The sequence below is a fragment of the Marmota monax genome, unplaced genomic scaffold (assembly GCF_021218885.2).
Source record: "Marmota monax isolate L192 unplaced genomic scaffold, Marmota_monax_Labrador192_F-V1.1 WCK01_AAM20220418_F8-fsc00010, whole genome shotgun sequence".
Classification (NCBI taxonomy): Eukaryota; Metazoa; Chordata; class Mammalia; order Rodentia; family Sciuridae; genus Marmota; species Marmota monax.
This window is the reverse complement of record NW_026692321.1, coordinates 14,043,704-14,106,571: the sequence shown is the minus strand read 5'-3', so window position 1 is coordinate 14,106,571 and position 62,868 is coordinate 14,043,704. Positions and strand designations below refer to the sequence as shown.

The window sequence follows — 62,868 nt, the reverse complement described above, 5'->3', positions numbered from 1 at the left end:
AAGGATAATGCATTTTTATCAGACATAGTAGTCATGAAGACATAACAACTGAGATTAGGAAAATATACACACACTCACAAGAAATTTAAAACCACAATTAAGAAAGTGAACCCAAAATAAAGATAAATAAAAGAAAAATTTGATATAACACCCAAAAACTTAGGGAAAAGGATAAAAAGATAAAAAAGAAGCATGCTAGACAGGAATATAAAATCTTATTAAAGTATAAATTTTATCTTAGAAAAAAGATCAAATAACAAAACAGAAGTGCTTTCTAGGATTTAAGAACCAAGTCTATAAACTGAATAGAACCCAGGCAATCTAGAAAAAGGAATAAGATTTAGGGACATCTGAGTAATCGCTATGGCTTTTATTTCCTCCTAGGTAATTAATTTGGTGTCATAATCAACATGGTATCAGCCATAGAAATTCCTGGCCATGCTTACTTGACTCTGGAGTTTCTAAGAATAAATGGACAATGGGCAATACACTCAAGATTGTAATTAGAATAAGACAAAAAAAACTTTTTGACACGAAATACCTTCTTAAACCTTTATTATTTAAAACATCAAAAAAGTCCTATTAAACCAGTGGTTCTCAAACCTTTGGTCTCGGGACATTTTTATACTCTGAAAAATTATTAAGGACCTCAAATTGCTTTCCATTTATGTGGCTTATCTCAACATTTACCACAGTAGAACTAAACCCAGAAATTTTAAAAAGTATTACTCAGTAATTCATTTTAAAATATCAATAAACCCACTAAAATGTTGACATAAATATTTTTAAGAAAGATAACATTTTTCAAAACCAGTTGTTTACCTTAAAGTGACAGCCTGTTTCACCCAGCAAAATATTTGAACCTGAGTAATTCTAGTTTTAGTATTTCTTAGAAGTAAAAATGGTATTTCTATTCATCATTATATCAACAGCTTTTCCTAGAGTTAATCAGTACAGTTCAGTATCAGTACAAGTGTTTTATGAATACTTTCCATTTCATCACATGAAATACTAACAGACATGTCTTCAAGGGTGAACCTGTAACATTTTTACTGCTTAAGAACACTGTTAATAAATTGATACTTTTGTTTGTTTGTTTGTTTGTTTACTGCAACTGTTTAGTAGTGAAGAATACAACTACCAACACAGTTTAGTGCTCCTGCTTGATTTGCAGTGAGATGACAGTAGTTTTACCTATGATTGCTTCGGTATCATGAGTGCCAATGTTAACCCAATGAAAAAGGCAAACATTTACAAGGTACCAAGACAGTACATGAGCAAAGAATAATATTTTCAGTAAATGGTCTTGGAACAACTGTACATTTACATGCAAAAGAATGAGGTTGGACCCCAACCTCTTACAATATACATAAATTAACTCAAACTGGATCAAATACCTACCTGTAAGAACTAAAACTATAAATCTCTTAGTAATAAGCCTTTATGACCCAACTAGGCCATGGTGTGGCTTCTGAGTAATGATTCCAAAAGCATAAGTAACAAAAAAGATAATTTGGACCATCAGAAATAAAAAGTCTTGTGTTCCAAGGAAACCATTAAGAAACTAAAACAGGGTCTGGAGTTGTAGCTCAGTGGTAGATCGCTTGCCTAGCACATGTGAGGCACTGGGTTCAAATTTCAGCACCATATAAAAAAATAATTAACTAATTAATTAATTAAAGGTATTGTGTCCATCTACAACTAAAAATTAAAGAAGGAAAAACAACAACCCACAAAATGGAAGAAAAATATTTGCAAATTACATATGATAAGTGACTTGATCCACAAAGTGTATAAGGATCTCATAAAGTCAACAATAAAAAGACACATAATACAATTTTTAAATGGGCAAATGATTTGACTAGACGTTTCTGAAAAAATATATATATATGAATGGCCAATAAGCATATTAAAAACTGTTTGTTCTCATTAATAAATGCTAGCTGTATTAAAGAAAATGAACAACTACAAGTGTTGTCAAGGATATGGAGAAATCAAAACTCTCTACATTGTTAGAGGAATTATAAAATTATACAGCCACTTTGGGAAACATTTGATGATTCCATAAAAAGTTAAACAGTAAGTCCACTCTCATATATACACCCAAGAAAAGTGAAAACATATGTCTACACAAAAACTTCCCCAAGAATATTCATAGCAGCATTATTTAATAACTCAAAGTGAAAGCATCTGTCAAATGATGAATGGATAAACACTATGGTATAGCCATACAATGGAATACGATCTAGCCTTTTAGAAAAGTGTAATACAGAGGAATGTCACAATAGGGGTAAATCTTGAAAACATTATGCTAAGTGAAAGAAAACATATACAAAAGGCTGCATATATGATTTATAACTTAAGTAAAATGTCAAAAAAAGGTATATCCACAGAGATACAAAGTAGACTACTAGTATCAGAAATTAAGTGGAATAGACAGTGTTGGTTAATGAGAACTCAGTTTCTATTGAAGATGATGAAAATATCCTACATTAGACACTGATGGTGATGCACAACTTTGTGGATAAATTTAAAACCACTAAATTTATCCATTTTTCACTTTAAATGGGTAAATTTCATGGTATGGGCATTATATAAACCAATATAGTTATTTTTCAAAATATTGTTTTAGTCAAATTCTTCTTAGAATCAATTGAACTTCATGAAAGCCTCTGTAATGAACTACAAAATTCATTACTTATTCTATTGATGGTTTATGTATCTGCCCACTTATTTGAACAAATGCTCTATGAAAATAAAAATGTTTGTCTGATATGTTTATTGCCTATAGCCAATTCCTAAAATTAACTCTTTCACATAGTAGGCACTTAATGAATATTCTTGAATGAATGGCTAAAGGACTTATGTCCAGATACAACAGGCAACTATTAATCAATGCAAAAATAAAAATAGGCTAATAGAAAAACACAAAAAATGGAAATTATAATTCATTTAAAAATCTGTTAACTCTATGAGATAGTCAATTGCAATGGTTATCAGGAAAAAATAAATTTTAAAAAGAGATAACAATATTTGCCTATCTAATGGATTAAATCTGATAACACTGGGTGCTAACAAAGACAATGTAGAGTAGAAATTTCAGTATATTGCTGGTAGGGGAACATCTACCCTAGAAAACAAATTTGTAACACCTCATGATACTTGTATTGGCAATACCTCATAAAGTTAAAGACCCTTGACTTATATTTCTGGATGCCTCCCTGAAATAGTATCGTAGGTCTGCCATAACAAAATATCAGAATTTGGGTGGGTTCAACAGGAGAAATCTACTTTCTTCTAGTTCTGGAAGCCAAATTCTGAAATAAAGGTGTCAGTGGGGTTGGTTTCTTGTGAAGGCTTGAGGAAGAATCTATTCCATGACTTTTACCTTGCTTCTGATGATAGCTGGCAATCTTTCCATTCCTTGGGTTGCAAGTATGTTAGTCTAATCTCTGCTTCCTCACTTCACATGGCATTCTCCCTTAGTGTCTATGTCCTAATTTCCCTCTTCTTAAAAGAACACTAGACAGATTAAGGCTCACTCTTTGATTATATCTATAAAGATTCTATTTTCAAATAAAGTCACATTCACAATTAGCTCAGTCCAGACTACAACCTATCTATTCAGGGGACATAAGTCAACCCATTAAACTTCCCTACAAATGTACAAAGATATTCCTTATATCACTGTTTATAAGAGTAAGAACCTGGAAACTAATTATTGTTCCTTGGCAGGGCAGTAAATAATTACATATAATACCTTAAATAAACTAAAGCTATATGTGTAATTTCATATCAGAAAAAAGTAACATGAATAAAAAAATTACAAAATTACATATGTTCATATGATGACATACCAGTTATATATTTTGATATATTGCATGATAAGATTAAGTAAAATGTATAAAATATGCATACTGAGCTCAAATAGAACTAAAGTAATATGACAAAATAACAATATCCATTAATCCTGGATGTTCATGGATTTATGTTGCATTATTTTGTGTACATTTCTACATGTTTTAAATAGTTCAGATTTTAAAAAATAAAAATATATCACATGGACTTCTTTTCTCATGGATTATTGTGAATGGAAATAATGTTTCCTTCTTTCAGATTGTTCTGCTTCCCAGACTTAAGTAACCATGCATTCATTTCTTTTGATGGTTTAAAAAAACCTGAAACAAAACTCTTTTCAAAATGTTATAAAGTTAAGGGAAATTTAGAAAAACATTTGAAACACTTCAGAATAAGGTAGATGATCTTAAGACAGAAGCCTAAAAGCCATAAAGGAAATGATGAACAGTGGCAGACACACTTACCTTAAAATTCCAATGGATAAAAGAATATCACACGAACAGATAAATGACAGATTAAAAAACTAACATGAAATAAACACAAAAAGTATTCTTAGCATTTAAAATGTTCCATATTACCACTCAGAGGAACATAAGTAAAAAAATAATGATTAATCCCTCGTTCACCCACAGAATTAGCAGAGAACAGAAGGAGAAGGAAAGCTCGTTTCCAAGCAGGAAGATAAACTGTTTTACTTGTCCCATAAACTTACAGTAACTATTAAATCATAAAACCTTGAGGAAGAATCTGTTCCATGACTTTTACTTTACTTCTGGTGATAGCTGGCAATCCTTATCATTCCTTGGGTTGCAAGTATGTTAGTCTAATCTCTGCTTCCCCACTCACATGGCATCCTCCCTTAGTGTCTACATCCTAATTTCCCTCTTCTTAAAAGAACACTAGTCAGATTAAGGCTCACTCTTCGATACAGTAATTCCACAGTTGGTAATCTGCACTTATGAAAATGAGGATGAACGCTGGAAGATTTTTACTGAAGAAAATAGAAGAAAACCCACAAAACACTGCCAAGAGAAACCAAAGATAGCCTAAACTAATGGAGAGACTCAGTACTGTTAAGGTATTAATTGTCCCCAAATCCATCTATAGAACTGACACAATCCCAATCAAAATTCTGAGATGTTTCTTAGCAGAAATTGAAATTTTGATTCTAAATCTTGTTTGGAAATGCAAAGCAATTAAACAGCCTAAACAGATTAATTTAAAAAGAAAACCTCTGAAAAAGAACAAAATTGGAGGATTTGCACTACCTGATCTTAAGACTAATTATAAAGGTATTGTGCTGAAGACACTCACTTGAGTACTATATTGTGACATGGGTATGAAAACATACTTCACAGGAACAGATCAGAGAATACAGAAATAAGATCTGCAAATATAAAGTCAATAAACAATAAAGTGACTTACAACAAAGATTTTAAGCAATTTTAAATTGATGCTGTAAAAGTTTGCCACAGACCAAAAAACTAAAAATCTGGTCACATATTAAAAAAAAATTCAAAATGGATCACAGATTTAAGAACTAAATATATAAAACTTGTAGAAGATACAAGAAAATCTTAATTACTTTGTTTTGGCAAATATTTCTCAAACAAGACACACACAAAAATTAAACTATCAAAGGAAAAAAATCAATATCTTCAAAAGACACTTTTTAAAAAAATTTGAAATCAAGTCACATACTTGCAAAACACAGAGGTAACCTAGAACCTATGTCTAAAGTATATAAAGAACTTTTACAACTCAGTAATAAGAAGAGAACCCAATTTTAAAAGGGCAAAATATTTAGCAATCACTTTATCAAAGAAGATATATGAATGGAAAATTAGTAAGATGCTCATTATCATTGTCCTTGGGAGACTAAAATTAAATCACATCAAAACAACACAACACATCTAATAGAACAGTTGAATTTAAAGGATAACCATACTAATCACTGGAATGGTGAGGATACAGCATAGCAACTGGACATGTCATAGACTACAAATAGAGATATATAATGTGTAAAATGGTACTATCACTTTGGAAAAGTTTACTAATTTCTTAGAAACTTAAAAAGATACCTTCCACATGACCCAGCCCGTCCACTCCTAGGTATTTACCCAAGTTTACATCTAGGAAAAAAATTTATAGGAGACTGTCCATAGCAGACATGTAACAACCAAAAACTAGGAACAACTCAAATGTCCTTCAACACAATAAAAAAATAGATGGCAACTATTCAGCAATAATAAAGTATTTATACACACAATATGAGTAAGTCTCAGAATAATTATGATGAATGAAGTAGAAGAGGACACACATTGTATGATTCCATTTATACCAAACTCTATAAAATACAAACCAGTCTACAGTTACAGAAAGCAAATCAGTAGTTACCTGGTGGGAGGAGTGTATGGGATGGAGTGAGACCAAAGGAAATTTGGGGGAGTGATGGACATGTTTATCTTGAATTCAGTGGTTTCATGGGTAATATATGTGCCAAGTGTCAAATCCTACAGAGTCAAATGTGTGCAGTTCATTATACCTCAATCATACTTCAGTAAAGCTGTAATTTTACAGCCACAAACACCACACCTCTTGCTTATTAATGATGGGGCAGTAAAATAAATTGCAGAGCATCTATTTTATTCTTCGTGGTTACTAATAAAAAAGCAATAAGTAAAATAGGCCTTAGGAATCTTGTGAAATTGGGGTTGGGAAAAGTTTTTAGAGTGATGTGTATAGAATACTAGAATGTTACCCTAAATTGTGTTTGTATGCAAATAGAGGAAGGTGTGAATGCTACACATTAGATAAATTAAGAGACTGATTTGGAAAAACAGGGGGTGTTTCACTTTACCCTCTGATTTAACTGACATATGGTAAAGGGCTTCTAGTAGTTTTTAATTAAAAAAAAAACTTTTTGAATGCATATTAGTGTTACAACAATTAAATCACTGAAAATAAATTTCTTCAGAACAGCAGCTCAAACCCAAACTCCCTGTGTGTCTTTTCATCTCTCCCTGCACCAAAATAAAGGTCACCCTGACCAAGCAGCAGACATCTGTCACCACCCTGGGTAGGGCCTCGATACCCCAGTGAGCAAAGGACTTCGCTGAGCCTCCTGAGCTGGGCTTCAATGCCCCAATGAGCCTTGGGTTTCAGCTGACCACCCTGGACTGGGCTCTGGGACTCCACTGTGAACCCCGGGTTTCACTGAGCACCTTGGACAGGGGCTGGGACACCTCAGTGAGCTGGCCTCTCAGCTGACCACCCTGAGTAGAGCCCCTGGCTTTGCTGACCACCCTGGATTAGCCCTGAGACACTCCAGTAAGCTGCCCTATCCGCTGACCACCCTGAATAAAGGCTGGAATACCCCCAGTGAGCTGTGGGCTTTGCTGAACACTCTGGACTAGGCCAGGGACACCCCAGTAAGATGCCCTCTTCGCTGACCACCCTGGACAGGAGCTGGGACACCCCAGGGAGCCGCGGCCTTTGATGACCACCCTGGACTGGCCCTGGGGCACTCCAGTGAGCTGCCCACTTGGCTGAGCACTTAACCAAGCAGCAGACATCTCTGACCATCCTGGGTAGGGCCTCGATGCCCCAGTGAGCTGCAGGCTTCGCTGACCACCCTAGGCAGGGCCTTGGTGTCGCAGGCCATCGTTGGGGACAAAAGAGGACCCCCTGAGAATCCTTCCCCTCGTGGGAGGTCAAAGCCACCGGGGATCACTGGAGGAAAGGAGAACATGGGGAGGCACCACAGTACTCAAGGGTGCTTTGGGCAGGCTGACTGTAAGTAAGTAAAGCCTGAACCTACCAAAAATCCCCAGCGCCCATCTGGCCGTTCTTCCTGACGTTCCTAAAACCTCAGCAGGGCCCAAAATGGAGGCTAGCTCAGGGCAGTTCGCGCCCTTTGCAGGTGCGGGTGCCTGTGCGCACGCGCAGAGGGCCTTACTGAGGCCAGCTGCGGCACAGAGTGTCCGGCTAGGTGTGCTGCCATTAGAAGCTGCCTCTGGACACAAAGGGGCAGTTCTCAGTCCGAAATCTCCAAGCTCCAGATAGGCAGCCTCAGTGTTTTGTCACTTCTTCAATAGCCAATGGCTGCCTTGGCAGCTTAGAAGAGGCAGCTGGAAGAGGGTGATGTAGAGAGTGTAGCTTGTCCTCTGGGTGTAACCCATCCCAGGAGCCTAGGAGAGGGTCACCCCACTTCCCTACACCAAAATAAAGGTTGTGCAGGGCTGTAGATCAAGAAGACAGACCTACCTTATGGTTACCCAGAATAGAAACACAGAGGCCTCAGTGAATTCACAGATCAGTAAAGGAACAGCTGTTTATTGGGTACCAATTAATTAAATATAAATATTACTGCATGTAATTCTATTTGTTTTGCAAAACTTTAAATTGGGTCTTTGCATTAGATGATAATTAATGCATGATCTTAATTTCCTGATCCCAGTGGGGTATTGGGGTGATGTAGGGGAAGGTCCTTGTTCGTAGGAAAAAAAAAATATATATATATAGTAATTGGGAGTGTCAGCAATTTATCCTCAAATTTTGGAGGGAAGTGAGAGAACATGTTCTTCTACTTTTCATGTGACTTTTCTTTTTGTCATTGTCAAGTTAAAGATCGTTTTTCTTACAATCCAAATGTGGGAGTGTATTATTAGCTTTTTGATATTAATTTCTAATTTACTTGCACTAATTGTATGTGGTCACAGGATATAATATGCAATAATACCAGTTAAAAAGGAAAAGAAAAAAACAATTTAAAAAGTACAATAGGCTTATAAAATCAGCCATTCAACTCTAATTTTCTATTCAGTACACTGTAGTAATTTATATAACACAAGAATTAATGGTCCCTTGAAAAATTAGAAACTCAACTAACTATAAAATAATGTGGATGTGGGTGTTTGAGGTAGACAAATCTTTGCCTTTCATATTAATCCATTCATGCTCATAAGTGTAATTCATTTTTCTGTTCTTGCATAGAGTTTTATCATTTTGGTTTTTTATCATTTTATCCATTTCTCCTAGGTTTTCAAATTTATTAATATAAAGGTTAAATAATACCATCATATTACTTAAAATATTTGTGACTGTTTCCTACTTTCTCCTGTATTTTACTTATATCTTTTTTTTCTTGATAAATTTTACTTATCTTCTCTTTCAGTTTCTCTGTTGGAATTCTTGTTTTCCATTTCATGTTTCTTTCCTTAATTATTTATTTCATCCTTTTAAAACTTTCTTTCAATTTAGTCTTGACTTATTTTCAACTTTTTAAGTGGAGTTTTTATTTTTTACTTTTAACCTTTCTTGTTTCCTGAAAAATCTTATTCATGATTTTCTATGAGGTACCTGCTTTAGTTGTATCCTTTAGGTTTTTATGGCATAATTTATTATTCAGTTTAAATTTTTCCTAATTCACATTAAGATTTCTTTTGTCATCTCTGGGTCAAAGATAATTTGTCCTACATTACAAATATGTGGGAGTATGTTATTAGCTTTTTTTATATTTATTTCTAATTTATTTGCTAATTGTATTATGGTCATAGAATGTGATATTTTTAAGTAATACCAGTTTTAATTTTAAGTAATTTAAAATTTATTGATATTTGCTTCATGCTCTGGTACCTGATCATTTTTATTTAAAAATATAACATGCCCATTAGATCAAGTTTGTTAATTATGTTCAAGTGTTGTATATCCTTACTGATGTTTTGTGAGTTTCATCAGTTACAGAAAGTGATTCTGCCAACCTCTGTCTGACAGGTTTTTTTTCTGTATTTTGAATCTACTTTATAAATTTATGAAGGTTTAAAATTTCTTCCCAATGAAATTACCATTCTATCAATTTGTGATAACCTCACATCCCCAAATTTTTTGTTTAAAGTATTTTACATGAAGTTGATGCAGCCATGCCAATTTCCATTTACTCGGTCCTTGCCTTGGCACATTGTTTTCTTTCCTTTTCTCTGTCAACCTCTGTGTCCTCATGTTTTAGTGTGTCTCAAAAATAACATGTAACATAGTATTATTTACTTACTTATTATTTGTTTACTCAGTCTTGGAAGCTCATTCGTATCTTTGGCCCACTGACATTATTATAATTTCTGATTTTTAATTCATTTTTGCTATTTTATATATTATGTTGTTGCTACTTTTTCTAAGTTTCTCCGATAATGCTTTCTCTTAAAATGATTGAATTTTTTCTTTATCTGCCCTTCCCTACCCCACATGCCATTTTCCTCCTCATCAGTTGGGAAGTTTCTGGTACTATCTTTTGGTGGTCACTCTCCAGTTTAAAACACTTGTAGAGCTGAACAAATTCTAAAGTTAATCAATATTTTTATCCTCTTCTTAAACAATACAAGGGCCTTGGGACATTGGTTTATCACCGCAGACACCCCTTTCTGAGTAAAGTGCTTTTTTTACTTGAGATCTGCTGAAAGGAGTCTCTGTGAACATATGCCACCAAGTCTTCACCTGACTTAGACTCAGGCTTTGTTGATCAGTGTAAATGCCACTTCCTCTGAGAAGCCTTTGAGACAGGTAAATAGTCATCAAACTGGAGTACTGTTCACCTAGAAATGCCCAGAGACTCCCCACAGGGACTCACAGATAGAGCAGTTTCATGCACATTTTTATGCGCACTCTTTCCTCTGTTGGTTTTCTAAGAACCCAGCCTTCTACAAGCTAGAAGCAGCTGGTTGTCTCTCCTTTTCTCCTTCTCTTTCACTGTTGCCATCCTCCCGATTTATAAAATAAAGATATGTGCCCATTACATCTATTGTAATTGTCATTGCCCTGGAGAGTAAAAGTCCCCTCAAATACCAAATAAACACAAAGTTGTTCAAACTATTAGCACCGGTAACACCTCTTTGGTGCACTGTTGTGTCCTTCCACCTATTCTTTGTATTCTGTGAGAGGCAAACAGTGATTTGGTGCATGTTGGGCTGTTAATTGTCAAACAAGGATGAAATTTACAGCGTTAGCAAGTGAAAATATAGAAACCTTATTAAATTTGAATTTCCTATAAGTAACAAATAATCTTTTTAGTGTAAGTAAACTCCAAATCTGATAAGTTTCTAATCAGATTAGTTTCTAAAATTCAGACTTAACTGAGCATTCTCTGAACAATTTTTTTTTCTTCCATCTTTGACGTTTTCAAACAATACAATGAACTTGAAGGAGAGTTCTGGAAGAGCAAACCCAAAAATGTAGGTAAGAAGTTTTAAAGCACATCAACTGTTTTTTCTCATTTTGGGAAACTAAAGCAATGTCAGGGAGAGGGCAGATCACACAAAAATAGAGGAGGTATCAGTGGAGTAGAGGAATGGAATTGAGGGGAGGAAGGACAGATGGGAAAAGAAAGGAAATATGGAATGCAATCAACAAAATTGTGCTTTCTGCGTATTTGAATATATCACAGTGAGTTCCACTTTTATGTATATCTATATAGTACCAATTGAAATCAATAAATGAGTAAATAAATAAAAGGTACACCAGTAGAGTAAATCAAGGGGAGTAGGAAGAAGGAAGAAAGGTGGGAAAGAGGGAGCAGTGGGTACTGAAATGGAGCAAATTATACTCCATGCATATATGATTGTGTCAGAATGAAACTCACCATCGTGTGTAACCACAATGCGCAAATAAAAACATTTTTAAAAAGAAGTTTTAAAGCAACAAACTCAATGCCAATATTTTGTAGAAACAAACACATTATAAAGTAAAAATGTTATAAACACATTACAAAATCAAGAACTTGTCGCTTAAGTTCATCAATCTGTGTATTAAAGATGAATGCACTGTATGGGCTGGGGTTGTGGCTCAGAGCACTTGTCTGGCATGTGTGAGGCTCTGGGTTTGATCCACATAAAAAATAAATAAGGGGGCTGGGGATGTGGCTCAAGCAGTAGCGCGCTCGCCTGACATGCATGCGGCCCGGGTTCGATCCTCAGCACCACATACAAACAAAGATGTTGTGTCCGCCGAAAATTAAAAGATAAATAAAAATTCTCTCTCTCTCTCTCTCTCTCTCTCTCTCTCTCTCTCTCTCTCTCTCTCTCTCTTTCAAAAAAAAATAAATAAATAAGATAAAATTATTTTGCCCATGTACATCTAAAACACTAAAAATGAAAATAAAAAAAAAAAGATGAGTGCACTATAATGTGTTCATGCTACCTCATCTAAAAATGAAAAAAGTTTTGGAAAAGTATGTTGAAGTTACTAGTATATATTTTAGCATATCTGTTAAGTTAGGCACATAAAATGAAAGAATACTATATTTAATTTGGTAAATTTTTATGAAGCCTTTTTTGTTAAGCTTCTCAGAAATGATGATACTAATGGTTGAGTAGGAAGTCATTTTTCAAATCAGGACATCTCTAATTCTCGTACTTTGAAAAAGAGATTGAGGAATCCAGGCAAGTCCTCAATTTATTAATCAATTGATAGATATACTCGAACATCAGTGATATGAGAGCAAACAAATTTAAGAACCGCTATGTTAAACTATACTTTCTCAAAATAACCTGAACTATTTCTCATACTTATCATAATCTGTAAATACATATTTAATGGTGTTTTGTTTGATTTTGTTTCTCTAGCATCAAGCCTTGGAGAAACAATCTTGAGCATATTATTTATCCTCAGTGAATCCAAGTGAGAAATTGAATAAGAAAATGGATTTTGTGCAGGTGGTATTTGCAGTCCTGAGAATTCCTGTTTACCCAGGCACAGGTAATTAGAGCAAGAATTAAACTTCAGAAGCACAGAACTAGAGGAAGAGCATTTTTTTAGGACAAAGACTGTCATTTGGTTCGCCACTTTTCCTCCCTTTCTTTCCTTCCTTCCTTTCTCCCTAGGGAGCAGGGTTTAACAAAAGTAAAAATAAACCTACTTTGCCAAACTAGTCTAAGACACAGAATACATAACCACTGTCACGTGTGTTATTTGTGTGTTATTTGCAGTAGTGAAACAATTACCTTAGAAGACAACACTGTGATTCTGGACAAGTTCATTAATCTCTTTGTGCCTCCTTGTCTTCATTGTCTGGTTGGAGAAACCAATTTCATTAAGCAAAATAGAGTCAGTCTCATAGTATGTGATTTCTCTTCAGAGTCTGCCATTGAAACATTAATTTTCTTTTGATATCACTCTTTTTTAGAAATCATCTCTGAATGCATGTTCACATCATGTCACTGTCGCGACCCCTTGCCCGCAAGGAAGACGCAACTCAGGAATCTTCTTTCAGCAGTTTATTCAGGCCCTTGATATTTCTTCTTCTCCCCTCTCGGATGCCCCTCCCAGCCTTAATAAAGCATCTCAAGCCCCAATGCGAAGCTGCCACGTGGAGCTTTCTCATAGGGTGGTGAAAAACCATGCGCCAACTCTCCCAAATAAGCAGTTGTTTGTCACAGACCACAGCGGAGCCAGCGCCATCTTGTAATGGCGACCATAGTCTGCAGAAACGGCAGAAGCGGCTCACCACAGTTCCCCCTTTCTGTTTTCTTAAAACAATACAGGCGAGAGTAGAGGTCCTATCCCACTGTGCAGAAGTGGCTGCATAGTATGGCTCAGTCCTAAGGAGGGCCCTTCCCCAGATCTGAGGCCATATCAGCCGACGCCTTTTTTCGTGGGGCGGGGCGTGGACGCGTCTAACCCGCATGCAATAGGACATGCTCTCCTTGAGGTCCACGTCAAGGATCACTCAAGTGCAGTGCCTTGCCTCGCATCCTGTATCGTGACGATGGTGGACGAAGGGGGATAGCTGAGGCTGAACTGTGGCTGTTTATAACGACAAACAAGTTGACAGCACCCTGAAAGAAAGGCACGGACTTTAAGGCGATAGAAAAGCACTAGTGTGGAAACCCATCTGCGTGCAATGGCAGTAAGACCGGCAGAGTGCAAGGGCTTTCCAACACTAAGAGAATAACAAGGAAAGTCATGTCGATCCCAGTGCAATGTTATAATAACTTGGGGTGTAACGACCATGACAAAGGTTTACTGTTTAAGATGCGCAAGCCAGACTTGAGGTGAGTTGCCATTTTCTAAAGCCGCAAGAGCTTGTATGATCATAGCCTTATCGTGAGCACTGCGGGCCTTAAGGCAACAGAGAAACCACAAACAGAGGAACATACCGAAGCAACACATTGCACCAAAAATGCCTACCCCCACCCACTCTTTGAAGAAGGAAAAAGCAGAAGATATCCAATCGGTGAATTGACCCAAAGTCACGGGATCGACACGAGTACTGTTCAAGACAGCTATCTGGGTTAGTTGAGACTGGATCATGTCTTCCGCTGCCATGGACCAATTTCCGGCCAAATATTCGCCAATGATGCAGGAGGCATTCCTGGAATCATTAAATCTGACAGAGGTTATGCATAAATGTGCACGTGTTGACAACCCAAAAGCACCAAGTCAGCCAATTCTTCTACCTGAGCTTGGAGTAAATCTATTCTTTGGTTGGCAGCTAAAATCCCTGACAAAATATGTTGATTAATTGTATTTTGGGATTCAAGTATGGTGGAAGTTTGTTGAACAACTTGATTAATGGTGGCAGCAGTTTGTACTTGACTGGCCATGGCCACTCCGGCCGTAACCGCTGCAGCAGCAGACACTGCCACAGCTGTCACTATAGCTGCCATAATTCCAAAATCCCTGCGGACTCTAAGTAGCTCAACAATGGGGAATTTATCTGGGTCCGCAGTGACTGGGATTGGGACAAAAGTTGGAATTTTCATAACCACTGCTACAGTCCAAGAACCATTCCAACACTCAGATAAGAGACAGGTAACATTAGAACAATCCAGCATCCCCGACGAGGTGTCATTAGCCAAAAGGAGCAAGAACGGGGATTGGACACAGACCACTGCAGGGGGCAATGTGGCATTATATAGCAGAGAGTTGAACGAAACAGATGTAAGTCTATTACCTCGTTCACTCTCCCTAACAGTGCCAGAAACATTAGCCAGCCAGCTTTTGGCTCCCAGCAATTGAGCCAATGCAGAAATATCGGCTGAAGCCCCCTTCTCATTGGAAATCAGCCATTGAAACCAGGACCAACCTACTCCTGTAGAGGAGTTGGCACTGTTGTTAAAGTTATAAACATGCCTCTTAAGAGAGGGGGAAAGGGAGAAACCTTTAGCAACTTGATGTTTCTCCCAAGAATGATCCTGACAAGGCGTAAATGTTGGGGGGAAACCAAGATTAGGGGTACAGTAAGGGGAGGCCTTGAAATGAGTGGCATTGTAAGTACTATTAGAAGAAGGAGGCACTGGGATTAGTACCTTGGAGATAATAGCCAAGGTAGTTATGTTTAAAGCAGAGCTATTTGTGGGGGTCCCTGAGCCTGATTGCTTCCCCGAAACTACTTGGCTCAGTGCGGCACTGATAATGCTCCCTGAGACCTGACTGGACCGCAATGGGTCCTCCCAGTTAGTCAAATTTTTGGTCTTAAGGCTGATGCAATTAGCGTTTCCAAGGCTGAAACAAAAAACTCCTGTGAGATTAACTTGAGATTGATTAAAAATGCTCTCCATGTCCCCTCTAGGAGAGGCACAGGGAGCAGACATCTCACATGAGGTAGAGAAAAGAGTGGGGAGGACACTAGAATTACCATGAACCGGCATCGGCATTGGCCAAGCCCGTGCCACTGCCCACCACTGCATTGGTGTCGTCTGTGCCATCGGCACTAGCACCAGAACCAGAGCACGTAGCAGAGTGAAGATCCTCATCACGGGATTGCTGTGGTATCTCTTGTTGCTGGTCGGTTGATGTCAAGACTCTTCTTGTCAGGCGTTCAGGGACCCACAACGGTTCCTTGCGATCCTGGGGAAAAACACATACAGATCCTCGCGCCCATGTCAGCATGGGGTCGGGGCCGTTCCATTGGCCTGTAAGAGCATCCTTCCACTTAACATAGCCAATCACAGAGGGCTGAGGGGACACATGTCTATCGGCCACAGAGCGACCATGAATATCCAAATTCAAAAAATTAATGGTAAAGAGAGCTAAGGACAGGCGTTCTTTAGGAGTGTGTTCAGCTCCTATTCCCCCTTTTTGTTTTTGTAAAGTTTCCTTTAACGTGCGATGAGCACGCTCAACAATGCCTTGTCCTTGAGAATTGTAAGGCAGACCATGAGTAAGTTGCACTCCCATGGTAGAACAAAAGGATGTAAATTGTCTGCCAGTATAAGCAGGTCCATTATCAGTCTTAAGGGATGCAGGAGCACCCCATGCTGCCCATGCTTCTAGGCAATGAGTAATAACATTACGTGCCTTTTCTCCCGATAAAGCAGAAGCATGAATAACTCCAGAGCACGTATCAACAGAAACATGCACATACTTGAGGTTACCAAAGTCAGGTATGTGTGTCACATCCATTTGCCAGACAACCAATGGCTTCAATCCCCGTGGGTTCACTCCATAATTAGGGGGATGAAGAAATGTGACACAATGGGGACATTGTAATACTATCTGACGAGCATCCGCTCTTGAAATGGAAAAACGCCTGCGCAGCGTTAAAGCATTAACATGGAAATTCTGGTGAAATAATTTAGCCCCCTTTAAGGAGGAAGCCAAGCATATCAACTGACCTCTAGTGGCTGAGTCCGCACAGGCATTACCCTGTGATAATGGACCAGGAAGAGAGGTGTGAGCCCGGATGTGCATTGGATAAAAAGGAGCAGTGCGGCTACAGATAAGCTGTTGAAGCTGATTAAAGTAAGCAGATACATTATGGGCATTACTAATAGCTCCCACGGCCTCCAGGACTTTTAGTGCTTGTACCACATAGATGGAGTCCGAAATAAGATTAAAAGGAAAAGAACACTGTTTAAAAACCTCAATAACAATTTGCAGTTCCACCCATTGTGGATTTCCAGGAGCAAATTGATGCTGAACAGGGGGAGAATCATTAATTACATAAGCTCCCATTCCAGACTTGGAACCATCAGTAAAAATATTAACAGCCCCCGGAATTGGATTGGGTGAAGTTACCTTAGGGAAAATGATGGGATGTTCTTTAACAAAATGGAGTAATGGATGGGAAGGGTAATGATTATCAATATCCCCTTGAAACGAGCAACATAGAATAGCCCAGTTGTCTAGAGTAGCACACAAAACATTAAGTTGAGCTTTAGTATAGGGTATAATAAGAGAAGAAGGTGATTGTCCGAAAAATTGAATGCTTTGTTGAATCCCTTTAAGTGCTAACGCTGCAACAGCATCAGGATAGAATTCTAAGGATTTTCCTGGGGATACATGTGGGTGGATCCATATTAAAGGCCCATCTTGCCACAGTACTCCAGTAGGCTGCCGCATAGTGGCAAGCACACATAACTGGAAAGGTTTATCACTCTGGAGCCTGCATAGAGTAGCATGTTATATAGCTTCTTCTACTGTTATAAGGGCCGCTCTAGCCTCTTTGGTGAGGCTACGAGGAGAAGCAAGATCTGGATCACCCTTAAGGGTAGCATACAAAGGCTGGAGCACACCATTAGGAATATGCAAATATCCCTTTATCCAATTAATATCTCCCAGCAGTTTTTGAAAATCATTTAGAGTTTGGAGATCCTGAGTTCTTATGGTGATTTTTTGTGGTTTTAATTTGTCATACCCAATTATCGCTCCCAAATACTCAATAGAATTCCCCGTTTGAACCTTTTCAGGTGCGATATGTAGCCCATATTGAGCTAACAGCTTTACTAATTCTTTATAGGCCTCATTAACTGTCTGCTCTAACTTAGCGGCCAATAACACATCATCCATATAATGAATGATCTTGATGGAGGAATACTTATGTCTGAGAGGTGCGAGTGCCTTCCCCACATACATCTGGCACATCGTGGGACTATTAGCCATTCCCTGCGGCAACACTACCCACTCAAACCTTTGATCTGGTTCCTCGTGGTTACACGAGGGAAGGGTGAAGGCAAAACGCTGTGAGTCTTTAGGATGCAAAGGAATAGAAAAGAAACAGTCTTTAATGTCAATAGCAATAATATGCCAGCCCTGAGGAACAGAGGAGAGCAGAGGCAGCCCTCTTTGAATGGGCCCCATAAGTTGCATTTGAGCATTAACTGCTCGTAGATCATGCAGTAGGCGCCACTTTCCTGATTTTTTCTTAATAACAAATATGGGAGTATTCCATGGAGAAGTAGAAGGTTGGATGTGACCCAAGTCAAGTTGTTCTTTGACTAGATCATGGGCTGCTGCCAATTTAACCGAGGGAAGAGGCCACTGAGGCACCCAAACAGGCTCCTCGGTGAGCCATGTTATGGGTATTTGAGCCCCAGTGGCCCCTAGGAAAAACCCAGACCAAATCTGTTAAGCTGTTGATGACCTTGCACAGGATGCCTATGCCCCTGTAGGTGTTTTCCTAGTCCTAGACCTGGCCTATACCCCATATTTTGCATAATTTGTTGAGACACTGGGGAATAGTCATTACTAAGAGTGAACCCCATGTCTTTCATCAGATCACGGCCCCATAAAGAGATAGGTAAATCAAGTACATAAGGCTGAAAGGTGCCATTGTGTCCTTCCGGGTCCTTCCAAGATAGATGTCTACAGCTGATTTGAGGGGCTTGGGCATATCCAAGTCCTCTCAGGGATTGATCAGAAGTCTGCACTGGCCATCCCTTAGACCAGTCCTTAAGGGCTATGATACTACGGTCTGCTCCTGTATCCAGCAATCCCACAATAGATTTACCTTCTATGCTTAATTCCAAAGTGGGGCGATTGCTCATATCTAGTGACAAATAGGCACAATTCCCTCCGGTGGTACCAATCTCACTTCCCGTCCGTGACCTTGAGTCAGCAGGGAAGTGATTATGTAAGCTAGGCAAAATTAGTAATTGAGCAATCCGATCCCCTGGGGAGATAGACACAATGCCCCTTGGAGCCTCCACCATAACCTTTACTGCCCCTACAGTATCAGGGCTAATGACTCCGGGAAAGACATGAAGACCTTGTAAAATAGAGGATGCACGTCCAATTAACAAACCTACAGTGCCAGGTGGTAAAGGCCCTTTGAACTCAGTTTCCACCAATTGGACTCCCATCTTAGGTGTTAATACGAGTCTGGAGGTGGAACAGAGGTCCAATCCCGCGGCACCTGTAGTGGCTCTCCGCGTCTCATGGGATGGCGCAGAGATGGCCATGTCTCGGGTTCGGGTGTGACATTCTCCAATGCCCCATATATTTGTGGGCCCTGGGGTCGGGGGCCCCTTTGGCCGTTTTTTTGCCCAGCTGAAATAGGCTGTCCATGGATGTCCCTCACTGATCTACACTCTTTTGCCCAATGCTTCCCCTTTTTACATTTTGGACACAGCCCTGGTTGACGAAGGCCATTGGAAGGGCCACCGTGAGGAGGTCCAGTAAAATTGTCTTTTTTGGGACATTCACGTCTGAAATGACCGGGTTGACCACAATGGAAGCATGTTCCAGCACCAGGACTGCCCCCTTTTTGCAATCCGAAGGACAGCAGCTGCAAGACCTGCATTAGTTAAAGGTCCTCCAATCTCTCTACACACTTTCATCCATGCTTCTATGCCCTTATTTTTATAAGGCGTGATTGCCGCTTTACATTCCTTGGTGCATTGCTCAAAGACCAATTGCTTGATAAGGGGCATGGCTCTATCAGGATCCCCAAAAATCTTTCCAGCGGCATCCACCATTCTTGCTACAAAATCTGAAAAGGGTTCTGTAGGGCCTTGTAGAATCTTGGTCAAATTACCAGACACCTCTCCTCTATTTGGAAGCTACTTCCATGCCCGAATGCAAATGTTGTTAATTTGATCATATGCCTCAAGAGGAAATCCTGTCTGTTGATTTGCAAATCTACCCTGCCCCAAAAGCATATCCTTGTCCCAATGGGGGTGTCCCGCCGCATGGTTTTGGGCGGCCTGCTCTATTGCGCCCTCTAGCATAAATGCTCTCCAGTCCAAATATTTACCCGGGGAAACACAAGCCCGAACAAGGCTAGCCCAATCAGAGGGAGTCATGCAGTATCTAGACAGACTCTCCACCTGAGTTAGTGTGAAGGCGGCATCCACCCCATAAGTGCGCACAGACTCCGCCAGGGTCTTCACAATTTTAAAATCTAAGGGTTCATGGAATCTTCCCCTATTGTCATCCTGAAAAACTGGATAAGCAAGACCCATCTCAGCGTTAACAGCCCTCCATGTTTGGGCATGGAAAGCTCTCCCCGAAACACCCCCACCGTACGGCGGTGGATCCGGGGGATCGCTTTTCTTGAGCCCCTGTTTATTTCTGTTCCCTTCTCCTATAGCTAAACTCTCTAGCTGACGAGACAGCCTCCCGAGCTCTTCCTCCTCATCCTCCTCTTCCTCTGACCCACTTTCACATGGGGGTGTGCGCAGCGCACTGAGATCTGGATACAATCGTCTCCTCCCCTGTTTCACGCTCCGCACACTCCCATCCTCCTGAGGCACCTCACTTCCTGCCGTCTCCGATTTCTCCTCATGTAATTGCTCTAGAACTTCCTGTCCTTTAGTAAGTGCTTCCTGACATCTGCCATCTGTAAGGCAACTACGGACCATTTTCCAAAGGGGTATCACCCCACCCTCTAATATGCCCTGCTCAGAAGCAAAGTCAAGATCTTTGCCTAATTTATCCCAACTAGGTACAGTAAGGCTGCCCAAAAATGCAAACCATGGTGCAGCGATATCTATCTTCTGTAAAAATCTCTGTAAAGTACTATGTTTCACTTCCAGGCCCTTGGAACGTAACAGGCCATCTAGGGCCAGGAGAAGCGGACTTGAAGATGCGGCACCCATGACACAACAATAAAAGAAGCACAAAAAACAAAAGCGAAATGACACAACAAAAGAAACACAGAAAACAAAAGCAAAAGTACACAGTGCAGCTGCAATAAAATGTAATGCTCTCTCTTTCTTTACAGAGGAGCTGCCCCGCTTTGGTCACGGATCCCACTTACCTGGGACTAACCCCGCTTTGATCGCGGATCCCACTTATTGGGACTAACCCCGCTTTGGTCGCGGATCCCACTTACCTGGGACTAACCGGTGCACCACCCCTGACTGCTGAAAGTTCTGGTTCCCGGGTTTCGGCACCACTTGTCGTGACCCCTTGCCCGCAAGGAAGACGCAACTCAGGAATCTTCTTTCAGCAGTTTATTCAGGCCCTTGATATTTCTTCTTCTCCCCTCTCGGATGCCCCTCCCAGCCTTAATAAAGCATCTCAAGCCCCAATGCGAAGCTGCCACGTGGAGCTTTCTCATAGGGTGGTGAAAAACCATGCGCCAACTCTCCCAAATAAGGAGTTGTTTGTCACAGACCACAGCGGAGCCAGCGCCATCTTGTAATGGCGACCATAGTCTGCAGAAACGGCAGAAGCGGCTCACCACATGTCACATTCTCTAACTGTGGGTAAAAATATCTTTCTGTAGTTCTCATATCCTCCAATATCTCAGAGAAAGACATTTTTTCTTTGTTTTTTTACACCCCACTTTCTAGAACTCTAGCCCTAAATAAATTAACACTGAAGTGTTCAGTCTCTTTAGGACTTGACTTTGTTTTGTCATTTTTAGGTACCACCAGAGGGCAGCACTGAGGTAGTGATGCCCCTGACTCTAGATGTCTGGGTATCTGGAATGGACCTGTCACTTCTTAAAGGAGGATCCCTTTTCTATTTATCATGCAATTCAAATTCATCATTTTTCTTTCAAAAAACTGTCCAGTATTAATGAGTTTGTGGGTTATGATTCAGCTCTACCACTCCTTGGTATGGACCCAAAAGAATTAATATCAGCACAGTAGCCAAGGTGTCCCTTGACAGATGAATGGGTAATGAAAATGTGGTCTGCATACACAATGGAATTTTATCCAGCCATAAAGTAGAATGAAATTATGCCATTTGCAGGAAAATGGGTGGAACTTGAGCGCACCATGTTAAGCAAAATAAGTCAGATTCAAAAATTTTGACAAGTGTTACATGGTTTCCTTTATATGTGAAATCTAGGGGTAAAAAAGTAAAAAGAAAAAAGGGATGTCATGAAAATAAAAGACAGGCCATGAGGGTAAAGAAAGGGGATAAGAGAAGGCAGGAGGAGAGGGTAGAGGGAAACACTGGGAAATAAAACTGATGGAAATGTGTCATATGCAATGAAGACATGGGGAAGCAGATACCATCATACCTTTATGGCAGAGTGTTAATTGGGGCAAATTGAAAAGTACATCTCTGCAGTCTCTGCATTGTTTCCACCCTTTGTTCTGGCTTCCCCTTCCCCACGCCCTTCTCACACGCCTAGTAATTTCTCTTAAGGAAATTATTCTGACTTCAAGCAAAGATTTTAGCCATGTGGACAACCAGTGCAGCATAATTATAATAACATACACTAGAAACATTCCACAGGTCTAACAAAAAGAGTTTGGGACCATATAATAGATTAGTCCATGACTGTTTAAAAATAAGATTATTGACATGATTTCACATAATGTGGTAGACACATGACCATATGTAGTATCCAGGACAATTTTACATGGTTTATGGAAAGGCAAAACTTGTTTCTGTGTCACTGAAATCTCTTTCCTGGTTCCAGAGTCCTGGTCCTGGTTCAGCATGGCCTCCTTCCTAGACAGCCAGAGGCTCAAACATCCCACACACCCAGATTTTCTCCTCCCATCCTCTACTGGGAGTCCCAGTTCTTTCCCTCTACAAGAACCAGACTTCATTCTGCCATCCGAGCTCCATCTCCTTCTCTACACAGCCCTCCCTCAGTCAGCAACCAACTCCACGCTCACTGCCTTCCACCTCAACTTTGTCCCTTTGTCCCTAAGTTCCAGTCTGCCTTCCCTTGTGTCATTTTCTGGCACATGTCCCCTGGAAAGTTCTTTCCCAACTGTGTCTAAACCATATGGCCTCAGCCCTGGCCTCCAGCCTCCTCTTTGCCTCTGCACATCCCGATGCCCTTTCCCATGTCACCATTTGTAGTGCTTTGCTTCAGCAGTTGCTTCCCAGACCAACAAATATTCCCCCTGGAACATTCGGGGTTTTTTTATGCTGGCCCTTTTATGTTCCACCCTCATCTCTCTCTTTCTCTGATCACTCTCCTCACTTCGTTGTCATTCAATTTGTTTTACAGGTGGGGCTTCCTTAGATATCTTCTTCAATATTTGGGAAGCAACCCAACCATAAATGGCATCCAGATGAATTACCTCAGGCATGAGATGGAAGTGTTCATCTTCTCATCATGGTGATCCCACATACGCAGGAAGCAAACTCTTTTTCTGAAAACATATAGAAAGTGAGTTAATTTTATTCACCAGTCAGGATTTATAAAATTGGTACCTTTGTCAAGTGGACATTGGTTAAATATTTCCTATGAGTTATGTGACTTAGAGAGTAGTGGGGAAACAGAGGTAAAAAAGACAAAACACAAGTAAACATTTTTAAAGATTAATTTAAATCAGAACTTAAAATCTCACTTGAAAGTCACTGTGGTCTTTGTAGGGAAGAATTATTTTAGAAGTTGGAAGTTGAAATGTAATAAATAATACATGTTATTGGTACATGTGCATTAGAGCTCTGGTCCCTGTCACCAAGGATTACTTTAAGTACAAAATAGTCATTAATATGTTACCCACGCAATAGTGGGACCCCAAAACTCATAATGAAGACCTTGAAGTATCCAGTAAAAGATAAAACATTTAAGAAGGCAAAAAAATGTAAGACACAGCCCATTTTGAGTCTTCTTATTGATGATGAAACAGGAGAGATGGTACTTTAAATGATATTCTCAACATATTCTACAAATGTCAAGGTAAACTAGATATAATATATAACTTACTTGAAGTACAATAATAAGTAGCCCCAAAAATGATACCATGGGCATCTGGCAAATATGTGAAAATAAAGTTTTTAGTAATACAGATACACATCTACTCTGGCAGTAGATCATTACCTTAAATCTCACAATTAATTATAATCATTTTAATCATCTGTGTCCACCATTGTCAAGAATTGAATAGTTCCATTTGACTCAACTTTCTCATTTTCTGAACCTTATTGTCTGTCTTAAGAACCAAATCTTTATTTTAGACATTTTTAGCTAGGATTTCTGTAAAACATACTGCATGTTACACATTTTCTAACTTCTTAAATGCTTTAACTTTTACTGCAATCTTTTTTTTTTTGGAGGGGGGGGCACAGTACCAGGGATTAGACCCAGGGGCACCTAGTCACTGAGCCACATCCCCATCCCCAAAATAAATATATTTTTAAATTTTGAGACAGGATCTCGCTAAGTTTTTTTAGAACCTCACTAAGTTGATGAGGCTGGCTTTGAGCTTGTGATCTTCCTGCCTTAGCCTCCTGAGCTGCTGGGATTACAGATGTGCACCACTGTGCCTGGCTAACTTTTATCAATGTCTTTAAGATTTTTGTTGTAAGTTTCCATGGTAGAGGTTACAGAAGGAAACGTTAGCCCTGAGCAAGTTAAAATGTGAAAGTTCTTATGTCTGTTTTTTGTTGTTGTTCTTGTTGTTTTGTTCACCATAACAGTGAAAGTCGTGCCTGCAGCTAGCTGTTCTCTCTGCTGCTGGGAAACACTACTCCATGGGCCTCTGAAGCTCCTGCAGGTCCTACTTCAAGAATTCAAGACCCAGATCATTCCTTCTCTGGGACATTTCTCAAGGTTGTGTTTGCAGTGAGCAACCTTGAACACTGTAATAACCTTTTCTTCTAGATCAAGATTACTGTAAGGAGGGACATTTCCTCCGCTTAGTGTCCCTCTCCTGAAACACATCCAACACGTGTGCAGTGCATGTCTAGGACACCCGTGTCATGACACGGAGGAGCTAAGGAACCCATGCAACCACTGACAACCTACTTCCTGCTTTTGCTGTAAATGAGTTTTCAGCCTCCTGGCTTCTGTCAGTATCTGTGACATAGTGGCAAGCTGACTTGTTAAGTCCCAATATGTTAAAATCTCAGACCCTTCAGAGTTCTTGCAATCTACCTCCCAATTTATTGTTTCATTTACTCTTGTAGCAAACATGTATAAATTATGAATGTACCTAGAAATATGTAAGGTCCTATGAGTATACAAAGCAAACAAGTATTAGGAACTTTCTTAAGAAGTTCTGCCTGGTGAGAAGTGCAGATATTCAAAACCGATTTTTCCAACAATACACTATTACTATTGAAGGCACAGAAATTAGGACTGGAAGTTTCTAGAGGAAGTGACTGAGACTGAATTGAGCCTTTAAGGATGAGGAATATTAGGCCAGGCAAAGACAGAGGACATAGATGCAGGTCAGGATAATACAAACCAAAGGCAGCACAAGAGAAATAGCACAGGATGCCTAGAAAACTAAAATAAGCTCAATTGTGCACCAGGATAAATTGAGAGGCTTGTTCAGAGAGCTGAGAAGTAGCAGAGAAAGATTACAGAGGGCAGAACATGATGATTATGGAGTTTGAACTTCATCTTAGAACTGATGATAGAATGTAGAAGTTTACAAAGTGTTGAAGTCAAATCACAGTTTCAGGAGAAAGTAGAGTTGTGGGGAAAGTTTGGATGCCAGTTTACCAACTTCAAGGTACTAGTTTCCTCTGGGAAGAAGGAAGCCTAAAGAATAGGGTTTGTTTGGGGACATGAAGGAGGATTTAAACTATTTTGTTAATGTTTTATTTCATTAGAAAATGATAGAGATGAAGAGCTAAAGACAAAATAGCAAAATACTGCCTTAGTACTATGGTGAGTAGGCATCATATTATCTGTAGGTATCTATCTTCTGCACTTTGATGTGTTTTAAATGTTTCATAATTTAAATTGAGTGTTGATTAAATCCTGCCATGTAAGGTCAATTAAAGTCCAATATTATTATAAACTTCACATAACAAAGTACACTATATTGTGATTACATTCCTGGATAATCTCACCATTGACATAGCTACTAGATTTACAGATAAGAGTCAATACATGTTAGATCTATCAGAAAACTTTTCCAGAGGTACTAATGAGTGGAGAATTATGTCAGTAGATTCTGAGTTATGATTCTTTATTGTTTCTCAGAGAAGGCCAGAGTTAAGACTAGTGTCCACCAGACAATGCCTGCTGTTAAGTTCCATAGCATGATTAATTATTGCTAAGAGTGAGTGAGTGCCCTGTGATCCTGTCCTTGCAAATGAAATGTCTGTGTTTAGAAAAGCATCAATGTAATAAAAACCTAGTCAGGAATTAATTGGACCATGTCCTCCCCCCTAGCTTCACATTTATCATTTTGAATCATAATTGCCTGTCTGTAAGCTTGGCACATAGTAGGTAGACAATAAATAATTGTTAACTGACTGACAGCCTCCAGGAAGTCAAATTCCATAAGCAGAGGATTGTGTCAACTTACCCCAGCTCCTGGTATGGTGGATCTGGCATGAGGTTGGCACCAGCAAGCATTTACTGGATGAATGAAGAGGAAGCTAAAGACCCTGCTATCTTCATGAAAATTTCCAGATCTCCCCCAGAAGAAGGATCTCTTCCTCTCAAATTTTTATCTCCTCTTCAAATGTTCAATAGATGTTCTTATAGGGACTTGTATCTCTCCTTCCTGTTACTATAGAATAGTAACTTGTAAGTATCTTGAGAGTAAGGTATATATTCCCTTTTTGAAATTTATTGCAGAGTAATAGTGGAAAGAAACAAAGAATCTAAAATTAGTTCATTTAAACACTCTTTTAAGTTGAGGAGAATTGTATATTGACCTTAATGTATGCAACTTCAAGACATTTAAAACTAATTCCATTTACCTCTCTTAAGCTACTTCGGTAACAAATGAATGGACTGTACTCTGTTTTCGCCATGCCACCTACAGGGCTGGTGTTTCTGTTTGCTCAGCTATTTCCCACTAAACACCAATGAACAAAGACAGCTGCCAAACGTTTTCCAGGTCATTTGCTCTGTTTGTAAACAGAGAGGGTACAATATTTAACAAGATGTAATCATTTGCAAACTAGATTTATGCAGAATGAAAGAATTGAAAGAGAGGAGCGAAATTAATGCAAGTCTTAAGTGCTTAATGACCCTATTAATTGAGAGATAGGTAATTGGAGAAATTAAACAGACGAGGTAATGGCCTTGGAGTCATTAACTTATTCTGGGAGTGCTGCTAATGTTTACCAGGTGATTTTCCTCTGAGTTGAGAGCTAAGAGTCAGTTCACTTTACCACAATAGTTCTTGAATCTAGCCAGTCATAAAAATCACTTGGAAAGTTTCTGAATACTCAAACCCCTAAGTTTTCTTCATATTCCTTAACCAGACTCTTTGAGGTAGGATGGAGGCATATGGGTTTTAAAAACCTGTTCAGTTGATTCTTTTGATCTTCTGATCAAAGCTGATCCAACTTGGACATCATTGTTTTAGGACAGCATTTCTCAAACTTCACACTGTTGATATTTGGGAATGGTCAATTGTTGTAAAGAGTGTCCCATGCATTGTGGGATATTTGCCACTATTCTTGCTGTGAACCCAGAATATGGTACCTAAAACAATGCTGTCTGATAGAAGTTGCTATGATAAAGGAAATATTCTCATCTGCACTGTTCAATACTGTAGCCACAAAAAATATATGTTTATTGGGCACATGAAATATGGCTAGTGCAACTGAGAATGGAATTTTAAATTTTCTTTTAATTAATTGAATTTTAAAAGCTGCATACAACTAGTGGTCGTTATATTGGAGAGAATAGCTTTACAAGATCCAGATTTGACTGTAGGCAGTGATATCCATGCCATTTCCCCCTAAATGCTTCAGAGACCTGTCATGTAAAAATAACTTAAAAGACTAGAAAATATGCCTACCTTCCTGTCTGAATAAGAAAAAAAAATCTTAGGATGCTATGACTAAAAGGAGTGTTTACTTGCAGTTTTGTTTTCTAAAGACTGTCTAGGAAGTCTTCCTTGTATTCAGATTATATCCAGATTATCAGAATTAAACCAGCCTGGCTGGAGACAGCCCCTTTCAGTTCTAATCATGATTTCCTTTTACTGTCAGTCTTTAACATTTTCTTGGAGAGAGTTCTCATTTTTGTCTCTTTTCTCTCAATTCTTAAGAGGTAAACATACAATTACCATATGACCCAGAAATTTCACTCCTAGCTGTCTACCCAGAAACATAAATGAAAATTTATATACACACAAACACTTGTACACAAATGTTTGTAGCAGCATTATTAATATTAGCCAAAAAGTGGGAATGACCCAGATGCCAATCAACAAAACCTGGTAGACTTATAACAATGGAAAATTATTTGGTGATAAAATGAAATAAGCTACTGACATCATCAGAGTACTAGGAGATATCGTCTACTTTGAGGGCCTATGCTCTTCATGCTAATGTTTACCAGGTGATAGAGCCCATTCTCTAATTCTAAGCTCCTCAACTCAAGACAGCTTTCCAGGGAATAAATTCCTAGGTTTTTGGTTGTAACGCTCAGGTTCAGGCCCCTTGAGCACTGGTGTTCAGGAGACCTTGAACTGTGTAGACAGCAGGAAGGGGAAGACAGTCAACATCAAGTGAAGTAAAATCTTACCTAATGTAAACCAAACAAATTTTTTAAAGCAATTATGCTTTTGTCTTCTGGAAGAAATAATATCTCATGAAGGAAAAGTTTAGTTAGATGGAGATCTCATAGAAAAATATGAAGACAAGCAGGTGCTCAGTTTGGAAGGCAGAAAAGAACTGGCTTCTTAAAGAAAAATATTCATTCAACAGACAAGGCAGTGAACCATAGGCAAAAAAAAAAAAAAAAGTGACACCCTATAGTTGACAACAATTTTTTAATAATCTTATAAAGAACTAAAAGAAAGGAGTTTGATGTTACCGACAAAAATGGTGATTGTTTAAAGAGATGGGAATGTTAATTACCCTAATTTGATAATTACAAATTGTATACCTACAATGAATTATCATGTTGTAACTCGTAAAATACAATGAAAATTACAGAACAAAGACACCAATCTGTGTTTAAGCATTAAGCCATTTCTAAACCTTCTTCTGTTCTCTGAGGATTCAGGTAGATACCTAGAGTTTTTATGAGAAGAGCTAAGTCCTTTGGAATGGTTTTAAGAAGAGTGTGATTTATTGGGAAGACAGCTTCAACTTCAAGACAGGATAAGTCAGTTTTACTTCAATTTTTTATAACCAGATATAGTGGTGGTCTTCCCTGACCCTGTCTGACTAGATTGGAACTTCTGAGAGCTCTTGGACATACCCTTATGATAGCACTTATTATTTTTTAGGGTTGTTAGTTTTTATCAGCTTCCCCACTAGACAGTGAACTTCTCAAGAACTGAGACTTATTGTCATTACTGTGGTTTTCCATTATCAAGAATTTCTCATCACAGTTTGGTGGGTAGGCCAGTTTCCCATCTCTGAGGAGCAGCGTTTCATTTTCAGGTATTCCATAGGCCAACTGACTCCTTCCCAGTTGAGATAATTCAAAGGTCAACCCCATTCCTGGACTCTGCCTCATGACCCTATGGTACCTCAGACTGTACTGTGACAATGTGTTCTACTAGTTTGGGGCTGGACTACAAAATGGGTGTTCTACACCAAATTGCTCACTAGAGTGGATTTAGCATCATTCTTTTGGCTTCCAGTGAAATGCTTTTCAAATAGTGTTGTCAAGTGGACTTCAGATATCCAAACCACATTCCTCCTGTTGGGCACCCTGGTGAGAGATATCTGTTTTTTTCAGGCATTTTTATGTAAGGTGCTAAGAAGCAAATTACTCAGTGACAGCTGTAGGTCCTGAAGACATTCACCCACCTTCCCTGTTGCCTGTCCTCATGGGAAGAGCGGTAGAAAAGACAGGGTAATGAAGCCATTGAAGATTCCAGTTTACTTAACATCGTGGATATGAAATCAGAAATTTTGTGATATTCCTTCATGTTGCAAGTCTGGGAAGACCTAGTGCCAGCACTTGTCCCTGCCCGCCCCTCTTGGTTTCTTTCTAACTCATTCTTTCTCTGAAAAGAACTTTCCAGTTGCACCATTATCATGAATTGTCTGGGCAAGAAGCATGTTTTCATCAAATCTTGGGGTTATGATCTTTCCACTGACACCAACTTGTAAACATTGTAACAGACACAGTCCTCTATCTGGATTGCCTGTGTCTGTGCTGACACTATCTGAGTTTGAAAAAAGAAAGCGATAGCAAGAGCCCATAAGAGTCCCCAGGCAGCGCCAGCCTGTTTGAGTTAGTCATTATCACCAGAGCTGTAAGACGTCCTTGGAGAACTCCACCTGCTTGCTTCCTGGGCTCCTGGGGCAAAAAAGCAGCAGGGAGAAATGCACTGTTTTAATTTCTGAGAACACACAGATGAACTTTGGATTGAAGAAATCTGTACTCCTTGAAACCTTTGGCCAGAGTTATAAATCTGTGAGCTGCGTGGCAGGGATGTCTCTGACTCTGGAACACAGAACAAAGAGCATTTTGGTTAGTCACACAGAGCAAAACACAAGAGAAAAGGAAACCCAATGTTGACACCACCCACAGGGTCCTAAAGGACCCCCACCTTCTCTTTTAGGCCTGAAGAGGGGGAAAAAACAGAGGCAGAAAATACACAGGTGCAGATTAAGTTAGTCTGGGCTAGACAGGCCTGGGAAGTGGGCGAGCTCTGTGGTCAGTTTCCTTGGGGCCTGCTCATGCGGGGGAAGGGGCGTCTCAGTCCTTCAGAACCTCCACTTTCTGCATGAGGGAGTTGCTCTTAATTCAAAAGGGGAGTCCCCAAATTCAGTATGATTTATGACAAAAACACATTGTCACAAAGCCCGACGATTTCCACTATACCTGATAAGACTTTTTAAAACATTTTTTCCTAATTCCCAAACATATTTTCACTGTAGAACATTTTTAAATGTATAAAAGGATTACAAAAAAATTTTTTGTTCCATATTTGTTCACCATGTTCTTTTGCAATTAAAGGGAAACTAAATCTTTTAAATCACACAGAATGGAAAAGAAAAGTGTGAGTTTCTACTTTGGATTTGGAAATCCTAAATTTTGGTCACATAGAACAACAAAGCACACTTAGACAGAGACCTTGCTTGAGATTGGGTGGTACACTGCAGAAGGATGTGAAATCCAACCAGCTTGTAGAAGTGTACACAGCATAATATTCTCATGAGGGTCTGGCGGTACTGAGAAATTCATGTTCTCCTAATGGACCAAATCCTGCTATCGTCACTGGTAGGGCACAGCCCACAATCAGTGGAGGGATTCCTGAACTGTGTGACATTATCCCTAAGTTCTTATCACAGGCTCTAAAATTCAGGCAATTAAAACAGAGAGAAAGCAAGGGAGTGCATGGAAACAGAAGAAGGATAGAAGTTTGTGGGTTATTGTGATCCTGCACTGACTGCCAACAGACTCTCTAGCTAAGAAGGAAAGACACAGATCTGTGAAGGGTGGTTTCTAACAACAGGTCATGTTGTCTGTGGTTAGAAGGAATTTGGGTAGGAAAGAGGATCAGCTAAGTGCTAAGCCAGGTTCTGTTAGTCTTAACTCCATGTATTCATGGAAATGAAACCTGGTTTGGACTGATCTTAAGTTGTTCTCTAACTTCTGCAAGACCGGACCCGCATCTCAAAATGCATCTATTTACAATGTTGTATGTATATAACATACACCCCTGCCTTTTTTACCTTGGTTTCCATTGCATTCTTCAATTGCCAACTCTGATATGGAAATGAATAAAACTAACCCCTCCCCCACCTTCATTTTTTGTCACCTGCACAATAAAGAGTTGCTCAGATCATCTCTAATTTTCTCCCCACCTTAGCACTCCACCCTGTTTTGTTCTAAAGGCCACACTCTCCTGTGTCAGGCAGTTGTCAGCTTTCTGTCACCATAACAAATGCTTGAAATAATCAACTTATAAAGAGAAAAGGTTAATTTTGGCTCACAGTTTTGGAGATTCCAGTCCATGATTTGTTAAGCCCATAGCTTTTGGGCCTGCATCAAAATAGCTCATCAGGCTGGGAGTGCATGGCAGAGCTGAACGACTCTATACTCTCATCATAGCCAGGAAGCAAAAATAAAAAGACAGCAAAGAGGAGGCTGAGTTTCCACAATAGCCTTTGAAGAACCTAGAGACCTCCTACCATGCCCTGTCTCTTAAAGGTTCCATACCTCCCAGTGGTACCACACTGGGAAACAAGCCTTTAACACATGAGTCTTTAGGGGACATTTGCTATCCAAACTATAGCAGGCAAGAACAGTGTGATCATCACTCCAGGTCACAGAGCTTACCTGGTGCTTCAGTAATCTCTTCTCTAAACCAAGTTCTTCACTAGTTATTCACTGTGTAGGCGGTTAGAGCTCCTGACACAATTCTTCAAGGAATAAAAAGGGGAAAGAAAGAAGATGTGGGTGGGAGGCAGTACTTTGCTTTTTTCCTCCCAATAATTGCTTCTTAGACTTTTCTTTTTTGCGTTTCAGAAGCACATTACTTATTAATTGATTACCACTTTTGTTTACACAGCAATTTCTCAGCAAGCAGTTTCTTAAATGATTTCTTGAGTAATTTCCCTTAATTTCAACATTATCCTTAAAAGGTCTTTAAAGTGCTTGGAATGCACACAACTTTTCAAAATGGTCTACTATTTATCTCTGCTTAACTACTGTGGAGTGGGAGGTCCTGATCCTTCCTTAGAATAGTGAGGAAACTAAAACATGTTGATATTAAATACTTAAAAGTGGCAGAATTGTTTTTACAGGTCACTAAATAGTGCACAATCACAGTTCTGGAGGAGGACAGAGGGACCGCCCAGCATGAATCAAGTCACACAGACATCAAAATTCCCCAAAGATTGTGCTAAGGCAGATAGTTAATTGGTGACAGCATCGAGATAAACACCCAGATAAATTCCCTCCCCATTAGGTATTTTTCTTCTAGGCTTGCTATCCTGAGCCAGCTACCTTGTGCCTGCTTCATGCTCTAGCCCTGACAATGCATAAAGGTCAGACATTGGAACTGTTGCCTTTAATCTCAGTCCAAAATTATAACTCCTTTATATCTCCTTTATATCATGGTTGAGTGAAACCAACTCACAGTGCTATAGAAAGTTAACTACCCAAGGAGTAACTGAGGACCCCAGGTCAGTTAGGTCATTTTGAATCTCTCCCCTGATGCCTGGGTGAACTTTGAAAGTATAAAATAGAATTGAGAGTGGGGTGTCTGAATTCACTAGAGATCAAGGATGAAGCAACTGAGAAAACAAGATCCAAAGCCAGCTCCAAAGAACAACTTTCCTCAATGGTACAAATGAACTTGGTAGAATCTAGTAGAACAGAGAATTTGAAGAAACCATGTGAAGTCATCCAGCTTATCCCTTGCTTTTAAGTAACTAACAGTGATTCACCGAATTACTTTCTGTGCCTTCAGACAGATATGTGGACTCCAACACATAGCATTTTGGGGACTTGAATTATTTCAAAGTATCCTTTGATAATTCTTTCCAGTATCTCACTAACACCAGCCACTCAGTTAACATCTAGTCTAAATCCTTCCTGCTGGCTTTGATACCTTGGGAGATATGGGAAAAAGAGCAGGTCTCCTTTTCTGAAATCTTTTCTCAATGTGTCCACTGCCCTTGTCTGGGCATGTTGAGAGCATGCAGGGGAGAATCTCAAAGAACATAGATTGTTTAATTCCCCAAATAATAAAATAAATCAGGGATAAAGTTATGGTTTTAATATTTTCAAATATTAGCTCTGTGATCGTAGGCAAATGATGTACCATCTATGAACTTCAATTTCTTCTTTTGTAATTCAGATATAATGCTTAAGCCAACTGGGATGGTACAGAGAAATTGGAACTCTTGTGCATTGCTGGTGGAAATGTAAAGTGGTACAACAGTTGTGGAAAACACTATAGCACTCCTCACAAAAGTTAACCATACCATCCAGCAATTACACTTCTGGGAAGAATTGACAGCAGCAACTCAAATAGATATTTATACAGCAATGCTCTGGAAGCATTATTCAAATAGCCAACAGATGGGAACAACCCAAATAATGAATAAGCAACATGTTGTGTGTGTGTGTGTTTGTGTGTGTATGAGTGTGTGTAACTTGGCCTTAAAAATAATTGAAATCCTCTCACACGTACAACATAGATAAACCTTGAGGACATTAGGTTAAATGAAATAATCAGACACAGAAGAACAAAGATTGTATGATTCCACTTACACACTCATAGAAATAGACCATAGAATGGTGGTTGCCAGGTTGAGGGGGTGGATAATTAGTGTTTAATGGGTACAGAGTTTCAGTTTGGGATGATAAAAAATTCTATGGCTGTACAATAGTGCAAAAGCACTTAATGACACTGAACTCTACACTTAAAACTAGCTAACATGTCAGCTTATGGTATGTAGATTTTATCACAATTTAAAAACAAAAATAATGGTCACTATATGTTTCCCACTCAGCAGAGGATATGGGGACACAGATATGATAGAAAATACTATTTTTTATTTTTTTCTATTTGGTTGGAGAGATAGGACAAATACACAAAACAATCATGACCAACAATTACTTTGTCATTATAGGCTGCTCTAAGAGGTGAGAGGAGCACCTAGTGACTGCTGGAATAGGGGTGGCTGAAGAAGGCTTGCTTCATGGATATGCAGACGTAGGTTGAACACAGATCTTTGATGGGCCAAACAAAATCTCAATTATATTCAGAAAGTATTTTTTTCCAGCAACTACTCCTCTTGTCTCAACCTAGAAAAAGCAGCCATGTTCCTCCCTTTCCAACTTGAACTCTAGGGATCCTATGCACCATTGGTTAGTTGGTATTTTATATTACATAAGACCTTCATACCAAGAAATTGCTCAAAGAGCTAGAGGCAGGCAATCTCAAGAACCTGTTAGAAACTTGGAACTGGTAAGATTGTCAGAGAGAAAAACCCAAAGGTTGGGTATTGATTGACAAATTATCTGGGGCAAACTAAGATAAGCTGCAGCAAATCATTAATATCATTAGATAACCACAGCTTAATCCCAGTATAAAGTGGTATTACATTGCTGCGGTAAGTACGATCTTTTCAGTGTACCAAAACAATGAGGCTTTGCTGTGGTGATGACAGAAAGGGGTTACAGGGAGAGATTTTTGTCAAGAGCAACAGCATCAGGCTGAGAGATATAATGGAGAGAGCACAATGTTAGTAGCCGGATGATGTGTATTCAAATCCAAGTTCTATCGCTACCTTGTGATTGGGGACAATTATTTCACTTTTCTCAGTTTCTCATAGAAGGGCTATAGGCATAATTTAGTGGTAGAGTGCATGTTTAACAGGCCTGAGGACCTAAATTCAATTTCCAACAGCAAAATAAAATAGATTCCAAAGGCAAAACATGCAAAGATTTTTATTGTCTTATTATTTCTAACACTAACTTCATAGATAAACATAATGAAACTTAAAATGCCATATCAAATTAATAAGATACTTCAGTTTATACATATGGCCATTAAAATATTTAAAGATTATGTAACTATTTTTTGGTTACTTGAAACTCTCATATTTTTGGTAGTTTAAGGATTTGAATGTTTGAATATAAATACAGTCCAATGTGTATATTTTCTCAATTAATAATGAAAAAGAAATAAATTACCCACATAAAATCAGACTTCTTTTTGTTTACAGTAAGATAATTATAAAAAAGACTTGTATGTTTAAAATGGCCTCTCAAGAACTCCAAACATAGAGGAATGTGGTATTATCGTGACTCCTTACTCATTCAACTGACATGAGTTATGAAAAGTGAAGTATAGCTAACACGCCTCCAAAATCCAGGAGACGGGCTTGGGGTATAGCTCAATTGGTAGAGTGTTGCCTCGCATGCATAAGGCCCTGGGTTTAATCCCCAGAACCACAAAAAAAAAAAAAAAAAAAAATCAAAATCCATGGAAAAATGAAAAAAAGAAAGACATTGAACTTGGAAGTAATTAGCATAAGGCACTCTATGCCAGTCCTTTTTAGAAGTCTTTTTATGAAAAATGTTATGAATTAACAGATTATTTTTAAAATATTTGGACAAAAATATTATGAATCAATGCTTGTGGAATGTCTTCTAATTAAACAAAAAACGTCAATGGACAGTACTCAGATGTTAGAAAAATAATGAAATCGAGGAACATAGAAGAACTAATAAAAATCATAGCAAAAAAATAAACAATTTAGAAAATAATAAAAGTATTAAATCAAAACTCACATTTATGTTCTTGCATAGACCTTTAGAAACTGCAATAAATAAATACAATGCACATCGTTAATGTTAAAAGATATATAAATGTTGATATTAAAAAGATTTTTAAAGAAGGGACACAGCAAAAATATTATAATCTGAATAAAAAGGCAAATATAGAAAGGCAAATATAGAAGTAAATAAAAATTATCAAAATTGAGTCTAAGGATGTGAGAACATGAATTATCAATAATGATAGAAAAACTAGAGTCATAATAAAACTATGCCAAAATTGGACAATTTTACAGAGTTAAAAAAAGAAAACTAAATCAATAAAACATTTGGATATAATTTTTAAAAATTGAAAACAAAGTCCAGTGTTGCACTATAAGAATACAATATCATGATCTTATTTAAATATAGTTTTATTCTAAGAACTTGACTACCATGATAATTGTAATTTATTACAACAAGCAACTTAAGGGGATATATTTGATAGATGTCAAAACTTTTTGATAAAATTTAACACCCATTCCTTATTCAAACAATAACAACAAAGCCTCTTAGTAACTGGGAATGGGAGGAATCTCTTGAACTCAATTTAGCATGTCAACAACAAACCTAAAGCAAACTTACACTTCGCTGCCATCTCATTTTGGGTGAGAACCAGAGAAGTTTATTTCTCACCTAAGTACTAATCCAAGGTGATTGGTTTTGGTCAGCAGGAAGTTGTCCTGCATTCTGTCTCATGCTCTAGAATATGTGCAGCTCATGGCCCATCTTCTGGAACCTGATCAGCTGTATCCATCCCCCCAAAAGGATGGAGGGATACAGTTGAGGGCTTTGTATGAGCCTGCCACAGCTGTCTGTTCAGGCTGTACTGCACTGGAGAGGACTTAGTCGTGTGGCTGTGAGGAAAGCCAGAGGTGGACCCTGCTGTGTGCACAAAGGAAGAACTGGAAAGCAAATGGCTCTTTGCCACTGTCAGTTCCTCTGGCTACTGTGAATTGTCACATGTCCTTCTACATATGCATCATCTCCCCAAGAGAGATAACCACAAATTCCATGCAGTTGCTACTGTCGTCTCAAAGTTTAAGAATTCTGAGTACTGGACAGTCCAGTCATCAAATATGGATGTGATTCTTTATGGGTTGGTGAACTATGAACTAAAAAGTGTTTACTGATCCTCGCACCCTCCACCCAAAACAAGTGAGTGAAGCAGGGAAGAACTGCCATAAAACTCCCTTTTGGAAAACTGGGAATAGAAAACACAACAAATCTTACATCAAACGAAAACATTAGATTCATAATGGATCTATATTCAAACATGAAATAGCTGAGCACAAACACAAGACGTGAAATATTTTCTAAATTGTGGAGTAGGAAAGTCTCCTGAGTGTGGCACTATTCAGAAATGACTGTAAGGGAAGTATTTTTTTTCATTGTAAAAGTAATCATAAAAATGTAAAATTCTACATCTCTGTAAATACCTTAAATAAAATTAGAGGTACATGTAATAAACATTTGCAACATAGACAGTAGTTAATATCCCTGATATCAACAAGAAAAAGGCATGCAACCTGAAAGAAAAGCAAAGGCTTTCCCTTTCAAGATGGGAAATTAAGTGCAAATAGCATGTTTCCTTCTCCTTTACTCCATTCTGTCCTTCCACTCTAAGCCTTAGACTTTTTTTCCCCCTTTTAAGTATGTAAAAGCATAGTTTTCTCTCCAAACTCAAAGAGATTATTGACTAATAGAAAATTAGGAGAATTTCCCTGAGAGTCTAAAAGTACACAAGATAAATTTGAAGAGGGCTGTTGCAGCCTGGGATTTATGATGGAGCATTCTGAAACATCTACTACAGACTACAGGAGATTATCAAGGATACTCCAGGCCCAGAGGTGGTAGAAATTAGGGATAGAAAAGAGCCAGAAGTCAATGAAATGGCAGGGAAACAAATGGGTACCCACACTCTTCATGCACATGAACCCACTCTTCTCTCTACCCATGCATATCTGTCTGTGGGCAGGATTCAAGTTTAAGAAGGAGAGGCAGGGCCTGGCAATGCCCTGAAGGAAAAATTAAGCCTGAAATCAGGCTTCTGAGGCATCCAATTTTTCCTCAGGCTTAATTTTCCCAGCACACATTCCACCTTTTCCTCACTCTCTTTGAAAACTGTGGGCAGGGGTTGGGGGGACTGTTTTCAATGAGTAGCTATTATAGGCCCTCCAAAGCCCACTGTGGGAGTAGAAATATAAAGGGTATAGCAGGGAATTCAAGCCACACAGGTGCATCCACAATCAGGAACCAATAACATGTGGCACACAGTCACTATGAGAAATACACAACAACCATAATTATAGTAAAGGAAAAGTTAACAGACAACAAGCAAAGGACTTTTCTTAAGTTTAATCAGTATCTTCAGATACAGTATGATATCACAATAAGAAGTCAGGAACTGTCTGTGAAACAAATCAAAGTCAAACCTTCAAAATAAAAAATAATTATTAAAATTAAAAATTAATTAGATACAAATATAAAAATGGGTACAGCTGAAAAGGAACTTAGAAAGTCAAGAGCCAGGGGCTGGGGATGTGGCTCAAGCAGTAGCGTGCTCGCCTGGCATGTGTGTGGCCCGGATTCTATCCTCAGCAACACATACAAAGATGTTGTCTGCCGAAAACTAAAAAAAAAAAAAAAAATTAAAAAATTCTCTCTCTCTCTCTTTAAAAAAAAAAAAGAAAGAAAAGAAAGTCTAGAGCCACAGAAAGCAGGACGTGGTGATGGAAGAAAGTTCTGTAAATCATAATATTTATTTATCAAATAATAATGAGAATAGAAGTGGTTAAGATCTGGATAAATAATAGGATAGATATAAGTCCTCAGGCTGAAATTGTCCAACAACTGTAGAACAAGATTTAAATGAATGAATGAATGATGAATAAGTAATCAGAAAAAAAAGGCCCTACATATGTACAAGTTAAGGAGATAGTCAATATGCTTGAGGCTACAAATATGAAGAAAAACTGCTGAAGCCTCCAGAGAGGATAAGAAAAAGACTGGCCAAAGTAATTTTATGGACAAAGTAATCATATCTGGCACTGTATTTTTCATGAACAATACGGGATGAAAAAGATATTGAACAATATCTTTAGTTTGCTGAAGAGAAAGAAGTTCAAGTCAAAATTCCTATGATCAGCCAGTATACCATTGAGATGAGAGGATGAAAATAAGACTTTTTATTCAAATATCCAGGATTTAGAAATTTTTACAACACAACAGATTCTTACTGAAAGCTGAAAGTACTAGTGAATATGCATAGAAAATAAATCCAGGACTTAACAATGAGCTGCAGTAATATCTTACTCCATTTTCTGCTGCTATAATTAAGTACTACAGACTGGGTAATTTATAAAAAACAGAGGTTTATTCACCTCATGGTTCTGGAAGCTAGAAAGTCCAAAACCATGGCTTTGGCATTTGGTAAGGGCCTTCCTACTGTATCATAACATGACAGAGGGCATCACATGGAGAGACAGAGCAAGCCTGCTAGCTGAGGTCTCTCTTCCTCTTCTGATAAATGTCATCATAGGGTCTCTACCCTCATGACCTCATCTAATCCTAATTATTTTACAAAGGCCCTATCTCCAAACATTATAAATCTGGGGATTAAGTTTCCAACTCTGAAACTATTGGTAAGTGGAAAGCAAAGAAAATCATAAAATAATTTTTCCATGAAATATCACTCCAAAATTATTTTTTTAATTTTTATACCTTTATTTTATTTATTTATATTATTATATTATTATAAATAAATAAAATAAAGATATAAAAAACTCAGGACTTTGCCCATGCTAAGTGAGCACTCTATCACTAAGCCACAACACCAGCCCCTAAAATTATTTTTTAAAAAAAAACCTCTGACCCTAAAAGTTCCACCAGAAAACTTCTAGAACTAGTAAATAAATTCAGAAAATATAAAATCAACACCCATAAAATCAAATGCATTTCTGTATATCAGTGATAAATCCTCAGAAAGGGAAATGAGGAAAACAACCCCATTTACAATAGCCTCAAAAAAAAAAATACTTGTGAATAAACTTAACAAAAGAGGTGAAAGATCTATATAATAAAGATTACAGAGCCCTAAAGAAAGAAATTAGAGAACATCTTAGAAGATGGAAAGTTCTACCTTGCTCTTGGATAAACAGAATTAATATTAGCAAGCTGACCATACTATCAAAAGCATTATACAGGTTTAATGCAATTCTGAGCAAAATCCCAATCACATTCCTCATAGAAATAGAAAAAGCAATCATAAAATTCATCTGGAAAAATAAGAGATCCATAATAGCTAAAGCAATCCTTAGCTGAAAGAGCAAAGCAGGTGGAATCACTATACCAGACCTTAAACTATACTACAGAGCAATAGTAACAAAAACAGCTTGGTATTGGTACCAAAACAGACTAACAGACCAATGGTACAGAATAGCAGACACAGAAACTAACACACAAAATTACAATTATCTTATATTAGACAAAGGCGCCAAAAACATGCAATGGAGAAAAGATAGCCTCTTCAACAAATGGTATGGTGAAAACTGGAAATCCATATGCAACAAAATGAAATTAAACCCCTATCTCTCACCATGCACAAAACTCAACTCAAGGTGGATCAAGGATCTGGGAATAAAACTAGAGCCCCTGCTCTAATAGAAGAAGAAGTAGGCCCTAATCTCCATCATGTGGGATTAGGCCCCAACTTCCTTAATAAGACTCCTTTGGTATAAGAATTAAAATCAAGAATCAATAAATGGGATGGACTCAAACTAAAAAGTTTCTTCTCAGCAAAAGCAATAAACAGTGAAGTAAATAGAGAGCCTATATCTTGGGAGCAAATCTTTACCTCTCACACATCAGATAGAGCACTAATCACTAGGGTATATGAAGAACTCAAGAAGCTAAGCACCAAAAAAGCAAATAACCAATCAATAAATGGGCCAAGAACCTGAACAGACACTTCTCAGAAGAGGATATACAATCAACAAATATATGAAAAAATGTTCATCGTCACTAGCAATTAGAGAAATGCAAATCAAAACTACTCAAAGATTTCATCTCACTCCAGTAAGAATGGCAGCTATTATGAAGACAAACCACAATAAGTGTTGGAAAGGATGGGGAGGGGGGGAAGGTACACTCATACATTGCTGGTGGGTCTGCAAATTGGTGCAGCCAATCTGGAAAGCAGTATGGAGATTTCCTGGAAAATTGGGAATGGACTCACCATTTGACCCAGCTGTCCCTCTCCTTGGTCTATACCCAAAGGACTTAAAAACAGCACACTACAGGGACACAGCCACATCAATGTATATAGCAGCACAATTCACAATAGCTAAACTGTGGGACCAACCTAGATGTCCTTCAAAAGATGAATGGATTAAAAAAATATTGCTGACACTCAGCAATAAAAGATAATAAAATCATGGCCTTTACAGGTAAATGGATGGAGTTAGAGAAGATAAATCTAAGTGAAGTTAGCCAATCCCAAAAAACCAAAAGCTGAATGTTTTCTCTGATATAAGGAGGCTGATCCATAGTGGGGTTGGAATGGGAAGTGTGGAAGGAATAGACAAACTCTAGATAGAGTAGAGGGGTGGGAAGGGAAGATAGGGGGGATGGGGTTATTAATGATGGTGGAATGTGAGGACATTATTATCCAAAGTACATGTATAAAGACACAAATTGGTGTGAATATACTTTGTATTCAACCAGAGATATGTGTTATGAGAATTGTAATGCATTCTGCTGTCATATATAAATTTTAAAAATTAAAAAAACACTCTGGTGCCAAAATTATAGATTATGTCAGCATGGGATATTTAAGGTGGAAGTGCAGATGATGATGAAGAATTGGCTAATTAAGAAGACAATAAAGTGATTAAATTCAGATACTATTAGGAAAAAAGTGGCCTCTTAAGACAAAGATTCTACATACCCACTGCAAAAATAAAAGTAGAATGTATAATTTCCACCAGTACATTACAAAAAGAGGCAAAGAACATTCCATTAACTCATTACAAGCCTGGGGAGGGAAACAAAAGAACATGAGATGGTAAAAGATCACAAATTGAAAACACACAATAAGATGGCAGAAGGGATCTAAATATATATTTTTAAATAATAATAAATATGGAAAAATTTGTTTCCTAAAAGGCAAAATCTCAGGTTGTATTTTTAAAACTCTATTCACATACTGAAGAAAATAAAAAACTGTGATGACCAAAAGTATAAAAACCTATAGCTTACCCAAAGGACTTAAAAACAGCATACTACAGGGACACAGCCATATCAATGTTTATAGCAGCACAATTCACAATAGCTAAACTGTGGAACCAACCTACATGCCCTTCAATAGATGAATGGATAAAAACAAATGTGGCATAGATACACAATGGAATATTACTCAGCAATCAAAGAGAATAAAATCATGGCCTTTGCAGGTAAATGGATAGAGTTAGAGAAGATAATGCTAAGTAAAGTTAGCCAATCCCAAAAAAAACAAATGCTGAATGTTTTATTTGATATAAGGAGGCTGATTCATAGTGGGATAGGGAGCGAGAGCATGGGAGGAATAGACAAACTCTAGATAGGGCAGAGGGGTTGTAGGGGAAGGGAGGGGGCATGGGGTTATTCATGATGGTGGAATATGATGATCATTATTATCCAAAGTACAGGTATGAAGACACAAATTGGTGTGAATATACTATGTATACAACCAGTGATATGAAAAATTGTACTCTATATGTGTAATAAGAATTATAATATATTCCACTGTCATATATAAATTTAAAAAACCTATAGCTGCCAGTTACTAAAAGAAAGTAGAGGCACCATTGATATCAAAATAGAATTGAAAATAAAAAACATTAAAATTATCAAAAGAGGACATTTCACATTGCTAAGTAATATGCCAGACAGATGGAATGATCATGAATTTAAATATCCCTAACCTGATTTTGAAATACCTAAAATAATTGGTAAAATCACAAAGGAAAATTAGCAAATCCACATCATAAATCATCTATTTGAGTCTCCCACTAGGATATACTATGAATAAAAATACGGAGTATTTAAATAATAAACTTGGGCTGAGGTTGTGGCTCAGCAGTAGAGCACTTGCCTAGCATGTGTGAGGCCCTGGGTTCGATCCTCAGCACCACATATAAATAAATAGAATAAACATATAAAATAATAATAATAATAATAATAATAATAATAATCTTAAGTTTATGCCAATCGATGTTCATAGAATTTACACCCAAAAAAGTAATATAATTCATTCATTTAACCAGATAACATTTGCAAAATATTGGTTCTACAGAAAGTCATAAAGGAATTGACAGTAATACCCACATATATACACTCACAAATATACATAGAAAACTGACCACAGTATATTAAAATTAGAAACATTTATTAAAAATTGAACCCAGTCATCTAGATTTTTTAATTCACTTCTAAATAACTCATTGCTTATACTGAAGTTTCCAATTATTTAGAAATGAATGAAAATGACAACATTCCTGTCCTATACAGAGTCCATGTAGTTAACTTTCCTCAATGTCTACTCAATAAATGGTTTTGAAAGAAATGGAAAAGGATAGTCAGAACTTCAAATCATAAAGAAAACACTGTGTGTTCATTATTCTATGAGCAGGATGCTTATTATAGAAAGATTTTCTTTGGCATGACAAAGTGAATACAAATGTTCATGTTAAAAAGAAGAGCCATAAAGAAAGTCAGATATCTGGGATGACTCCATTCATAAGACTCCTGGAAGGCTTTGTCATTATTGGTTGTATTCTAGTGTTTAAAAAACTTTTAAAAAATGAAATAGTAAAGTAATTAAGATTACAAGAGTTAAGTTTAGTGATAAACTCCCTACATAAAAGCAATATGCTCTATGAAAAGTCTTTGAAATAAGACAGGATGGAGGGAAGGTAATTCCAATGAAATTTTATCTCTAGGGGGATATATAATCAAACTCCTCCAGCATAAGTACTTTTCTATTATATTCTTATGTCTTGTTCATTTGTGCATACTCAGAGGATTTTATTCTAAGACTGTATCTATGGGTGAATAACCTTGTTGTCTGTAGATTTTATGTTAGTATAATATTTGTGTATATATGTGTTCATCAAATTAACAAATCAATGACAATTTATGGAACATGAAAAACTGAACTGAGAAATTCATTTGAGGAAAGAGGCTTTGTTGCTCCTGAACTTTTAAATATTGAACTTTATATTTTCTGAAGTGATATTATAATGTATTTCTAATGGCAAAATGTATGAACACATAAAATGGTAAAGATGGGTTTATATCAAGGAGATAGAAAAAAATGAGGTTAGGAAGATATTTTGGAGCTCAATGGCATAAAGCCTTGAAAACTTTAACATGGGTGTGACCTTAGAAACATGCGGTACCCCTCTTAATCTTTTAATTTATACTAAGAGAAATTAGACCCCAAGAATCTCTAATTGCTTGTTAACACTTCCCATTTTATGGGAATGAATAAATTTGTGTTTGTAATGATCAATAGACAAGAGGTAACCAGTGAAGATTTTAAATTAAAATAAAAGAATAATATAATCATAATTGTTTTGAGGAGACCTCTAATGAATATTTTAGGATCAATCAGGTTGAGATCATGACGAATGAGAAGTCTCTCATAATGTGTCAGATCAGAGGTATTAAGAGCCAAGATCTGGAAATAGGGGTGGAGGACAGAAGTGGAAATATTGCTTGGAGTCTCTTCACTCAGACTACATATCACCACCTCTGCTCCTGAGTGTGTTGCTTAACTTCCCACAGTGTTCCATCATTATGAAAAATGGAGTTGATATAGATCATCTCTAGCAGTTCTGGCATCTGTGACCACAATGAGCATCTGAAAGCAGAAGGTCAAGGGTAGAGATGATCAGACCACATGACTCTTCCCTTCAACACAGCTCAGGTACAGATACCTGATGTAGGTTAGTTTGATCTTATTCTCTCTCTCAACACAAAAATTGGGGATATGTTACAGACTGTGTTAATGGTAGAACTCTAAACAGAAAGTCTGGGGACTCTTATTATTGAGGTTCCAAAGTTTCTGTGCATTAACTGTCTAAATTTTTCCTGGAATCCATACAATACCCTATATTTTTCCAGAAATTTCTTTTTCAGTTAAACAAGCCCAACTTGATTTTTCATGTTTTAAAACAAAAAGGTTTTGACTTAAGAATGCTTAATAGACTAGGTAAAATTTGCTAGCTGTGTTTCTGGATATTTTCTATCAAAGAAATGTTGCCTACCATCTTCCCACTACACATACACAGACACACACCACATACATACACACACCACATGCACATACACATACCACACATGCAAACACATACCTCAGAAAGTCTCTAAGTAATCTTTAAGTTTCAATTTCAACTTGTCAGCAAAGCACATATATCCAAAATAGTAAAAATATCAAACAACTAAACATTTCCCTCTTTCTTAACATTCTATACTGTGAGGAAACATTTTATTGTAGAAATTTTATTATAATTATTATTATAGTCATTATGACTCAAAAATTCATTGAGTCCAACAGTGTTTTCCATTGCATGTTAAGAAGAAAGTTGTTATTTTTGTCATTACTGAAGAATTCTACCTAATAGAAGTTATTTAAAGAACAGTTTTTGTTTTGATTTGATTTGATGAGATTTTTTAAACAAAGAGGACATGTTCAAGCCCTGGTTTGGCTACTTGACAACTGCTTAAACTTGCCATTTCACCTTCCTTGATGAGGCTCCATCCAAGACAACTGTTATGGTTTGAATCTTAAATGTTCCCCAAGGCTCCTGTGTTATAGGCTTGTACCCTGGCAGATGGTGCTACTGGGAGGTGGTGTAACCTTTAAGAGGGGAGGCCTAGAGGAAGGAAGGAAGAAAGGTCATTGGAGGTATGCCCTTGAAAAAGATATTGAAACACTGGCTACTCCTTTCTTTCTTTCTTTGCTTCCTGATCACCATGAGGTGAGCAGCTTTGCTATACCACATCCTTTCCTACCGTGACGTTCTATCTCTCCACAGGCCCAAAGCAGTGGAGCCAAGTGATCATGGACTAACTGAAACCTCTGAAACTGTGAGCCAAAATAAATATTTCTTCCTCTGAAGTTTTGTATCTCAGGTATTTTGTCACAGCAATGGAAAGGTGACTATGACAACAGCCTTCAGCACTGAGATGTTAACTGGCTGCCTCAGGCTGATGCCACTACCCTTTGTCGGAGAGCAATAGGGAAAGGGGTGCTGGGATCCTGGCTTCCTCATTAGTGCATATCCCTTCAGTTGTATTTTTGTTTTATGTTTTGAGACCTCTATTTTGTGCAGCTCTGATTACCCTAATTATTAATAGCTCTGATTATTCTTCTCACAGAAGGCAAACATCACCCAACATTTATGGAGTATTAGGGACATTACTCAGTCTCATATCAGTTTCAATTCCCTTAATCTCACCTCCGAGTTCAGGTCCCCACTAGAATAACATGGGAAATAATACAGAGTAAAATCAGAATTTTCCTCCCTCAATCTCTCTCCAAAATGTTTCCATGGTGACTTCGGTTTCTAAGTCACCAGTAACTATCTGTAACTATCTGATGTTTGCCCAAAAATCCTCATGAGGTATCTTGTTACTTTCTAAGTATGGCTCTAAGATCCTTCAACTCCTTTCTCTTTTCTGTCCATCTCAAGATTTGGATTTAGAGAAGAAATCCAATAGTCAATACTAGTTTGACAACTTATCTTTTTTTAGAAATGAAGAATCTGAAGAACAAAGAGATTTTAGTAGCTACACAAAATCACACCCTAAGTAAATGGAGGAGATAGGATTTGACATCAAGCATTCTGATTCTAGAGTCTTTGTGTTTTAGGACACAGCTATGAAGATATTATCCAGTTAAAAATTAATTATGTCAATATTCAAATATATCAATGAAATAGAATAAACAGTACAGTGGGAGATCAATAATATGAGGATTTTTTTAAATAATAAAAGCATAATTTCCAATTACTATAGAAAATGGATTTTTCAGTAAGTGTTAGCAAAACATATTAATGTGAGACCTTTCCCTACTCTTCATGCAAAAATAAATTCCAGATTGATCCAAGAAGTAAATATAAAAAACTGAAATCACAAAGGCAATAGAAGAAAACATAGAAGAAATTTTTAGCAAGGAAGACTGTGTAAGAGAAGATATAAAACCGATACAGCTTCAGAAATATCAATTCTACTTCTGGGACTCTATCCTACCAGTAGACTTACATATGGCTGCAAAAATATGTACACTGAATGCTTACTGAAAGCATCATTTTTATAGTTTTTGTTGATATTGTCTTAATTGCAAAGGACTTAATGTCCTAAGTGTGCATCATGGGACATGAGAGTTAGTTCAATAAATATGATATATAATATAGATATACATATACTTGTATAGCAGCATTAAAGCCAATATTTTGTAACAAGTTTAGAAGACTTCACTATCTTTGACTATTAGCTTAGAAAAGGAAGCTATGAGAGCAAGACATTTTCATGAGACAGAATATCAAGGATCATAAAAAAATACTTGAGAGTTAATGATCAAGGTTGGAAAGTGCATGGATTGCTAGTGACAGAATCAATTGCTACAGCTTTTTTAGAGTAGAGGGCAATTGATAATAACTGCCATCACTTGATAGCTGTGTGATGTTGAGCTTTATTTCCCTCATTGGCAGACTGGAAATAACTAACACTCATTTTGTTTCAATGCTTAAATGAGAAACAGTGCTAAATGCATAGATAACACTTAGGAAATACTACCTTGTGATTTGGCTCAAAATGCCAGGATAAAAATACCATAAATTGTATGACTAAAAAACAGGGTCTTTTTCCTCATAGTTATGGAGACATGGAAGTCCAAGATCAAGGTGGCAACAAGACTGGTTTCATTCTGAGGCCTGTCCCCTTGGCTTGTAGGTAGATGCCATCTTGTGAGTGCTCACGTGACTTGTCTGTGTGAATGGGTGCTAGGGGAGAAGTAGAAAGTAAGATCTGTGGTGTCTCTTCTTACAGGGGCCTCACCTCCATGTCCCCATGTAACCCAGCTATGTCCCAAAGGCCTCATCTCCAAACATCATCACACTAGGTAGGTGCTAGGGCTTCAACATATGAATTTGGAGTGAGGAATATAAACATCAATCCATAACTCCTCTGTGAACAAAAGCACATTTCTCAAAATGAAAAATACTTGCCCAGGCCTCAGTTTCTGTTGGAACAGATGCCACGGAATCTTATTCCAGAATTTCATGTGAAAGCTGAGATTTCATTTTGATGTTGGAGAATGTATTCTACAGTTTTCTTTTTAAGCCCTGAGGCAGGGACAGGATCATCCTATGAAGCATACAGCAGCTTTCCTATCCCCATCAGAGGTTTGCAAAGGCATTTCTTACTGATCCATTTCAGTGACAATAAAGAGCTCAGGAAGGCAGTGAGGGTGATGGGACACAAAATCAAATGGGCTTTGGACACAGGACAGTTCACATAATGCTTAATTAAAACTTCTCTTAAGCTTTATTGGCAAACCATCCAGAAGGTAGAAACACACTGGGGATCTTTTACACATCTGCCTTTATTCTGATCTGATTTCACTTGCCATAATAATAACATAATTTTTCTATAAAAAGACTTTAGAGAATTTTCTGTTCCTTTAAATAAATTTCTTTGCATAAAAAAGACTTCAGGGAGTCTTTATTAAAGATTTTCCACCAAAAAAGACTGATTTCACTCTCTGAAGTCCAAACTGTTTTCCAAATAATTAAGGCAAATTTCAACACTCTCCTGAAAACACTTCCCATCAGATCACTGGTACCTCTCTCATGGAGAGGCCGAAAGCATCAAAAATGCTTTTCATTGGCTGCTGAATTTCTGTCAATAGTTTTCATGTGTATTCTATTCCACATGATCATTTTTATTTACATCTTTGACACCTTTCCCAAATCAAAGCCAAGCTGAATCTTAAGACGTCTTAAACCCACTCCCTCTTGGCTTCTCGAACACCTTTAGCTCAGCCATCTCCATCATTTCTTTAAGATCAAGCTCTATCTTTCCTCTGGCTTCTTCTCTGCAGCTCATTAAACCTTCATATTAGGCCAAGAATTTTAAAAAATCCATTCTCAATCCTAAGACTCATTCTAGCTACTGTTTACTTTATCATTGCTACACTTTCTTAGTATAACACTGGATCTAATTGTTAAATCTTGTGAAAATATTTAAATCCAATTTCCCTGAATCATAGAGAAGCTTTAACAATGCCCTAAAAGAAGCTCCTCAAAATTATAAGAAATATGAAAAAAAGATAAATAGAATATAAAATCTGCAATATTGATGTCATAAGATCCACATAGAAAATCAATTTTATTGATTTTCTAGTAATGAACAATTCAAAAAATGAAACTAAGAAAACAATTTTATTTATAATAGCATTAAAATGACAAAATATTTAAGAATAAATTTAACAAAAAAGTATAATATTTGTATAAGGAAAACTGTAAAATCCACTAAAAGAAATTAAAGAAGACCTAAATGAATGAAAAGAGTCAGAAGACTTATCCTGTTAAAATATTGAGACTCCCTAAATTGATCTACAGATTTGATGAACTCCATTTCAAAAATCCCATCTGGTTTCTTTACAGAAATTGACAAACGACCTTAAAATTCATATGGAAATGCAAGGGAACCAGAGCCGCCAATCTTGGAAAAGAATAATGGAAATGGAGAACTCCCATTTTTTAAAAAATGTACTACAAAGCCATTCTAATCAAGACTGTGTAGTAAGAGTAAGACATACAGATCAATAGACTAGAGAGTTCAAAAATAAACCCTCACATTTACGGTCAAATGTTTGTGACAAAGTGCCAAAAGATTCAATGGAGAAAGAACAGTCTCTCCAACAAATGGTGCTGGCACAATTACATATCCAAATGCCAAGAATAAAGTTGGAACTTTAGGTTTCAGCCCTACGTGTAAAAAACTTGGAAGTCATCACTCCCAATTGTATAACAATTTAAAAAGTGATGAAGAAACTGAAAATCAATGACTGTTAGGGAACACTTGAAGGAACCGAGATTGTAAGGTAAACAGCTAACCCAATCTGGACAAATATTTGCATCTAGAGAGTCAGTGAGACTTGCTTACCTGGAGCAGAAGTCACTGGAGCCATAAATTGATAGGAACATTTAAATAGCAATTTTGGCAAATTGCTGGAGACTGCGTGGGGTCTATTATGAGAGTGAGAAACTCCTTGGAGCCTCAGAAAAATGGAGGATGTCTGCATGTTCATGAGCTTTACCTCCAGGATCCCTGCCACAGTTTCATAGTAAAGAGCCAAGGAAAATTTCATGGTCGTAGGTATACAGAACAGTTCCTGTTTTGAAATAACCCTTGAGCAAGTTCCATAAACAAGACTCAGTGTTTAGGGCAAAGGCTTTATCAGGGGAAAATGCATTGTCCTATCACCAGTCCCCTCTGCCCTTCCAGTCTAACCTAAGTGCTGGGGGTAAGAGAGCTAAGAAACATTCATGAAAATCAAATGCCAGGGAACCAGGTGCACCAAAACACTGGAATCTAGCCACAAGATTGTAGAATGCTCCCCCTCTTCAGTACTTTACCACTACACCAATAAGGTTCTAATATAAACACATTCTAGAAGGAAAAGTACCAACCAATATATCTCTCATGAGCATAAATGCAAAAATACTCTTAAAAATATTAGCAAATAAAATCAAACAATACATAAAACATGACCAAGTGGGATTATTTCAGATATACAACCCTAATTCAACATTCAAATCAATATAACTCACCACATCAATCAGTATAACCTGCCACATCAAATAGCTAAAGAAGAAAAATTGGGATAATATCAATTAACACAAAGCATTTGACAAAATCAAATATAATTTTTTTAACTGGAACACTCAACAAACTAAGAATAGTTATCAAGTTTAGGAAACATCTCAACATCTGAAAAACAAAACAAATAACCCTGCAACTAGCTTCATACTGAAAAACTAAGTGTTTTCCCCATAAAATTATGAGCAAAGATATTCCTGTCTCACTATTCTTATTTAACATTATATTGGAAGTCATAGCCATATGATTAGACAAGAAAATTAGGGAGAATAAAAAACTATCTTCTTGCACAGATGACATTGCTATCTTTGTAGCATACCTCTAATGATAGACAACAATAAAAAAAATCTCCTGGAATTGATAAATGATTATACCAAGTTTAAAGGATAAATGATTAATACACAAAAGTCAATTGTTTTCTATATGCCCGCAAAGAACAACTGAAATTTGAAGTTTTTTAAATGCTATTTATAAAACCACCTCAATATGACTAAGAAATCAGTTCTTCACACCTTGATATATAGATCCAACATAATCCCAATAAAAAAATCATAGAAAACTATTTTATGGATATCAGTGAACTAATTCTAAAGTTCATATGGAAAGGAAAGAGACCTACAATACCCAACACAATACTGAAAAAGAATAAAGTTGAGGAATCAAAATTAGCTCACTTCAAGACTTACTATGACATTACATAGTAATTATGGCACTGTTTCATAGATGGTGTGGTACTGGATAGAGAATAGATGCATAGATCAATAGAATGAATAGAGAGCCCAGAAATAAATCTACAATAGTAGCCAGCTGATCTTTGAAAAGGAGTAAAAGCAATTCAATGGAAAAAGGAGTGTTATGTCACTGAATGTTCTGGAACAACTGGAAGGCTATACATGAAACACAAAAGTAGACAGAGACCTTAAATATTTAAAACAATTAACTCAAGAAGGATCATAGGCATAAATGCAAATACAAGACAAAACTTTCAAAAAATGTAGGAGAAAATAATTAACTGGACATAATTAAAATTAAAATAATTAATTTTAATTTATTCTGCAAATGATACTGTTAAGATAATGAAAAAACCCACAGAATGGGAGAAAACATTTGAAAAACACAAATATAGTAAAAGCATGTATCTAAAATATACAAAGAACTCTTAAAATTTAAAAGCTGGGATAGGGGCTATAACTCAGTGGTAGAGCACTTCTCTCATATATTCAAGGCCCTGGTTGAATCCCTACCACAGGAAAAAAGGGTTTTTTAACAACAACAAAAACATTTAAAAACTGGGCAAAAATATATGTTGGAGAAAAGATAGCCTTTTAAACAAATGAGAAAACTGGATATCAATGTATAGAAAAGAATAAAACCAGATATCTCTTTCACCCTGCACAGAAGTCAAACACAAATGGATCAAATACTTAGGAATTCAACGAGAAATTTCGCAATGGCTAGAAGAAGAAAACATAGTCAACATTCTGGTGCAGACACTGACTTCCTTAACAGGACCTCTAAATCTCAAGAAATAAACCAAGAATTAATAAGTGGTACAGAACCAAACTAAACAGATTCTGCACAGAAAAGGAAATCATTGAGTGAGAAGAGAAAGCCTACAGAAGGGCAAAAAATCTTTTCCAGTTAGTCCTCTGACTGGGGATTAATATCCAGAATATATGAAGCACTCAAAAAGCTTAACACTAAAACAAACAAATAAATAACATAATCAATAAATGGGCGAGAGAACGAAACAGACATTTTTTCAAAAGAAGAAACACCAATGGCCAAGAAATATATGAAAAAAATTTAATATCCTTAGTAATCAGGGAAAATCAAGTCAAAGTGAGATTTAATCTCACTCCAGTCAGAAAGGCCATTATCAAGAATACAAATAATAATAATGCTGACAATGATGGGGGAGCGAGGTACACTCATACATTGTTGGTGGAACTGCAAATTAGTACAATCATTCTAGAAATCAATTTGGAGATTCTTCATAAAAACTAGGAATAGAACCATCATATGACCCAGCTATCCCACTCCTTGACATTTATCCAAAAGGACTGAAATCAGCATACTCCAGTTATGCAGACTCATCAATATTTATAGCAGTGCAACTCACAATAGCCAAGTTATGGAATCAGTTCAGGCTCCTATCAACAGATGAATGGGTTAGGAAAATGTAGTATATACGCACCATGGAATTTTACTCAGCCATAAAGAAGAATGAATATATGGCATTTGCAGGTAAATGGATGGAATTGAGAACATCAGGCTAAGTAAATAAGCCAGATGCAGAAAATCAAGAGTCAAATGTTCTCTCTCTTATGTTGAATTTAAAGCAAAGGGAAAAAAGGGGGAGATCAAATGTCATAAAGAGAAAGGGAAGATCAGTAGATTAAAAAGAGATTGAGAGGGAGGAAAGAAGGATAGGAAAGGGAAGAAAATACTGAATGAATTTGACAAAATTACTCTATGTGTGAATACAGATATACCACAGTGAGTTCCACCTTTATGTATATCTACAAAGAACCAATTAAAAAGTAAATTTAAAAATGAATGAAAAGAAGACCAGTAGAATAGACGAAGGAGAATAAGGGGAGAGAGGAGGGAAGGGAATAGGTGGGCACCAGGGACTGAAATGGAATAAATTTGCATGTATGATTATGTCAAAATGAATCTAACCATTATGTATAACTATAAAGCACTAATAAAATCAATAGGATTGGGCAAAATATCTAAACAGACACTTCACCAAAGTAGGTAGATAGATATAGACAGACATAAACATATGACAAATTAGGATATGAAAAAGTGCTCAACATTATACTTAAAGAATTGCAAATTATAATATTAATGAACTACTACACACCTATTAGAATCTCCAAATCACTGACAATACCAATTACTAGCAATGATGCAAAGCAAAAGAAACTCACATTCATTGCTGGTAGGAATATAAAATTGTAAGGCCACTTTGGAAAACTTTAAAAACTAGACACAAAAGCTAGCAATGGTATTCCTATGTATTAATAAAATGTCTTGAAAATGTGTCCGTAAAAAACCTTCATGCAAATATTTTTAGCAAGTATATTTAATGATTTAAAAAATCTCAAAGGAAGATGGCGGCGAGGGGAGTGCATTGCCCCCGTGTGCTGCTTCACTGTGTAGGAGTATGACAAGTCAGGACGGCTAAAGGATATCTTGTTAGGAATTTCCAGCAAGTATATTTAAAATTTCCAATAAGTAAAAGAAAGTAAGATATCTGGCAATAGATGAATATATAAACAAACTGTGATATATCCACACAGTGCAACATTACTCAAACAGAGCTAGTAAGCCACACAAGGAATATATGGATCTTAAATGTATATTGCTAAATGAAATAAGTCAATCCAAAATGTTATCATATATATGGAATTATATGATTTTAATTGCATGACATTCTAGAAAATGCACAATAGAGACGTTTAAAAGATCAAACATTGCCAGGAATTTTGAGAGAGAAGAGGAAGTTTTGAATAAGTGAAACTATTTTGCATGATAGTTTAATTGTGTATATATGATACTATGTATTTACCAAAACCTATTGAATTTTATAGCACAAAGAGCAAATCTTCATTTATGCAAATATTTAAAAATCACTTAGGAGATCAGGGGAATCCCAGAACAGAATGAACAATGTTACATTTAAAAATGTATCAAACAACCTCATTGAAGGGAAAGAGGAAATGGTGCTGACCTCAGTACTTTAGATATGAGTGGAGTCTGTAAAACTAAAAGCTAAAGAAATTGTGCATAAGCTCTATATTCTAGTTGATAATTTTTTCAATGCAAATACAAGTTAACTGTCTTGGTATTGCTGCATATTAGAGTTGCACAATTGATTAAATGGATGAAGGACAGTGGGAGCCAGGTTTTCCATTGCAGGGGGCAGGGATTTACAACAAGCAAGGGGAAGAAAATAGAATGATCTATGTGGTAATGGATAGGGCTGAAGACAGCACAACTCATGTTTAGCTTATAGATGCAGATATTGCATATAAAAGTATTTGTATGTGTTCGAGGGTTTCTGATACCATTCTACAATATTAGGAACCCAGGATTCCTTGGAGAAATGACTGATTCTGGGACTGGGGTAAGAACTAAACACACACATGTGCATGCACACACATACACACACACACACAAACCACATACACACACAGAGTGAGAGGGTGTGTCTGAGGCACATAGGATACAACTCAGTAAATTTCCCAGTGTCCAAAGTTGGAACAAACCAAAACCACAAAAGAAAGTAATATTGGATTATAATTCAAAGTATAGGACAATTTTCCATGAATCCACACTTACTTAAATAAGTAATTGATCAAATAAATAAATAAGGAAGAAGAGATATATCTCCCATGCAGAAATTTCTAGATAAATTACACAGATACTTCATCCTTCAAAGAGGTTCTGCCACACTCCCTCAGGCATATGAACACTTTCTCCTGAAGACACAACGTGGAAAGGGGAAGAAACAAAGAATAACTCTACCATAGAGAAAACCAACAAATATTATCTCATCTAGGTGATCAAGGTCAACATCAACCATACTAAGTCAAATTGATACTATGGTATAAGGTGATGAAAAGGTCACTTCTCATCTATGGTTTTTCCTTTAAAAAATATACAACTCCATTCTGGTCACAGCCTAATCATGAAGAGAACATCAGTTAAATTCCAGGGTGCATATTACTTTTAAATTTAGAGCATATCTGACCAATTCTCAAAGATGTCAAAGTCATCAAAAGCAAGAGATGTCTGGGAAACTGTCATAGCCAGGAGGAGCTGAAGGAGACCAGGATGACTTAATGTAATGTTGGTATCCTTGACAGGATCCTCCAACAGGGGAAAGAGGGGGTCTACACAAAATGTAAGGAAATCTGGATAAATTCTGAACTTTGCTTCATATTAATGTATAAATGTGGATTTATTGATTACCAGAAATATATCATTTGAATAGGAGAAACTGGATGTTAGGGCATATGAAGCTTTTTGTACTATTCTCTGAGTTTTCTATTAATCTAAAACTGTTCTGAAAAGTAAAGTTTAAAAAGTGAAATTGAACCCCTTTCTCATATCATACAAAAAAAATCTTACTCAAAATTAATTACAGACTGACATCTGAGAAGTAAAAGTATGTTGCACTTAGGAAAAATGTAGAAGTAAACCTTTGTGACCTTAGTTTCTTAGTGGTATCTTAGAAATGACAATAAAAATCACAAGTGAAAAAAAATACACAAATTTAACTTCGTAACATTTTAAAAATATGTGTCCTTCCAAAGATACCATCAAGAAAGAAAAAAGAAAAACCAAATAATGAGATAAAATATTTTCAAATCTTTATGTGTGGTAAAGGACTCATGTACACAACTGAATGTTCTGGGTATGAATATGTAATTCAGTTGTAATAATAAACAGGTAAATAACTCCAATAATAAAACACAACAAACCCAATTTTAAAATGGATAAGGGATCTGATCTGACATTTCTCCAAGAAAACATGGAATGACTTGTGAGCACATGGAAAGATGCTCAACATCATTAGCCATCAGACAAACACATGTCAAAACCACAAGGAGATGCCGCTTCATACCCACTGGGATGGCTCTAATTTAAAATGGCAGATAATGTACATTTGGAGAAGGGGGAACCCTTGTTTGTTGCTGGTAGCAATGTAAAATGGTGTAGCTGCTTTAGAGATATAGAGCCAAACTCCTCCTCCATATCTCTATCTCCACTAGCCTAAAGTCCCACAGTAGCCTCTGACTATCCTCCTGCTCTGTGATCCTACAATGTGCTGTGGACCTCCCAAATCTAAAAGGCGTAAGTGGCAGTAGAAGTCAAAGTTCCTTTCAATTCTAACATTCCAGGATTCTTGAAACCACTGGTCTTCATTACAATGAAGAAACAAACTACTCAGATAAATTCTGAATTTAGCAAATGAATATTTCTCTTCTTAAATCATTATATTATTAGTAACTCCCCCAATGCCTGCCATGTTCAGGCATTGTTTTCAGAGTATCATTTGTGTTAACTTATTTATTCTTATAAGACCATCTTATTCCATTTTCACATAGAAAGCATAGAAAGGTTTTATAACTTACACACCTAGGTGACAGAACCAATCTGAAATGCAGGCAATCTGGCTCCAGAGGCTGCACTCTTGATCTTACTGATTCTCCAGGGCACACAGGTGGCACCAGCCTTCACTTCTGCCCCAGAACCACCAGCTTCAATTCCATTGCTATATACTTCATTGAAAGATTAAACTCTTGTTTCAACAGGAAGCGATAATTCAAAAAGCTGTTGTGAGAGAACACAGTCCCCATAAGAGCAAAGAGATGTTTGCTGATGACTTTATTTGGGACCAGAGCCTTAGTTTTATTTGACATTACAGAACATGGATTGGGAAATCACCCGACTTTTGGAAAGAATGCAGTTCTGCTCCCCAAACCTTATCTAATATCAGGTGGAAAGGTGAACACTGTCATTGCAACATCTCCTGTTTTCCTCCTGCCTAGAAGATTCCATTTGACTCATTTTCTGGGAAGCCTTCCCCCACCTCTGAACTGGAAGTCACCACAGCCCTGGCTTCCCCCATTCCTTACCCCGGCTCCGCATATATCAGTTGCAAGAAGCATACTGAGGTGCTTAAACAGGCTTTTAAAATGGGATCAAGAAGAACAAGTAAACAAGGGAACTTCCATCATAGGAAATATGTACTTTGAGTTCAACCAAAGTATGCAGAGCACCCAGTAAGATAAAGATAATTCTAGAGCTAACAAAGATGGTGATCAACCTTCAGAGCTGCTGGTAATCTCCCCATTATTCCGGTCAGATGGTTCTCTCTCATTCTGGTTATTTTTTCTTTCCTCTTCTTACCTTCCCTCTTCCCCCCTCAACTGCTCTTTCCACTTGTCCTTTATTTCCCATGTACCCAAAGAACTTCTTTCATCTTTATTTCCCCTAATCATCTAGGAAAATAGCCTCACAAAAGTGCATATAAAACTCTTGAATACCTATATAGATATAGCATGCATTCACATTCTGTTTTTTTAATCCGTGCATTCATTCATTGTTCATCAGAGGATTATTTGGTGCCTTTTGGGTCTTAAGCCTTAGCTGCGCAGATCCTACCTTCTCAGACATGATGCATATACCTTAGGGAAGATGGGATTGGTGCTTCCCAGTGACAATGGATTTGGCTGAAGAGGGCTGAGATAACAAGAATGGAAATATATGCTTAGAAGAAACCATGCCTAGATATTACAGCCTTAAGAAAACTAGTGGTTTGGGAAAACTAGAAAGAATCAAAAACCTTCCCGTTTGGTGCTTTTATTAGCCTTTCTGAAACTCTTGTCTTTGAGCTCTGGTAAAACCTCAATCACAGGCAGGGACCAAATAGTATCCAGCTGTCACCACCTCTTCTATATTCACTGAAGAATTCCTGAAAAGCTTGGGAAAGTTTCCCAATGTCAACCCATCTACCAAGGGCTCATAAAATAGGAAGAAAGTATTATTATAAAACATTTTTTGATTAGCACAAAGAAGTCCCAAACATCGTGTCAAAATCAAGACATGGTTTTAGATCAAATTTGCTATTCCATTCTGTTTATCATATATTCATTGACCAAGTTCAGGTACCCATCACGGTAACAGGTACATTCCTGGCCCTTTTGGCACCACCAGTAACGAATGTCAGGGAGGCTAGACAGGCAGCATTGTGAAGTAGGAATAGCCTTAGATTTGGAATCTTGAGACGAGTTATGGCTTCAAGTGTCACCATTTGTTAGCTTTGAGACCTGGTAAAACTCACTCTAGAACTATTGTAAGGATTCACTCTGAATATTATGTAAATTAATAAATAGTTTTTTAGAGAAAATTGAAAGCAGAGTAGAATTCCTTATCAACTGTAATATAATCCCAAAGGTAAGACAATGTTTCCCAAACAAATAGCCACTTATTTAGTGGACCATGAAATAAATTTAATGGGTGTTAAACAAATTTTTAATGAAATGATACAAATTAGGAAATAGTGCCAAATGTGGTGATGCATACCTGTAATTTCAGTGAGTGGAGAGGCTGAGCCAGGAAGATCACAAGTTTGAGGCCAGTCTGGGCAACCTGGTGAGATGCTAACTCAGAATAACATAAAAAAGGCTGGGGATATAGCTCATTGGTAAACTGCCTGCCTCGCATGCTCAAAGTCCTGGGTTCAATCTTTAAAAAAAAAAAAATAGAAAAAACATAAAATAAAAAGTGGAGTATATTATAAGCATTAAGGGTAAGTTATTTCAGGTAATTCTGTCTCTATTATATACACTCATGGATACTGTGTTGTGATGGGAAAAGGATTTTTTCATTATGACTAAAAAGTTTTACAACTACTGAGGAGATTCATAAAACTGTTTAAAATTCAGCCTTGATACATCTTTCATGATTCATTAGTTGGATTATTAACTCACTTATTCTAGTACCCTTAGTTTCTATGGTGCTCTGCCCCATGGGATGGTGCCCCTAGATATCTTCTTTCAAGTATCTAGCTTTGGAAGATGAATGACCAGGAAAAAAAAAAAAACTAGAGAACATTGAGAATATATGCCTCACCAGTTATCATTACTCTTCAGTAACAAGAAGTCACAGGATGGGAGATGGAGCTGGGATATCAGTTTTCTATTTCCAGAAGGCCCATTCAGAGCAATTCTCTGGGAGCTGACTCATGGCGAAACAAAGCAAGAGGAATCTAGAGCAGACTACAGAGGCTCTGCCAAGAGGGGGAAAGCACAGTCTGTCTGAAAGTGTCCTTGAGCCACAGAGACAGCAATTTCACAGGACCTTGGAAGGGAAGTGGCATATAAACAGGGTAGACATCTTGCCAATCTGGTGTCCATGGGGTCTCGTTTCCCTGATTTATTCCAACAACCAACACTCACAAGCACAGCCTGGCTCTCCCTCCCTTAGATCATCTCTCTGCCCTGACTGTGCCGGTCTCTCTATATGCAACTACACACCAGGAAAGAGCAAGAGAAAGGAAGCAGAACAAGGTCAAAATTCTATCTTCAAGATTTGCCATATTTATGTTCCTGATGTATTGGGCTTGGAGTGCACTTTGTCACCAGGGCATCCCTACAGAAACGTGATATCTGTTCTGATGAGTTATCGGTGACACATCCTACGTGCATGACTTGGTGTGGCTCTACTGTTAAGGCACTGTTAGGCCAGGTGACTCCCTAGGACAAAGCTGAAGTCTCTGGCTCTAGAGCAAAAGTCACAGGGCAGGTGTAGAAAGGCTAGCCTAGAAAGAGCCCTCTAAACAAGGAGAAACCTGCAGATTTCAGACCAGCAGCTCCTCTGCACCCTACCCCCGTCTCACACACAGGCAAAGTAATAATCCTCGCCTCACTCTGAAGATGACCTGATTCTAAGGCTGGAGCATGGAGAAATTTGAAGTTGTTTCCTGCATTCATTCTATAGTACAAATTCCCTGTCAAGACAATTTGTTCTGGGCCCGTGATTCAGCACACTGATTTTCAGGCTTACTCCAGAGATTTATTGGTGATAGCAGAGCATTTAGCTGCGCTGTTTATTAAAGCAAAGTGATGTTCTAATATCTGATGTTCTAATATCTGATATTCTAATATCATGGGCAAAAGAGCCAAAAATAGGGCCAGCCTGACAAATGTGACATCACTCAGGACTTGACCAGAATTGTCAGGTGGGGGTTGTTCCTGGCATTGGATGAGAGGGAGAGACCTTCCCATTGTCACACATACCTTGCACTGTTGATGTTTCTAGTCTTCCCCATGGTTCTGGGAGACTTCTGTCCTGAACACAGACAAGAGGCAGTGGTAGGAAGGCATTAAGCTCCAGAGATAGCAGATTCCAGGTAGTGTAGTGAGGGTTTCAGAGGTTTCCCACTGGTACAATGGAGAGCCCTTGTGGATGAGAGCACCAATACAGCCCCTGGTAAGTTATTTATTGCCAAAGTATTTTAAAACCTGCTGCAGGTCAGTTACTGTGCCAGGAAGCTTAGCGATACAGGGATGAGTAAGTATGCACCTGATCCTGTACTCATAAAAGAAAATCTCTCAATTAAGGAATTGTTAGGGTCCATGGATGGATTTCAGGGGTTTCACAACCTCTTGAAGTTCTGTGCAAAGTTCTCTGGGCATATGTAGATTTTTATAGTAAAGGGACTCCTGATCATATCAGACTATCAAAGGGCTATGTGGTCAAAAAATTTCAGTGATCAGTTTTTTCAGCTGTAATTTCCATATATTCTCATAGTAAGAAGAGCAGTCATATCACCCTGGATAAAATGGAGGGGAAAAAGTCCTTGGAGTGATGGAAGCTGTCTGCTCTCCAGCCAGTTGCCCCCAAATCTACCTAAACAAGTAGGCATTAGCAGATGCCAGTGATCACAGTGTCTCCACATCACTGGGAATATGTACCCTGTGGAAGATCAATTAGAAGTGCTTTGCCAAATCTAAGGGCCAACCCTGATTTTCTGAGAAACACAGTCAGATGTCACGGTATAACATCTGTCCAAGCATTCTGATCTCCACCCTACTGTAGCACCATACTCAAAAACAAGCAAACTTAAAACCACAATTTGTGATTAAAGCAGGCTATCAGTGTGAAAAGTGTGGATTACCCCCTGGTGGATTCTGTCACTATCAGAACTGCTCTTAAATTATATACAGAAGATGGGTGTGGTGGTATACACCTATAATCCCAGTGGCTGGGGATGCTGAGACAGGAGGATCACAAGTTAAAACCAGCCTCACCAAAAGCAGAGCACTAGGCAATTCAGAGACCCTGTCTCCAAATAAAAATACAAAATAGGGTTAGGGATATGGCTCGGTGCGTTAGTGCCCCTGAGTTCAATCCCTGGTACAAAACAAAAAAAAAATAGAGAGAGAGAGAGAAGATTGTATCAGCTATATCATATCCAACAGAAGGTCATGATATTGCTTTTTGAGTTTTCTTCTTACAGGTAGAGGCTCAACTTGACTAATTATATATTTGATAGTATATAATCTTATTTTTGAAAATGTAAATCTAAGCAAATATAAAATGTATTCATGAAAATTATTGGGCTGTTTCTCCTCTCTTTTGTGGTTGAGGAGGTGGGATTTTCTCTTAACCTCAGAATAATGCTTTTGCTAAGGAACTGAAACAAATAGTTGACCTGTAGGAATTGACCTCTAAATTATTAAACAATTTTAAAATAATTAATATAAATGCAAAATTTTTAATCATAAGACTTACTGTAACCTAATTCCACAACTTGTAGCTTTCCCAAGCCCCAAAAAAGGTAAATTTCATATTTAAGTTGGAATTTCTTCTTTCTCTTTGTATGATAACATCTTGCCTAAACAACAAAAGCCACATCAAGAAAGGGGCTTGTTTTGATCTAATTATTTGGATTAATAAGTGCCTAACAGATAATTTATATTAGCAAAATTAAAACTTCACTAAAACAGTTGATCTAAGAAAAAGTAAAAAAAAATGTGAGCTTTAGAAAATGTAAGCTGTTCTATATTCACTCTTCCTAATATTCTAAGTCAATAATCGTCACTACATAAGTAGGTCATTACTCTTGGAGTAATAAAGGACAGAGAAAGTTAACTGTTAACCATACCACATGTCTTCAGTTATGCAATGTTGATTGGGGAAAGTTGTGTAAGATTCATATAAAATAAACTGATCAGCTGCTAAGGTGGTAGAAAATA

General features: G+C 37.6%; 1 protein-coding gene across 2 annotated transcripts; it reads right to left on the bottom strand.

Annotated features, from left to right (window-relative positions):
- Positions 1-13,106: 13,106 nt before the first annotated feature.
- LOC124090648 (uncharacterized) lies at positions 13,107-61,461 on the bottom strand. 2 transcript variants are annotated; one of them, XM_058578380.1, is made up of 8 exons: positions 60,907-61,458; positions 59,192-59,353; positions 57,242-57,436; positions 44,946-46,071; positions 32,162-32,244; positions 26,256-30,319; positions 23,067-23,138; positions 13,107-15,696 (listed from the first exon to the last, which is right to left on the bottom strand). In XM_058578380.1, exon 8 carries the CDS (start codon positions 15,600-15,602, stop codon positions 14,244-14,246), a length of 1,359 nt encoding a protein of 452 aa, XP_058434363.1. In that variant the 5' UTR covers positions 15,603-15,696; positions 23,067-23,138; positions 26,256-30,319; positions 32,162-32,244; positions 44,946-46,071; positions 57,242-57,436; positions 59,192-59,353; positions 60,907-61,458; the 3' UTR covers positions 13,107-14,243. The 2 variants fall into 2 exon arrangements, with proteins under 2 accessions (XP_058434363.1, XP_058434364.1); XM_058578381.1 differs by lacking the exon at positions 13,107-15,696 and having other exon boundaries at positions 15,703-23,138; positions 60,907-61,461.
- Positions 61,462-62,868: the final 1,407 nt, after the last annotated feature.

Excerpts from the sequence above, each read along its gene's own strand:
- LOC124090648 (XM_058578380.1), bottom strand. The coding sequence starts at position 15,602 with ATGAGGATCTTCACTCTGCTACGTGCTCTGGTTCTGGTGCTAGTGCCG.